Genomic DNA, 71,043 nt, shown 5'->3' with positions numbered 1-71,043 from the left:
CACTATTACACTTAAAAATATAGTTGGTTTTTGTAGCAGCAGCAGTCATTTTTGGGTTTCCCAAAGAACCTTTCAGTGAACAGTTCAGAAGAACATTTTAATGATCTAAAGAACCTTTTCCCACTATATATATATATATATATATATATATATATATATATATATATATAAAGCTTTTGTGAATTGTAAAGGTTCCATGGATGTTAAAGGTTCTCCATAGATACCAGCATAACTTTATTTGTATGAGTGTACAGTAGTCAACATTTGAAGTGGATCAAAAAAGTTCATACGTAGAAGTTCATAGAAGACAAGAACGGGTATTGTTAAAAATTCATGCATAACTTTGCTGAAAGGTTTCGATCCACTTCACATGTAGACTACTGTAGTATAATAGGTGAATAAAAGAGTAGGCGAAGTGTGTTGGAAAATCCAGGTTATAAGGATCTGTGTTTTGGAACATGGTTACTGGTTTCTAGCTGGTCTTTAGCTGGTAAAAGCTGGTCATTTGTTTGTAATTAGCTGGAACAGTCATCATTTTCCAAAATCCAGTTTGACAAACTTGGCATGATTAAAGGCTGGAATACACTATATGACTTTTACACAGAATTTTGCCCTGATTTTACAGTCTGTACAAAATGACACTAGTTGCCGAAAGTCAGAGCCAGTCTGCAGATACCTGATATAGTCTGGCTATGAGTAACCCACTTCTAGACAAAATAATCTTGAATTTGGTTGCATGTTGTTTTTGCCAAAATAACTTGCAAGATGCATGATATTCCATCATGTAAGAAAAGTCAAAGGTGTTTGGTTTCGTTTCTTTGACATGTTCTATGCGTAACCTGTGCATCTATTCTATTAAATTTTCACTGACAGCTCAAATTTTGTTTTAGCCTATTAGGTGTCTTTTAAACACAAAATTGCTTTCTGGTATGTTTGATATTTTGAGCCGTTTTTAAAACACATATATATTGTGATTTGTCACACGTTTCCTAGCAGCAAGTTTGTGGAATTCTTAATGACTTGAAAGTCTGATAGTGTGTGATCCTCAGTCGTTTACATTATGACGCCCAGTTTTTCCTCTTTAACCATTTACAAAGTCGGCAAGATGCATCTGATCAGATTTTAAAGTGGTGTATATTCCAGCCTTAACTGTTTTGTTGCTGCTCCAAGATGTTCTACTAGCTTGCACTAGCTAGCTAATAAGCAGCTTTGACCAAATAAAGACCAAGAAACCAGCAACTAGTTTGTAATGGATTGGTATTGGTTGACTATTTCAAACTCACAATAGTTTTCCCTGCACTTTAAATTCGGATATAATCAAATATATATTTAACAAACAAAGTTGAGAGGGTTAAAAACTAGTTTCTGCTACTTTTTGCACTCTTGAGGGTGTTGGTCATTGAACTGGAAACTTTCAGCCGAACTAGTGTAATGTACAGACTCCAGCAGGAACACACTTAACAAATAGTCACGCAGCAAACGTTCAGGTGTTAACCTGGCATATACCTTCCTGTCAGCAGCTCTATCTTCACCCAGAAGAGTGCCTGAGGCTCAGTGAGTGCACCACTTGCACTTCCCATGTCCTTCTATCCATATCTACACTGCACGATGGTAGCTGAATAATTAAGGGTCTGGGGTGCTAAAACTCAACCTGAATCCCTGATTACATTTAGAGCCTATTCTGTCCACTTTACCTTATCATGCAGTTTCTGCAATATTGCTATATCACACTTAAATGGATGCTCTTCTACAGCTTACATGTGTAGGTTATGCATCACGTTTGTTTTCTGAAGTTTCAGACACTCCTATTGTCTGCCATTAACAGGTATGGGGCATTTTTAACATTAATTACAATTTCTACAAGTAACTCATTTGTAAAACTCATTAGTAAAAAATATTTACTAATGGAAGTGAATGGGAGAATATAACTAGTCAAAATAACATTGTAGATATATTTAATGCATATTATGATTAATCTTAATTCCAATTAAGATGAGTCAAAATTGCAGAATGGATATCTGGAATTAGAAATTTGACAAGTCAAAACTAATTTACGACTAGTACAGACAAGGGCATTAAATGCTAAAATGGCTTGCTGAAGTCTTTAAATAAGCAGGAATGCTGATAGGCCGTCGCTCTTGGCAATAACCCCAAATACAAGGGAGGGAACTTACCCTGCCACACATACAAAGCAAGCATATAAATGACTTTGAACTCATCCAGATGCATATAATTAATTATAATATCAACTAATTTTCTGTTTAATTAAATATAATGATTATAATGACTTCTAATGGTTATTCACAGTGAGTTTTTATAGCAGTACCGGTCAAACCCACACAAATGACTGATTGCATTTAACCACTGATTGACTACTGATTGCATTTAACAACTAGGTCAATATCTTAGATCAATGGGCTATTTTTCCCCATTCAATAACCTTGATTAGTCAACCTTTCCTTGCACAGAACTAAAATTAAAACGTTTTGATAGTGAAATATTTTTTATTTTTATTTTGCCTGTAACTAGAAATAAGGAAAATGAATGTTGATATATTAGTTCATAGGTTAATAACTGATAGGATAATAAAAATTGCAAAAAGTTACACAGTATTCTTTGTAGTACATGGGGAAAGCCTGTAGCCTAAATACAATACCGTCACTGTACTTGGTATCGCTCCATTGGATTTTTAAGCACAGCATTCAAATTTTAAAATGCTCCTTAAGACCTTAACTGAATTGTTTAAATAGGCGTGTAAACAAACTCTTACTAAATTTAATTTCTTGACTATTTCTAACAATTGCAATTAGCTCTACACTTTTTATTGGAGCTCAAGATTATTCGGTATCTTAAATCTTAACCTGTATTTATCACTGGAATCTATGGACTGGCCGTTTATTCCGTTTGGTTCCCTGCCTTAGGAACAGCACTGGGATAGGCTCCAGCATCCCTATGACCCTATAGGACAAGCGGTTTGTAAAACAGATAGATGATTTGATTTATTTGTACTGTTTGATTTACTTTGGTGTTCCAGTTGTAAGATACGGTTAACTCTTAGTCATTAGTCTGAGTACTCCACTTGAATCTGCAAGACAAGGTATTTCAACACGACAATCAAAACACCAGAGATGCTCCTGAGAGTAACTTAGGATTGGTGTTTTAGTCATTCACATATAGAAATGGAACATTACAAATAGAAATTTTACTTGGCTTGCATGCCACCTTAACGTAGTTATTTTTGCTTGCTGTCATAAAGGAACACACAACAACCAACCACAAAAATATGCCTGAGTATTTAGCCTATGTCTTTTAATAATCCTTACCTTTTATGGTCAGCAAATGTTCATATCTTCTAAATAAACCATAATGTATATCAAAATAACTGAATGTCATAACACTGTGATAATATGTACTATCATTGTGCCCTCTGCTGTGGAAAAAAGAGAACAACCACAAGTTTAAAACGTTTACAAATGGTGGTTGTGGTTTATTGTATTTGATAGTAGGGAGTGGGGTAAAATGAACATCCACTAAGCATTTTGCATGGGTCTCATTGAATCTGAAGTGATTGACTGATTTCAATGAAAGGAGCGGGCAAAAACAAAACAAAAATCAAGTTTTTTCCCGAAGAAGCTACCTCAGTCCCTGTGGTATTTTCCCTATACATTAAAGCAGTTCTCCTGGTTTCACAGACAAGGCTTAAATCTACTTCCAGACTAAAATGCATGTTTGAGCGGTTTAAACTGAAAATAACTTACACTGGCATTCCTTAAAATATGTCTCTGCATTTTTCAAATTCTCTTTATGGCACATTTATAAAAGTTACTTAAATGCCCTATATGAACTAAGGCCTAATCCTGGCTTAATATAAGCCTTGTCTGTGATACCAGGCCTAAGAATGTTAAACCTTTCGTTAGGTTGCTTGTGTTCTTCAACAGATTAATATGAATAATGGGCAGTGTAAAAAGTCTCTAGAATGGCACAATGCTTTATTTTATATGCTTTTCACGTAACAGAGGTGCCCAATCCTGTACCTGGAGAGTTCAGATCCAACACATGTGTCTGTATTTTATAATCTGTAGTGCTCCTTAAGATCTTAATTAGCTGGTTCAGGTGTGTTTGATCAGGGTTGGAGCTGAACTTTGCAGGAAGGTAGATCTCCAGGAACAGGATTTGACACCACTGATAAAAAAAACTTTTTTTTTAAATAAATAGTATTCTCATTAATAACATCTCATGTTATTCAACTTTTAGCAGGCTTTCCAGTTCACTGGAACAAATTTCCATTTAAAATGTTATGACTCTTCTTCTATTTTTCTTTCAATGTAGAGAAAAAGCACAAAACTTGCCTGCATAGTTTTACATATAAAATGAATTAGTCAAACCAGTTATCCGCAAACAAAACTTACAGCTACATGTTGAAATCAATTAATGCTTCCTTTCACATCACAATCAGAGCAAGCACTGCATTCATCATGACAACTTTCACGTTTAAAAACTTTGAACATGAAAAGTATGGGATATTGTTTATTCCAGACGAAAAGCAAAATATGGTTTTACAAGTTTAGAAAATTGAAATTATGCATATTGTGAAAAACAAGGGTAAAAAAGGCAGTTAGAGATGCATAACGAGAAAAGACGGGGTTGCCGTGCTTTGTGTTTAAACAGCACACCAATGTAACCCTGAAGCAGGCTGGCCCACATCAGAACTAAAAATGCAGATTCTTTATGGTGGTGGTTTAAACATGAACCAAGAATTAATACATAAACTGCCCCATCCACACCCCAACCATCAACTTAAGGACTGTGCAAAACGTGGCATCTGAAGGTTTTATTGAAACACCTTATACAAAACAAAGAGAAAAAGTTACATGGAATTTATGCTAGAGCAGCACAAGATTAACTAAAAAAATAAAAGGACTAAAGAAGGGGACAAGGAACAAAAATCATTTATCCCGCATAATTTGCCTTGTCTGTCCATGCTTGAACAGGACTGGTCGTTTTGTTAAGGATGCCATACTAAAAAGTCTCAAATCAGAGGTAATCATTTTCGGCTTTTTTTTCCTTGAGGGGGGCTGCTGGGGGGGACAGCAGCACAACAACAGGGTCGGCTGGGTTAGGAGTCGGGGGAGGGGTCAGTTCACATCAGCTTCTAGAACCCGTGGACTTTGAGCTGCTCCTCTTTGGCCAGTTCAATCTGTAAGATGGAGGGAAAAGGATCCATTAAATTAGCTACTACCGAAAGGCCAACAGATTATACATCAAAAGCCATTGAGCCCTTACTTACATCAGTGAGAAACTGGCAAATGTTCTTGCGCTGATCACCTTGCAGCTGAATTACTTCACCATACTCAGGGTGCTCAATCACAGTCCCATTGCAGGCAAATTTCTGAAAATACAAATAAGGAAATGTTAAAAACACTCCACCCACGCAACTGTAAACCATTAAAGAGAGATATTTTTTCCAGAGGGACTTAAATGACAACCTTCTTGAAGGCCTTGACTAGCTTCTTTTTATCATAGTCATCAGCTATGCCCTGAACCGTGGTCAGAGTCTTCCGCCCGTTCCGCTGTTGAATTCTTATGTGGATGTAGTCCTCTGTCCCAGCTGGGAGCCGATCATCACCCTTAGTTGCATCAGCAAAGGGGTCTTCAGAAAGATAATCAACAGGCATTAGCAATGTCCGTGGCATCAGATTTACTGCTTTGACATTTCTTGTAAAGTGTGATTTGGTTGACACGGGTCAAAGCTAAATCTTTAAACTGGGGCACTTAATGCACTTTATAAATTGACTGAAGGATAATTACTCTAATGGCATTTTCCCAAATATTTATGCATGCAAAATTTGGGTCTGTAAGTAGGCTACTTGAGAAGGAAACGTTGGAACAAAGCAAACCATCTCCTTTAACTACAGGGTATAGTTCAGGTTTGATCTGGGTGTTCATTAACCGATTGTGTATCGGCTCAGTTTAATATATCAAAAGACGATTTCTATTGCCCTATAGCCAAAGCTCAACTATTTCTGCTTAACACGTATATTGTCTTCAGTTCTGACATTTATCAAAACACACCAGGTGCCCGAGATGTTTTTGAAATCTAAAAATAATCCGTCATCGAGTGGCGCCTTCCATTTTGTCTCTCGTCCAGAAAAACAAGCTGACGATCAAAATCGAGGTAGAGCATAATCTTTGAGCTGAATCACGATTTAATTCAAAATAAAACAAAAACACGACGGCAACCAACTGAAAAATTATTAAAGACCGATTTAACACGGATATGTTCTTTTAATTAGGCGAGTAATCAATATTTGGAGTGAGCCAAACAAGAATAAAAACTGAGGCCTCCATAGCTTTTGTTTCGGACAGGGATTTTCGACGACAAAAATCATGGTAAATCCCATGATTTGTTAAAAACCATGGTAAATGGAATTGTTGATCACAAATTGTGTTTTTTAACAGTCATTCAAGGATTTATTTGCTAAAAGATTCAAGGATTTATTTCTTTCGCCCTTCCCCCCACACAATAAAATAATATATGTTTTCAGAGATGTAAAGTCTTACCAAAAGTTTGGAGGTTCTGGATAGCGGACATACGATAAGATTCCCTTTCCTTTCGGACGACAACGGGTGATCTTGCGGTTTTGTTTTCTTAATAATCTGGGCTGATTATTGAGGGGGTTTCTCTCACTCGGTGCTTCTTCAGCGTTTGCCGAGCTTACAAAATGGCGACAATATGATTCGGGCACTTGAAAACAGTTCTGTTTAGCCCCGCCTCCAATAGAGGACATGACGTCACCCAAATGCTAGATTTCTGCTGTCTCTAACGTAGGCTGTTATGGTTAGGTAGGGTAAATATTTCGGCATTTTTAGGTCAAATATGGACATTATAAATGGTTTTAGATTATATTTAATTTCCAGATTACAGTGAAAGATTTACTTACCGTAAACAAATATTTGAAAAAATCTATGGATATCAAAGCGTTTAGAAACCTTTTACAGATTAGACACCAGATGAGAATGAAAACAAGGCTGTGACTTGTGAGGGATACGCAGTGTTAGTTTATCCCAAAATGAAAATTGTCATCATTTAGCCAACTCACCCGCTTTGTGTCCTAACACATACGCTAGACTCATCTTCGGAACACAAATGAAGATATTTTTAATGAAATCTGAGCAATTTCTACGCAAATAACACTTCATAAAGAGATCGTAAAACTAATCCATATTGAGCAGTTTAGTCCAAATTTTCAGTAGAGACACGAACGCTTTATCTGCTGAACAGATTGAATTTATGCTTTTATTCACATAAACATTCATCAGCACACACATCGGAGCTAGTAAACGGAAGCTCAAGGATGTTCGCTTGACGTGGGTGAACCAATGAGACGACTCCTCGTGTTACGCGGCACGTTTGAGCTTCTGCAAGAACCAATGAGACTCCTTCTCGTGTGACGCAGCACGTTTGAGCTTCAGCAAGAACCAATGGGGTTAATTCTCGTGTTACGCAGCACGTTTGAGCTTCAGCAAGAACCAATGAGACGACTCCTCGTGTTACGCGGCACGTTTGAGCTTCTGCAAGAACCAATGAGACTCCTTCTCGTGTTACGCAGCACGTTTGAGCTTCAGCAAGAACCAATGGGGTTAATTCTCGTGTTACGCAGCACGTTTGAGCTTCAGCAAGAACCAATGAGACTACTTCTCGTGTTACGCAGCACGTTCGAGCTTCAGCAAGAACCAATGGGGTTAATTCTCATGTTACGCAGCACGTTTGAGCTTCAGCAAGAACCAATGAGACTACTTCTCGTGTTACGCAGCACGTTTGAGCTTCAGCAAGAACCAAAGGGGTTAATTCTCGTGTTACGCAGCACGTTTGAGCTTCAGCAAGAACCAATGAGGTTTGTTCTCGCGGGTCAAGCATGTTTGGTCGAGCTTCTGTTTATGTTTGCTGATCAGTGTTTATATGTGAATAAAAAACCTAAATTTAATCTGTTCATCATATAAAGTGATTGTGTCTCTTCATAAAATTTGGACTAAACCACTCAAATCATATGCATATGCTTTACGATCTCTCTATGAACTTTTTGAATGGTGGTTGCGTAGCTTTCAATGGAGGGACAGAAATCACTCAGATTTCCTTAAAATATCTTCATTTGTGTTCTGAAGATGAACTAAAGTCTCAAGGGTTTGGAACGACGTGAGGGTGAGTAATTAATGACAGAATTTTCATTTTTGAAACTATCCTTTTAAGCTCCTGTTGCATGTGATTTTAACAATACAAATGTAAAGATTTTTTTTTTTTTGTCATCAGGATTTGGGAAAACAGAAATGCATGTTAGTTGAACATAAAAGTACACCCATTGAATAAACTGTCCCTACTGCCTCGCTTTCATTTAAGAAAAAACATTGATGTTTACCCTTTCTCTGATTTAGTCATTCAAAAGAATCCAAATGTATGTTAAATCTATATTATATTAAAGTACATCTGAAGAATGGAGAATTTCATCAGAATATGCTACGTAGCTAAATGGATATGAAGAAAGCTGTTTTTAGAAGGAGATGGTGTAGTTATGGTATCTACCAGCAGAGGCCAATGAAGCCATGCTAACCAACCAAAAAATCTTAATGCAACCAGTTCAGAGAGAAAGAAAGAAAACCGCACAATGAAAGCAGCAGGGGGAGCAAATGCATTAATTTTCAAAACGTTGCCTTAGTATATTTGTTTAGCACTTTCAGAAAGTATGGCAGCCTGTTGGCAGGACAACATCTCTGTGTCATCTGAGCGTGTTTTTAGAAAAGCTAAAGTAAGAATACTCCACAAACTTTGTTTATATGGAGTAACTGAATCGATCAGTTGTCTAGGCATTCAAACTCTCTTTTAATACAAAATATATCAAACTGAATTTCAAAACCAAACTTAGTTATGATTATGACCTTATTGAGGAATTCCTGGATTTTCATTTCATGTAGCAATAAAAATGCATGTACAAAGATGTGGTCCAGAGGTAAATGTTTTTTTTTTGTTTTTTGTTTTTTGGCCTCTAGGTGGTATACTTTACTAATGGGTATACACAATAGCCTATATAAGATGAAGTCACAATATTTTCATTAGATATTTATTTTTTCCAGTGAATGGCTGAAACTAATTCTCTTAGTGAAGCACAGAAAAGTCTGTAAAAAAAGAAAAGGGCCAAATCATGTAATACAAAGATATTTTCCGTATTGTATTTTTTCTGACGATTTTACCCATATTTTGAACGACACACTGCATTAACAGATTATGTCCTGGCAGAAAATTAACAGTACCTTTTCTGTTTTTTAAAAGTGCATATCCACATTCATGTATTATAGAAATAAATGAATTTTAGTTAAAGAGTTCTTAACATTATTATAATCGTTCAGTGTTTCACAATCCTGCTTCCTCTAGCACTGCACATCGGACACACCCAGTTCAGGTCATGAGCAGCACAATACTCATGAGCTAATGAGATGAATCAGGGTTAGATAAGAAAGACATCAACATAGAATCAGGATTGAGAAATACTTGAGTAGAACAAGCGACAGCACCCACTGGGACAATAATCAGCCAGCAGAAGCTGTACCAGACACTCCCTCGAAACGCCTCTCTTTCTGTGTGAGCAGTGGCACTTGTGCAAGAACCAGGAGTTAGGGAGTGGAAGAGTGAATATAGCTCAATAAAAAAAAAAAATAATAAAGCTGCCTTTGTCTGGATTTTGACAATTTTTTTAGCATTCAATTTGATAAGAAGAGAAAAAGATTTTGAGGTAAAACTTCATGCTATGGAGCTGTTTTCACTAGAAGGCAATCTTGTTAAACACAACAGTGGATGTTGGAAAATGTTGCACAAGTTTTTATCACAAGGCCAGCTTTTCATTGGAATGGCTCCAGATGAAAAGGAGAATTCACTGCAATGGCACTGTCAAATCCCTGATCCAGAAACACTCTCTGTTTAAAATAAACAATTACAGTTTTATACTTGGCAGACTAATATAAAAGTAGAATTTGCAAATCAGTTAAAAAAAACGACATTGTTTACAGTATACTTTGCACTGCTTTCACGTGAAGCTAAAGCTCTTTTCTAACATCACTCAGATTGCCAAATGCTTTTAAATGCCAGTATTAGGAGTTTTTGCCAGGAGTTTTTCTTCCTTGCCGCAGTCAACTTTGGCTTGTTTACCGAGATATTAAAGACATTAAGGAAAGATTTTAGGTAAAAGCAAAATGGATTGTGTAAAGCACTATACAAATAAAATGACCTGACTTGACTTAATGAATTAATAAATCATGTACTTATGTTGGACCATGTTTACACGGACAGGGCTTGTCTTAAACTGCCACACGCATTAGAGATATTTGAAGCATATTGTCGAAGCATGCTGTGCTCTATGATGATGTTTTACCTCAATTTAAAAAACTGCATAGTCACAGTCTTTTTAAAAGAGATTTATGAGTAATGCATAACTCGTAAGCAACTTTCCACCAGGATTATTTGTGCCCGTGTTAAAGGGATTGCTATTTTGAAAACATTATTTTAAAGTGTTTTGTACACAGTGAAAGTCAGTTTTGTTTGGGATCCACTGACTTTCAAAGACAGTAAAAAAAATATATGATCCATAAGTTATGATAACATGTGTTGTTATATCACTTTAACTCATCAAAATAAGTTAAGCAATTTCAATTGTTTTTAAAAAAATAAGTTCTACAAAATAAAAAGTCAGTTTAATGTAATTTAAGATGAAATGACTTAAAAATCCAAGTTGATTGTACTTGAAAATTTCAGCAACTTTATTTTTTACAGAAAAAATCATAAAAACAATTCAGGTTTGGAACAACATGGGAGAATACATAATGACAATTTGAGTTTTGAACATTTATTTTCATCCCTTTTAAAGCATACAGTGTTCAGTCAAAGCACTGCAATAAGGGACTTATGAAAACCAACTGAACAGCATCATGGTGGGCTAAGATGACACACACCAACAAAACGTTCTACTCCGTGGCAACATTATAATTACAGTTGTGATTTGAGCATCAGGTTTTCATGTTCTTTCTGTCTTTCTCTTTTTTTTTTTTTTTTGATGATTGACAAAAGTTTGGTATTACTTGTAAATATAATTCCACTTCAGACACCCTGGGAGGAAGGCAACTGAATGGACAGCAGTGGTAACGGGTAGAACTGGTCGGAGCAGATTTAAGTTTGTTTTCTTGTGAGTTTCCATGAGAGTCCGATTATTTACACAGCAAGACAGCATCTGCATGCTTGACATTGTGGAGATCTTAGCATGTGTGAAGAATTACTCAAACCGCCGCCCTGGTGTTGCTGTGGATTCCGGTGGATGTTGACAGATTAATCGCTTCTTTGAATTGGAATTTGGCATGAATATAAAGTAGGAAAACGGTCATTGCCTCCGCTCTTAAAACTGACGATGATAACATTGGAATCAAAGGAGCTTAGTTGTGTTAACCAGACAGAAAACATGCATTTGGCACATAAGGGTCACAACAGGAGTTTCTGCATCCTTATCAAATCAATACTTATTGTTTAGAAAGGATAAGAAGGATCACTCATATCTACACTCATTAGACAAAGCATGATGATCACTTCAGAAACACTGATGACTATCATGGATTTAAATTAACTCAAAAGAGAGAATCCGATTTGAAATGCAAGGACACATTTAATATTTGCATATGGTAAACAAGATAAATAATCTCTCGGACCACATACTGAAATCTTCAAGTCTGGTGTTGCTATGCTGTTGCACATATGGGTGATAGCCGGTGGCAATGCTCTCAGTTGCACAAGCATTCGTTTTACTAATGAGATGCTTGTTATTTTCAGGATTATCTGAGAGAAACAAAACACTGTTTGTTGTTAAAGAAACTATTCATGTGCTGAGATTGTCAGAAAAAGCCAACTGTGGGGAATTGTGCTTGCAGAAGGCCTATTCGAAGATAATTGGGGAGTAGAATGAAAAATACTAGAGAAAAAACATTGCGCTTATTAGAGTCCGGATACACACATTAAGTTTGTATCTGAAATCAAGTCATGAAAAATTAATTGCTGTAAAATCCCCTGCAGTCACATTTACTGATGAAGAACAGAACTGAAACTCTGAAAACTAATCATTGAGCTTAAACCACATTTTTAATTCTCAAACAAATATGTTGGAGAAAACATTTTTACAATGTGCATGTGTGTGTGTGGTCTACTTCAGTGTACGTGATCATACTGTACGTTTGTCCTTGTGTAACTGCTTTTAAATTCATTCAAGTATGATTCAGCAAGAACGAGTCACTGCAATCTTCTAGAAAGAAAGCTCACAATGGGCTGTGGGCTGTGGTTACAGCATATCAAATATCTCACATGCAAGCCAGCTGGAGCACAGATTTCATGTGCAAAATTTTGCAATAAAGCTTCTGCAACATATTTTAAGTCAATGATGGGGGAATTATTCCATGATATGCACCGAACTCTAAGGGTACGTTTGCATCACAAGAATATACCAATAAACGGGAACGTTTTTCCTTTGCGTTTTTCACATATAGAAGAAAACGTTGTCAAAACGATCCTGTTCACACAGATTCGTGAAAATATCTAAAAGCGCTGTATTATGCTGACAGGCCAGTAGTTGGCGATGTCACTTTGTAAAAAAAACAAAAAACTGCGCCTATAGACTGAACATGTAATACGCACGTGCACGTCAAAGTTTTCACAAATTCACGTTTTTGTAGTTTAGACAGAGACGATAACAATTTTGCTTACAAAAGTTTGCGTTTTCAGGTCCTCAAAAAGCCATTGTTGTGTAAATGAACGGTCAAAACTCATTAAAAAGTTTTTTTTTTTAACCCTAAACCCTAAAACCCTAAAATGAGTCCTCACATAACTTCCTTTGTTTGCACTGGAGCTTATGGGGTGTCATGTAGGGTCTAGTTACAAGAGAATGTGTTGAAAAGCTTTTTGCAGCCCACAGTTCTGTCTGAACAAGTGTTACCTTATATATTCATTACATTAATAACATTCTATTGCATGATGTTGCTTCAGGGTAAAAACCGCCCTTACTAGCATATATTATGAGGCATATAAAATGTAACTTTAGTATTTATGTAACATATAAATGAAAAGTGAACAGAGAAGAATTTAGTAACTCTTTACAATAAAGTCTCATTTGTTAATGCATTAACATGAAGTAACAACGAGCAATACATTTGCTACAATATTTATTATTTTTTGTTAATAAAAATACAGTCATTCATAGTTTGTTTGTTACTTCACAGTTTATTAACTAATGGTAACAAATGCAAATTTGATTTTAATAATGTATTAGTAAATGCTGAAATTAAAAAAAACTAAGATTAATAGGCTAAATGCTGTAGAAGTATTGTTCATTCTTAGTTCATGTTATATTTACTAAAGGAATGTGGATGGTTAACTAATGAAACTTATTGTAAAGTGTTACCGACAATTCATTTGATTCTGTCATGCTGGAGTGAGTTTTTAGTACCCTGACATCACAAATTTGATTTAGTTTGTTCCATAGTTGCAGTGTGGATTAATCGAGATAATGTACGTTTTTGGTTTTGTCTCTTTCACTAAGCTTCTCACATTCCTCTGGTTCACTGCGTGTTTTGCCTTTAGCTCTTCACATCAAGTACTGTGACAAGGGCAGGTTACTACGACCCTGAGATTATACAGCACCTTATAGGGCAATATTCATGGGCTTAAACCACCAGAACAAAAGTTAGAGGGGACAAAAAAGTATTTGGATATATATGTACACAATATAAATAAGTTAACACTCAGACAGTTTAAAAAAACAGTTACATTCACTCCCGGGCAACAGCAGTGGAAAAGGCACATCTATTATTCCACAGATCATTCTAATTAAATGGAAGCCCAACAGTTTGCAGTTGGATGGTTGGTTTAAGGAGACATATATTAGACACATGTGTGAGAAATTGGCTCGCTCTGCTCTGTTGGACTGCACTCGCAGAACGATTCCAACAGCAGACCTTAAAAGGGCAACTAACTATTTCAGACAAGCTGACACACGCTCTAAGAAAATTTCTTCTGTATATTTTAGGATAGCAGACAAGGATTTTAGTCTTATGTTGAAATATATAGTCTAAAGATGTCAGCATTACCAGAACTGTTCATGCATTTTAAATTTCAATTGCACACCTTTATATGTGGCACAAGCATAAAAAAGAAATGGCAAAATATGTAATCTGGGAAGCAGAGTCACAGTTCATCAACCTGAAAAGCTTTCCTAAGCTTTAAAGCAACCTCAATAAAGTATTTCGCAAGAATATTTGTACGCAGAGTGTGTGAATGAAGAGTGATTGATGGGAGGGCGTATAGTTCACAGATAGCAGTTTTTCTGCTGTCATGGTTGTGTTTACTTGCCAAACCCTGAGGGAGAATGTATTAAAAGAATATGTCCCCTAGTCTCTGGGTGTTACCTAGCCTGCGCTTCAAATCAATCTGACACACCCTCTGTCCTCAAAACCCTCACCTGATGTTTACAGGCCACATTCATAGCAAGAAAAAGCAGGACAATGTGTGCATTGTCCTGCCCAAAGGATCATTGGCAACTATATAAATGCAAGCCAATTGCATGGTTTGACAAAAAGTTGGTATATGCAGAGATTCACAAAGGTTTCCGCTTGTACAAACAGACACTTTGTTTCAACATAATCCCATTACAGTAAACAAATGATTCAGTTATGACTCACAACTTATTACTGAAGTCAATAGTTAATTTATGAACGAATGCCAGGAATAGACAGGTTCTCACGGGTGTCTTTTCAGATTTTGATTTTTTTTTTAAATCTCGTTTCCAGCTGTAGAGAAGTAGCTCTGATTTATTCTGCTCAGTGTATTCACCGCAATTTTACTCTTTGTATATTGCGTAGGCGTCCCATTACTAATATCAGTTATGTTTTTATAATGCAATTGCAGCCAATTTAGGTGCAATAAAGCAAGAGATAAATATCTGAGATACCAATTTTGTATTTTTTTAGATACCTCTGTCCTCAAAAGAAAAAAAAAAGAAAAAACTAAATCGGTCTTGGAAGCAAGGACCGTTATTTGCAGAAAGTTACCAGAATTATTGCTCTTTTTGTCTAAACCGAATTGCTGTGGTTAGGCTAATCTTATAATATAGTGTTCAATACCATCACAAACAAGGTCATTTGACCTGAAAGGCAATTAAACCACTCAGGACACAGACTTAGTCCTTATTATTAGTTTGCTTGTTTATAGTAATCAAGTCTATGTAAAATACCAATATCCTTGAGGAGATTTGAGCTTGTACGCTGCAGTAATGTGAGCTTCGATGGGTGGGGTGGGGTGGGGTGGGGTTTGGGTAGTCCAATAAAACTAAAGCAAACTGAAATCTCTGTTTAAAGTGCCTCTGCCCTCTCATGCTTGAAGACTTACGTAATGGGTTACAGATGAACAAGACTTTATTATTCAGATTTAAAATCAAGCAATTCAATGTTTTTCCCTTAAAATCCGTACGTCATGGGGGAAAGACAGGAGCTAAAAATAAAAGTTTTCCATCTTAAAACATAGAGCTAAATCCTTGTTGGCCCCGCCACATTCTTACTAGTTTTTCATGAGCAAGACTTGTTTAAGATTACTGAGGGACCCACTCTTTTTCTTCTTTTTTACAGCAACACACCCATACCTCCTTTTTGGATAATGATATGCTGTTTTCTTGCATGCACGAGTGTTAATGAACCTCTTGACAAGTATATACCTTTTCCCTTCAACGTTGCCATAAATCTTTGAAAACCACATAAATCAACAATCTCCTATTGTGGCCCGAAGGATCAGGTGAAAAGGCTAGATCTTTATTGGTTGAGGGCTAGCAGACGATTTACAGGTTCGTACAAGCCTTTGTTTGCACATTCCTGACCATTATTTTCAGTTCCTCATTAAGACACACTGACACAAATGTTTCAACAAAGATTTTAGGCTTAAATGTATAAGGATATGTTTATTTTAGTTAAGGTGACATCACAAATTCCTTTTGAAGTTTTTTTTTAACCATTTTTAATCACTTTTTAGCTTTTGATAGCCCTAAAGTATATTCCATTTAAGGCCCGTTCACACCAAAAATGGCAACTATAATGATAACTACTACTAGCGGACGATGACATTCTGTTTATTATATGCACGCTGAAGTTTTGTTCTCTGCCGCTTTGAAAGCTCTGAAAGCTCTTTAAAGTCTGGTGGATTCTGATTGGCTGTCAATGTTTTGATAGTTCATCAGCTGGAAAAATAAATAATTTCTCTTTGCCGTTATCATTATGATAAGTTTGGACTCTACTATTCTTTTAGATATTTTTTTAGAACAATGTATTCAATGATCCATGTTGCACAGTGGGATTTGTAATGATCTTATGGGATTGCTGAAATCACACTGTAGCAGTTATGTCTGGAAACTGCACTGTACAACATGGATCTCTTCAACATGGAAGAAAATATCTCAACAAGGAGTGCATCTGATACTCACAAACAAAACTGTGGGTGCTCCAGAAGGGGAACAAAATATCAAAAATGATAGGTGGATCCTGTTGTAGAACAAGAAAATCCACATCCAGGCACTCACATAGTTAGAAATGTAAAAAGCCTTTGTAAGACAGGGCTACATCTTAAAAAACACCAACGCGTATCAGCCCAAACAAGCCTTCGTCAGGGTGCAGATACCGGGTCAACTAATGAGGCCATTGTTTAGTAGCATGCTTGAGACAACACCTGTTTTGCAGATCTGTGCTGTTGTCAGGGATTCTAGGGGTTGCATAATTTTGAGACTGCAGCAGTTATTAAAAGTTGCATTTTCAGTTGACTTCAGGGAAACAACTTGAAACATTTGTTGTGTTGAGGCATTTCAATTACTTTTGTTTGATTTGTTCACTGCAAACAGCTGAAAGTCTATACATTTTCCCAATAAACCTGATTTTCAATGGGGGTTGAATCATTTCTATAACAACTGTAGCTGCAACTGTCCTCAACACACCTACCTGCAGTTTCTAGTATGCCTGAGTCCTTGATTAGCTAGTTCAGGTGTTGGACAGTTGCTGGACAGTGGTCCTCCACAAGCAGGATTGGATACCTCTGGTATAGAAGAATAAAACATCATCATCATCATCAGCATGCATTAGTGGTAAACAAATAAAGCAAGATGAATCACACTTTAGCAATTGTGGTAGGAGAATATGGATGCAGTCATGGCTAGGGAAAAGAGGCCAACTTGGCATGTCAATTTTGCAAAATGAAGCTTGAGGTAAGCTGTTTTGAGTTTTAGTGCCATGCCGCATTGATCAATACGCCATTCCATGTTGCATTTATCCAAACACACTGTGAGATGATCAGGTGACAGGTGAGGAGATGACACTGTCAGAAAATTATCGCAGGCTATCTTTGGTCGAAAGACCGTGACAACGGCCGCCTTCGAACTTCTCTCACTGTACGACGTAGGACTAGCGTTTAGGAGCCACGACCACAGAAATCGTATGGGACAGCACAAAATCGTACAATTTGTCCTAGGCATTCCTGGTGAAAGACAAAATGCTAAGTATACTTGCAGCCAGACTAATTATCAGTATACTTGAAGTGTGTTCATGATTAGTCAACTTGAAGTGTGCTATTTTGAAACAACTGATTTTGTACTAAGTATATTTTAGATGTAATTAAATTGTAGTAAAGCATAACTTATTTAAATGTATTAAGTGTACTTTTGTGTACTAAATTGGAACAACGTCAAGTTTATTTAATATACTTTAAGTATATACCTGTGTAGAGACTAATTACATGCTTGATTAAATATATTGAAGTATAATTTATTTGTGTTACAAGTACATTATATAATCATTATGAGTGTTTTTGAAACATACAAGCAATATACCATAAGTGCCGTTTTTGCCTTTTATTAGGATAGAACAGTAGCTAGACAGGAAATTAGTTGTGAGAGAGAGAGAGAGACTGAGGGGATTGGACCAGGAAAGGTTCACAAGCCGGGACTCGAACTCGGGTCTCCCGAAGCACATGTCTACGCACTTTCCCTCGAGGATATTGTGGTGCAATATATTTTATTTTATTAGGTTTATTTAGATAGGGACAGATACAAAAACATAGATGAACTTAAACAGTCATCTGATGTATATCATAGTGTTTTTAGCTAAAGCTATTCACAGCACTTGTCCCTAGTAGGGCTTTTAGTTCAAAATAAAAACACTGACTAACATTATTATAAATGAGATAAAAAATTTTTTAAATGAAATGCAATGAAAAGAGCAAAAAAAGAAAAGAAAAAAAACAGTATACAGAGAGAGCACAATGCAAAAACTAAATATGCGAGTGATATTGTTCCTGAATTAACCACAATGTGTTCATTTTTTTTAAGGTGGGTAATGTTGGAATACATTTCAAGTGGTCTGGTAGAGAATAACATAATTTCGCCTCTTTTACTGAAAAGGCAGTTTGGGCAAATGATGTTCTACGCATAGGGATAAAATTGCCTTTTAACGCTGCTCTGGTGGTGCATATTCATAATAAATCATAGAATTAATAAAAATAAAAGTACAGTCTAGAGTCAAGCAGTTTCTTATCATCATAAAACAGCCCAAGTTGGCCTTAATGGCTTTACTGATTTTCTTTATGACTTTTAATATTCAACTGATTGTCTACAATTATTACCAGGTACTTCACTTCAGGTTGTTCAATAAGCTCCCCATTATTTGTACATTCAATAGTTGTTAAAGGTAGTTTTTTGAATTAAAGGTATTTTTTTTATTAAACAAGATGGGTAAAAACTATAGGCTCATTAATACCTTTGCCTTATTCTAAATTCTACAAATAGCATACTTTGTCTTCAATAACAAATGTACATTATTAGATAAATAAAACTTAGCAATACATTGTACAAAATACTATTGTATACTATAGCCTAATGTATTTTGAAAGTACACTTTCAATGCATTGTTACAATGATAATTTCCAACACACAGTTAAAATATACCTAAAATACATTTTTAATAAAGTGCAAATAAATACACTTTTAAAAAATAAACTGAATTTTCACTTCAAGTATATATTTTTTAAAATATATTTTTAGAAAATATACTAAAGTACAATTATTTGAAAGTGTGTTAAAAGTTGTATTGTGAAAATAGGTAAAAGGATGCTAATATACTTTTAATATATTTAAAGACAGTACAATTTTTGTTAGTATATTTGCAATGTACTATTGAAAAATGTATATATTTATAAGTTATAAGGAATATATTTCAAATACAATAAAGCATACCTTTTTTTTTACTAGGGATTAGATGAAGTTTAGCATGCCACTCTGCATATCATATCTATGTCTGCTCATAGGTATAATAATATACTACAACATTTACAAAAACTTAAATAACCCTTATATTATATACATTGATAGAACTGACAGCAACACTATAATGTAGCCTATTCTGCTTGAAGCAAAGTACTTTTGGACCAAACAGTTGAAACACATCTGCACTTACAAAACTTTCCCTTAGTTATCATTATTTGCAATTATCAGAAGAACAGAAGAGTTGCTCAAGATTTCTTCTGAGGGCGGATGGTACTGCTATAACACAGTTTCCCTATATGCTCATACTTGCGTATACTTGTCAAACCACGAGGGAGAGAAATGAAAGAATTTGTCCCCTTGTCAGTCTCTAGATGTTACCTAACCTACACAGCGCTTTGTATTGATCAGACACACCCTTTGTCCTCAAATGCTATCCTAGTTCAGGCTCATAAAGGGAGTAGCACAAAAGCACTGCAATGAAAATCTAAACAGAAGGCAAAGAAAAAACATGGATTAATATGCATTCAAAATGCATGCTTTTGTTTGGAGGAAAAAAGAAAAACAAATGCTGCACAGAGAGATACAAAAGCAATTTCTTAAAAAAAAAAGTCTTTGTCATTTGTCAATGTGAGTCATATTTGGATTATTTAAAAAAAGAAAATTCTGTTTTTATTGCATTCGCTAATTGAAAATATGACTCACAAAGTGCAATGTATTACAACTTGTAAATGAATATACGATTCACAGATGTTTCTCATTTGCATTACGATTATTATTGGTAAATTATGCTTGCATAAATATTTAATGTATGCCCAATATTTACCAGGTGCACATTACCAGCTTTGAATAATTCAGACCGGAACGACAAATGACAAAAGTGTTATTTTGCACCTAATTACTATTTTGCACTTAGGAGCATCAGACCTAATTTGTCATATACTTTAGGCATTAGACTTTATCACACTCCGCTATTTGTCACACTAGAGCTGTGTAAATTGTGGTTGACTATACCATAAAACGGTATATCATCAAATGTTTGACTTTTCTCTGACACTTCCCTACTTTATTGACACTATGCGCCTAAAACTTCAGGAAGAACCACCCTTTAAATCATTGGCCATGTTACTGTTGAGTTCAGTATAAGTTTATTCTATCTGTGAAGTTACACCTCCATAGGGACACAACCTTGGTCATAAATGCATCACTTCTTTACAGTAAGGAAGTCTATGTGAAATATTAATACTCCTGCAGAAAAGCGTGAAACTGTGGCATATAAACTGAAATAATGTGAGCCAGGAGCGGGAAGTCTTGTAGTCCAAACTAAAACTCTCCAAGACCTCTGACACATTTCAAAACCTATTTGTAAAACAGCTCGACTATACAATATCCATTTGCTTGTGATTTAAATAAAGCAATATAGCGTTTTGTTAAAGAAAAAGTTATTATCATTAATGCCTCAAGCAAACATAATAAAGAATCACAAATGATTTTGATTCTTCTCACTCACAGTCTCTTTTCAGTTTTTATGGTGATGGGTGTTTCATATCCGACCTTTATTTCTTTACTACAAAACACTCCCTACCATCAGACGAAGCTTAATTATTAAAGGGCTTTCTTGTTCTCCTATCAGGCCATCAAATTTACGGCCTTAACGCTTGCTAAATATTCTTCCCTTTTGTTCTGGTTGCTTATTATTTGTTTTTGTACTTTGTTCGTGTCACCATGGCAACAAAATTAAGGCTTATCTTCAAATTTTTGGAAGATTTAACAAGGACAGTGTAAATAATTATTTATTCCAAACAAAAAGCATCACTTGAGATTTTGATGGGTAAATTTTAAGAGTTTTAAATAAAATGTATTTTCTAATAAATGGATTTCAAACATTCTATTCTATATTCTTGTACACATGTGATGAAGCATATTTTCTAATAAAAAGATATGAAGCGTATATAATCTTGTGTGTAATAACTGTGGCTTTGCTGCAGCTTGCTCTCTGGGTGTGGCTCAGTATTGGCACCCCGAGGACAGAAACTCTCACTTTCCTAGTTCTTGTATTTGCAGCACCGTTTTCCCCTCAGGTTCAAAATAAATTAGGGAAACTAAAACGTTAGCTGAATTTTATGATTTTTCTAAACAATATATAATCATTGATATACTGTATTGAACATTTAGAATGTATCGATAAGGTTGGATAAATGTATTTTAGTCCAAGTTGATATAACGGTCCAGATGTAGATGTTTATACGCATATATACAGTATCACACACACACTCTATATCATCCATATATATTATGTACCATAGACCATACATACAATTATGTTCCTTTTAAATCCACTGAGTTTGCGTGCATAAAAGGTTTTTTTAACTAAACTACAAGACTAAGCATGGTGCAGTTCAAATCAAAAGCATATGCATACTATTTTCTTTCTTCACTATGGTAAAATGCCTTCCTACTTGATCTTAAACACATTCAAACCCTGCAGTTGGCTGAATGCTGTGTGAGTGCATGTGACCCCCTGTTTGTTTTGGAGAGTGAGGCAATGGATTCTCACTCCACCTCCTTGGCTACACCACAACGCCCCTCCTGATAGTTGCCTCCCTCTATTTCCAAATAAAAGAAGATCATGGGGTCATCTTTTCCTCACTTCTCACACTCTCTTCAGTCAAAGAGCAGAACAGGAAGCCTCCTCTGCAATCATGTCTGTCTCATACGCACGTAGTTCCATGGGAGGAGGATCTCAGTTCTCCATGGGAGGAGGAGGATCTCAGTTCTCCATGGGAGGAGGAGGATCTCAGTTCTCCATGTCCGGTGGTGGAGGCGGTGGTCGTGTGTCTAGCATGCGTGCTGGCAGCATGTACGGGGGAGCTGGAGGATCTGGAACCCGTATCTCCAGTGCCTCTGCTTCTCGTTCCTTCTCTGCTGGAGGTGGTGGCGGCTTCGGAGGTGGTTCTGGTTTCGGTGGTGGTTCTGGTTTCGGTGGTGGTGCTAGTGATGGCGTTGATTTGTCTGCAAATAAGAAAGCTACCATGCAAAACCTCAATGACCGTCTGGCCACCTACCTGGAGAAGGTGCGCACCCTTGAGAAGGCCAATGCTGATCTTGAGCTGAAGATCCGCCAGTTCCTGGAGAGCAAGACATCCCCCTCCTCTCGGGACTACAGTGCCTATTACGCAACTATCAGTGATCTCCAAAACAAAGTATGTGGTATTGTCAGAAGAAAAAATTTAAACAGTTATTAGTAAATAAATAACTTACTAAATAAACAACTTATCTTTTGTTAACCTACCTGTATACTAATAATGTGCTAAAATAAAGGATGTCATATGCAGTTTATGAGAATGAACATATAAGTGATTTTTTTGTGTGTGTGTGCAAAATAACCATTTAAATCTTTGAGAACTTTGTCTTTGTATTTGATATATGTAAGAGATCTTTTAGCACTAAACTCAAATCATTCTGAAGGGATATCTAAATTTGACTATATGCTTGTCCCCTGAAGATCCAGGATGCCACTCGTATTAATGGAGGCATCTACCTCAGCATTGACAATGCCAAGCTGGCTGCAGATGACTTCAGAGTCAAGTAAGTCCACACATGACAAAGAGAAAAGCTATCAACATCTCAAATGGGTCCAAGTGATTTACAATGGTTTAATTTCTCTGCAGATATGAGAATGAGCTGGGCATGAGGCAGTCTGTAGAGGCAGATATTGCTGGGCTGAGAAGGGTGCTGGATGAGCTGACAATGTCCAGATCTGATCTGGAGATGCAGATTGAGGGGCTGAAAGAAGAGCTGATCTTCCTCAGGAAGAACCATGAGGAGGTAAGTTGGTGATTGGTTGACACTCTTGAATAAATCAGTTCTTCCAGATTAAGCAAATGCTCAGTGGTTTGATATCGCATCTTTAGGAACTCTTGGCATTAGGTACCCAGATGAGTGGACAGGTCAATGTAGAGGTTGACGCAGCACCACAGGAAGACCTGTCAAAGGTCATGGCCGAAATCCGTGAACACTACGAGGGCGTTGCTGCTAAAAACCGAAGAGAACTCGATGCCTGGTTCCAGGCCCAGGTAAACTCAGACTATTTATATTTGTCAAAAGAAACCAAAACCAAATCAAAACCAAATATCTTATCTGACTGCTCTTCTATGGATTGTCTCTCATAGAGCGAATCCATCAACAAAGTCGTCGTTGAAAGTACAGAAAACATTCAATCATCTAAATCAGAAATCAATGAGCTTAAACGCACACTCCAGAGTCTTCAAATCGAATTACAATCACAACTCAGCATGGTAAGTAGATGACCAGGTCAGTCTCGAAATTTGTGGTTTTGATAAATCACATAGCCTTTAGAATAATGACTTTTCCCTCAACAGAAATCGTCATTGGAAGGCACTTTGCAAGAGACACAAGCCCGCTACGGCTCCATGTTGTCCGGCTACCAAACACAAGTGACCAGCATGGAACAGCAGCTGATGTCACTTCGTGCCGATCTGGAGCGCCAAGGTCAAGACTATAGGACACTTCTGGACATCAAGGCCAGGCTTGAGATGGAGATCGCAGAGTACAGGAGACTGTTGGATGGAGAGGCTTCTGGGTGAGATGCTAAAATACACACTCACACCCTGATTTCTCAGTAAGTTATAGGAAGCAGAATGAGATTGAGATGATTCTGAGTCCTTTTTTCCCCATTTTCCCCCCAACTTCAGAAGCATTCAAACTGCACAGTCCTCAACCAAAACCTCAACTTCAACTACACGCAAAGTGGTGACCATTGTAGAGGAGGTTAAGGATGGCAAAGTGATCTCCTCCACCCAGGCAGTTACCGAGACCAAGTGAGATCTCAAACAAGCACAACCAGCACAAGAACTCTTGAGATAAAACAACCTAACTCAGAGTGATGAAAAACAATAAAGTGGTCTAAATGTGCTTCTGTGTTTGAGTCTTATTTTACACTTAGAAATTCAGAAAATAATAATTCAAAATAATTCAGAAATTATTTTATCAGGAATATTTTTTCCCTTTTACAAAAACCTCATGACGAATGTCATGCAACATTTGTTTTTTATGTTGGTACATTTAAAAAAAAAATACACATGTAATATACAGGCATACATTAAAAAGTTTGGGGTTATTCAAATTTATTTTTGGAAGATATTAATACTTTTTGTCACTTTCTAGTCCGATGATGAAAGAATGAAATGGTAGCGTATTTATTCAAATGAGCAAACACAATTATCCAAATTGATCAAAAGTGACGGTAAAGACATTTATAATGTGACAAAAGATTTCTATTACAAATAAATACTTTCTCTAGAGCTTTCTATTCATTACAGAATCCTGCTAAAAATGTATCATGGTTTCCACAGAAATATTAAACAGTACATTGTTTTAAACATTGATGATAATAATAAGAAATGTTTCTTAAGCAGCAAATCAGCATGTTAGAATGATTTTATTTATATTTTGAAGGATCATGTGTTAAGAGTAATGACAAGACTGGAGCTATGACTAAAATGAAAAAGTTGAGTAAATTTAAATTGTAATATTTCATAATATTAATGTTTTCAGAGTGTTAAAATAATGCAGCTGTGAGCATAAGAGCATAAAAATCTTACTGACCCAAAAACTTTGAACAATAGTGTACATAGTTACATAAAAAAACTAAAACAAATGTGTGCAAAAGTCTGCAAATCCAAACAGTTATACCCTATTTCAACACAAATGAGTTTATTTTATAATATTTTATAGACAAATATTTGCAAAAGCCAGGCCTTTAGGGCTAAAGCGGCTTGTCACCAGGGCTGTGCACTTATACACTTATGTAAAGGGTGTATATAATTAATATGCATCCTTAACAGGTAGACAAGGTAAAAAAAAGAAAAAAAAAAGGGTAAAACCACAACCGTTGTTGAAAAGTTGAAAGATTGAAAAGATTTTCCAGTGCAGGTATAGGTCTTATACTGAAAGATCATTGGTTTTTAACAATCTAACATTGAGACATTTTCATTTTAATACAATGAGATCCTGACCGACAAGTAATCTGTAGATATGACCATCAATGCATGCCAGATAGCTCGACCATTGGGTCAGGACAAAAACAAACTTTGGCATTGTAAAGATGAGGCTTACCTTTTTTTGCCCCACTTATTTATTCAACATCTTTGGAGAGGTGTATGATTCTTTATTTTGGGAATGCTTTTGTAGAGCTTGTGCAGAGATTGAATCAGGATTCAGATTGACGCTATAAAAGAATAGATATATTGGTGGATGTGGCAGTCACATTCAGATGCCTGCTATAAAGACTGGAGCTGTGCATTAATGTGCACTCATTACATTCATGGCCAGCAGCCATATCACCCTGTAGCCCAAGACTGGTTGCCCACCGAAGCTAAGCAGGGTTGAGCCTGATTACTACCTGGATGGGAGATGTCATGCATGAGAAAACCAGGTTGCTGCTGGAAGAGGTGTTAGTGAGGCGAGAAAAAAAATAGGTAATTGCAAATAATAAACAATTTTATACTTAAAGGGGCTGTATGTAAGAATTTTGATGTATTAGTCGCTTTTTATTGCCAATGTGTATAGCTTGTAACAAACTTAAAAAACGAGGCCTTCCCAGACTTTGGTCGTCTATGAAAGCCTGTAGACTGAGAAGGACTCGGGATGGTCTTGCGAGGAAAATCAAAAGATGTGATGTTTACGCGCTCCCCGAAGTGTCTCTCTTCCATTCAATGACACATGAAATGAATGTTTATAAAATATTCAGGATTATGACGAAAGAGCTATTCTGTCAGGTTACTGTAATGTCAATGTGTCATGCGAAGAAGGGAATAATTGAAACTATAGTTTCACATATATATAAATATTTATATATACACTGTATATATATATATAGTCTACAGTCTCAAATGTACTCCATAAACTATCATAAGTGTAATTTTAATTTCCTCATCTGTCGACATGATGCCGGTGAATTGCGGAGCTGGAGCAAACATATCCACATCGCTATTTGGGGTATTAGGTGCAATTAAGAACAGAAGACATGGCATAGGCCAATATCTCAACTTGAACTTTTAATCTTCATGTTTTGTCTTATACACTTTCTCTCATCTTTTACGGGCCCTCTAGGGACCTCTAGTGGTACAGTTTCACATTACATATGAGTTTAGTCAACACAAAACAATGCAGCTTCTTAACACATATATGATCAGATGCTTTCTTAACTGCTGCTTTCTCACCGCAATCATTTTTGTTGTGTTTATTTTGTTATTAAGAAGAAAGCATGCAGCACATTTACATATTCATCTAAACATTTCTCTCAGCAGCACTGACGGCGTCTCAATGTTCGTTAACAGTATATTGCTGCAAAGGTATTTCCAACTTCTTTTTCAACTTCTAAGCAAAGAATGAAAAAGAAGTTTGCCGGGTCATTGAATCAGGCTCAGTCTCTTGTACGTTATGTGTGCACCAGTGTGAGCACGAGCAATAAGCTGCTGCCTGCAGTTCACTTAACTTCTCCACTTGTTCCTAATAACAAGGGTTTCTGAATTCTAAATATAACTCCTTTAAATTCTGTCCAGTAGAGGGGAGGTTAATTAGCCCCTGCTGGTAGATGCTGTAATTACACCACTATGTACTGTAGGTATGTTTCTCTATTGTAGGTCATTTACTGTATTCTGGTGAAAGAAGTGCTTTTGCAAGCAACATTTAAAATTACCAAAAAAATGCCCATAAAATGGCTTGTACTTCAGGGGCTGCATGCACTGCCATTTCAGTGAATGAGATGCTAACGGACAGCTTTCTTCAAGTGTTTTAGACCTCCTTAGTTCAGTCCAACATTTTAAGCACACAGTGGAAATAATGACATGACAATTGGTTTCGTTTTCATTAACAAGTTCAGGAATGAGTATCAGAATCAGAATCGTAAGGTGCTTTATTGCCAAGTAGTGTTTTACACATACGAGGAATTTGCTTTGGTCGTAAGGTGCTACATGTAGACAAACTTACAGCTGACATAAATAAATGTAGGAATATACAGTATATAAATATGAAATGAAATATAAATTGACAAAATAAAATATACAACAATAAAGATTAACTACAAGTATGTGCAATGTGCCAGGTTGTGCATTAAATGAGAAGAAAGTTTATACATGTGCAGAGACATTTGAGTAATTTGCAAGGGGGGAGTGTCAGTGGGGGACCCGGGCCTTGTTAAGGAGGCTAGCTGCCGATGGGAAGGAACTGTTTTTGTGGCGAGAGGTTTTGGTCCTGATGGACCGCAGCCTCCTGCCAGAGGGGAGAGACTGAAACAGTATGTGTCCGGGGTGGGAGGGGTCAGCTGCAATCTTTCCTGCTCGCCTCAAAGTCCTGGAGGCGTACAGGTCCTGAAGTGATGGAAGATTGCAGCCAATCACCTTCTCTGCAGAGCGAATGATACGCTGCAGCCTGCCCTTGTCCCTGGCGGTGGCAACAGCGTACCAGATGGTGATGGAGGAGGTGAGGATGGACTCAATGATGGCGTTGTAGAAGTGCACCATCATTGTCTTTGGCAGGCTGAACTTCTTCAGTTGCCGCAGGAAGTACATCCTCTGCTGGCCCTTTTTGGTGATGGAGGTTATGTTCAGCTCCCACTTGAGGTCCCGGGAGATGATGGTGCCCAGGAAGCGGAAGGAGTCCACAGCAGTGACTTGGGAGTCACACAGGATAATGGGGGAGGGTGGGGCTGAGCTCTTTCTAAAATCCACGACCATCTCCACTGTCTTCAGAGCGTTGAGCTCCAGACTGTTCTGGCCGCACCAGGTCAACCAGATGGTCGATCTCCCATCTGTAGGCGGACTCATCTCCACCAGAGATGAGCCCAATGAGGGTGGTGTCGTCCGCAAACTTCAGGAGCTTGACGGACTGATGACTGGAGGTGCAGCTGTTGGTGTACAGGGAGAAGAGAAGTGGGGAAAGAACGCAGCCTTGAGGGGATCCGGTGCTGATGGTTCTGGAATCAGAGACGTGTTTCCCCAGCTTCACGTGCTGCTTCCTGTCCGTCAGGAAGTAAGTGATCCACCTACAGGTGGAGTCAGGCACAGTCAGGTGAGAGAGCTTGTCCTGCAGCAGAGCCGGTATGATGGTGTTGAAAGCAGAGCTGAAATCCACAAACAGGATCCTGGTATAGGTTCCAGGGGAGTCCAGGTGCTGGAGGGTGTAGTGAAGGGCCATGTTTACTGCATCGTCTACAGACCTGTTGGCTCTGTAGGCGAACTGCAGGGCCAGGAGGCGCCACCATGAGGCACCACGTAGGATTTAAATCAAACTTCGCTTATCAATACATACATAACACACGTGCATATACACCTATAAATTACTCCCATACACATGTATACTATTGGATGTTCAAAATACATATATGAAATACACGTGCACACTAATATGAAATCCATACCAATACATTTAATGTTAGTAATGAATGCATATACACTTGTGAATAACTTGCATATAAACTTGACGCAAGCATACACCTATAAATACTCGCATATACATATAAACTTCCATGCATATAAACACTCGCACATACATTCACTGCACGCAAACACACCTATAAACACTCGCACATACATATAAACTTCCATGCATATACACCTATAAACACTCTCACATATATAAACCCGATGCGCGCATACACATCCATAAAACACTCGCGCATACATACAAAATAAAACGTGGATGCATGCTTTAGTTGTGTGTATATGCGAGTGATTTCATATGTGGATGTGCATGAACTTTTCAGTGCAAACGGAAGGCATTTCAGTGTAACCGGAAGGCATTTGTGCGTACACGGAAGTAGCCTGCCTATTTACCGCATTTGCAATCATTAGCTGTGTCCCAATGTGAAGGCTGCATCCCACGAAGGGCGCGGACTTCCAAGGATGCAGCCTATTCGTCCTTCGAAGGACGCACCATGTAGCCTTCGTAGGATTTCCTAATTGCACAACCAGGTGCTCCTGGCGCCAAGCAACGGTGCGAGAGTAGAGCTGCCATCCTGATAATTCATTTGTTATAATTGAATAAACAGCTATGGATCCAGAATTGGCTATTGTCTTTTTTTTGTTTTATATTTTACTGGAGGACATTGTGAGGATGTTTCAGTCATGTATTTTCGGCTTTCATAGCCAAGACCATGGCCAGAGCTGGTTTGCTGCGTCCCAATTCAGAAGCTGCTTCATGAATTGCCAGATTACACTATAAACTGTTCAAGTAGCCTATTGGGTGTTAACTTACTTAAATAATATAATGAAAAGAAAAGAAAAACATACATAGGCATATAAAGGTTCAAATGTTCACTTATATCTTACCTTGATGCGATTTTGTTTAGTGTATTCTTTTTATTATGTAGCATAAATGGACAATATAAATGATGAATATGAAAATATATATTTCAACCCCGTATTATGGAGGGAAAAAACCCTCCATCTGTGGGAAAAAACAAAACAATCCGTAGCGACGATTGTCCAATCCGTCCCTTCAGTTAATAAACTATACTCAGAATATTTTTTATGTGTAAACATTAATGTATAAAAATACACAATTTTATTTGTGAAAACTCACAATAACAAGAAAACTTTGTGCTTTTGTAAAATAAAATAAAACAATCAGGCGTGCTTTCATGATCTCCGTGAACTGGAGCGCGTCTCAAAAATGAACTGAAACAAAATATAGCCTCCTATACAAAGCTTGAAATGTCCACTTTTAAACGAAAAAAATCGAATATAATTTAGGTCTAATTGGGCATTAGAATGTTATGTTTTCAGACCTGCCAACCTTGAAAATATTTTTTGCGTAGCATCAGCGGGGGGAGGAGGAGGGGGCATATTTATTTATGATTAACTAGTCTAAAATTAAGAAACCCCTAGAAAACAGTAAAAGACAACAACAAATAGATGTGTACATTTAAGATAGGCTACTTAATTTATTATTCCGATATCCAAATATGATACTAAATCACACAGAAAAAAGCACTTTTATTTATGACGTGCTGTCTTTGCATTTGAACATTGCACATTTTAAACAGGACATGCATTAGCTGAATAAACGTTAGCCAATACAAACATATTTTTAGAAAATAGTTGAAAATTGATAGACAGGAGTCCTGTCACATGACCAATAATAGCAAAACGAATCACTTATTCTAAAAAGAATTTCAAGTATAAGTTTAGATGAATCCGAAATATGGGGCTGTGTTAACAATAAAACGTCTATCTTTTAACGAATTTTAAAAACACGGATGGATAATACAAAATGCTTTCTGACATTTTGACGGAAAAAAACACAACCAAAACAAAATTTAAACTTAGCCCGTCAATTTACAATTATCTTCTCTCTCTGTGCGCGCGGTCTGTGTTCGTGAGAGAGAGACCTCGCGCAGCACTGATACAACGGTAGGCCTACTTTTTAATCCATAATTAACTAATGCACTAGTTTTCATACAAAATAATTATGTAACATAATTAGGTACTTTAGTTATTATTAACACAATAACATAACACATGCAGACTACGTTTCTCAACACTGAGAATGAATAAATAAACTTCAGACTTATCAGTATAGGCCTAATCCACAAATTACAAAACTTTCATAATCACTAAGCCATAGCGATTTTTATTTTATTTAGATTTATTGTTCATTTAGATTTAACATGCATACTTAAGCATTTTATAATTTGCATGGCTGAATGATGTTTTCCTCTTATCTGAGTGACCATGAATGACGAAGTATTTTAATCCATGCGATCACTCCCGTGTGATCATCAAATCCAGATTAAGTTAACTAAAAACAATATTTCAACTTTCCAAATCCACCCCAGCCCGTTTACCTTCAGGAGTCAGAAGAGCTGTGACTACTAGGCTACTGTCCTCGCTTATGAACTCAGCCAGACTGCGTGTGGGCCGCGGGAGTGGAAACGGGATCGAGCGGGATTCTTTATTGCTGTCGATTTTCAGTCTCTTTTTAATGATAGGCCTTACCTGTCAATCATCCCCGCTTGCTATTTGGGGAATGAACCCAGCGCTATGATTGGTCGAACTCCGCTTCATTTGCTGTTGCTTGATTTGAGGACTGCGCGTGCACAGAAGCGTCACCAGGTTTTTTGCGTAGTTTAGAGTGACAAACATAGGTGACAAATCGTACCACCGTACTTTGAGGTCAAAATGCGTATCCGCTACGCAAAATGCGTACAGGTTGGCAGGTCTGTGTTTTTCATATTAATTTGTGAATATTTCTAATATTTAATAAAGGGGAAAAAAGTCATAAACAAAAATCTGACAATACGTCAATATTATTATATATATATATTTTTTTGCTCAGCATAGGCTACAGTTCAAATTCAAATTTTGGTGCTCAACTTTGCGTTTTAAAAATAGCCCAACAGCCGTTCAATACGGGTTAAAAAAAGAAAAACGAGTGGACGCTAAAGTACACGGACCATATATTATTAAATATTTCAAATAATGTATTTGTAGAAAAAGTTTGATAGTCTTGGGTCCGTGTACTTTTGCGTCCATTCGTTTTTGCACAAATAAAAGAAGTTGCGAATGATGTATTATTCGTTTCTGTATGACCAGAAATGATAGAGTAGCCTATTTTAAAGCAACACTATGTCGTTTTTGCGGTTTTTGCTCTCGGGGTCCCCCTACAGTTGGGAAACAGTATTGTCTTCTACTACTGTCAAAAATCTGTCATGGTTACACCAGGCGACTGCCAGCGTTGCGTGTGAAATGTCTTTACCCCAGGTACATTGGCATATATTTCAGCATGTCATATGAATATAATTTTATGGGTTTTATTTTTTTCAAACGTCAAAAGATTGCGTAGCTCACGTTTACAAGTAGCCTATTGTCTACTGTTTTACATAACGGATATGCTAATTCAATTCAATATTTGTGTGGTAGGTAATAGCCATATATTGTCAATATTATAATATCAAGCTACCATAGATGAATCTGCAAATTTGAAAATCGATTTGCATTATAGTCAGAGGCAAGACACTTTCACCAGAAAAATAAATACACAAACATATCAGCCTGCAGACATTAGGATAGTTATCCTGAAAGATTATTTATTAAAACCATCGTAAACTAGCATGTTAGTGTAGCTACCAGATTGATAATTCGCTACTCTACTAGCATTATTGATTCGTGAAGATAAATGGAGGACCAGATAGATTCCGTAACATGGCCAGGCCATGTAATTCAGCCTTTTACATTTCGCGCGATAGTCGGCTCCCTGACTCCCTGATTTATTTATAAATGAATAAACACTTTACAGATGACTGACTGCTGCGCTTGTGACAGGGTGCATGTTACTGAAAGAACGAGGAGAGAGAGCCGGTTGCGCGCGCGCACACTCTCACCGTCTTCAAACTGTCTTGCTCTCCCTCCAGTAGTGATCCTCGTCCGATCTTTTAATTTGTCACTCTCCCTTTTTCTTCTTTTAGTCTCCTCTGACAAAACCTTTGCCTTCTTCCTTTTAGTTGTTGCTTCGGTCATGACAACAACATACAGACGGGTATCAAACGCTAGTTGGGCTCTCACGTCAGAATCTGAGGAAGTGGGGGAAGTGACGTATGCCGTAAAGCAGTCGAATTTTGTAGTTTTTTTTGTGCTCCGGTTACTACCCGAAACCTGAAGTTACATAGTGCCAGTAAAAGCGATACAGACACTGTCAGGCTATGGCAGACGTGTCATTCAACCTAAGTCGATGTACCATCACAAGGGTCTTGGAAATATATAATGAAGGTTGAAAAACTACATAGTGTTACTTTAAGTTGTTTCCACTGTTGATAGAACAATGCAAGTGTCCGCGCCCGCGCCTCCGTACCATGCAGTGCGCGCGCTCCACACTCCGCACAAACACTTGGATATGCGTCAAAATCTTGTGTTTATTTATGATAATCTTAGCCCTGTATTATCAGGCCTATACTATTATGACTGACATTTGACGAATTGCTTTGTTCCTTTTTTTGATAAAAGCAGCTTCTAAATATGTAGTCTACTACTAATAATAATGATAATTGTTATTATTATTTGTGTTTATAATTATAACTATAAATGAGTTCACTGAAGACATTAATATTTTAATCATAAAATAATTTATGAATGTTTTATTTTTATATAATAAACCTAACCTTTCGTTTGTGTTAGGCTATATTTATTTTTTATATGTGAAGTCTTTTCTGCTTATTCTATTATACTGAGCTTTATCCTCCCAAAAAATGGACTTTAAAGGTAAAAACATAAATGTCGTTTTTTAGAAAATTCAAGAAATTATCCATTTTAAAAAATATAGTTTAAACACAATGCAAAGCATCCCTCATAAACAGGTGGCCTGGTTGTATCGAAGTGGGCACGATATTTTTTTTACAAAATTGACTTCCTTACACTTACGCACAAATGCCTTCCGGTTACATTGAAATGCCTTCCGTTTGCACTGAAAAGTTCACGCACATCCACATATGAAATGCCTCGCATACACAAACTGAATAATAAAAACACGTTTAAATGGGTACATTTTCTATAAATGACTTCATTTTCTTTTCTGACATAGCCTACTCCAGTTCTTGTTAAAACACAGACGTGCAAAATCTGTGTATTTTGGGCACTTTTTGTGTGAAATCATATTTTTTTTTCCATCAAAAGCGTGCTTTCACTTTTAATTAACCATGAGCAGCGCAGCAAAAATAGACTCGGATCTGGCCCATTATCTGTTCACCGATGATGACAGTGACGCATTTCAGCCGGCTTTTTATTTCTCATCTCCATAAATATATATAGTAGTAAAGCTAATGCTAGGGCTAGAAATCAATGAATTCTTTGCTAATACTTCGTCGTCATCATGGAGAGCGCAGTTCGCACCGCTTTCTCCTTTCCACGAGCGCGTGCTCTCCCGTGGCGTCTGTCGTTGCTATGCAACAATGAACTTAGGCGCGCCTGTAAAAACGAGCGCGCCGCGTCGCTATTATGAGCTAATATCCAAAATATTTCCATATGTGGCTCTTTCCTCCTTTCTTATCAACAAGTGGATTTACAACTACATCAGCAGCACCGCCGGTCGCAATGTCTCAGCACTTTTATGAAGAGGACGCAACTGCACGCGCTTCGGGCATGCACGCGCATCAAGTACCGGGTTTGAGAAAACCTGGTACTGTGGCGTGACGTTTAAAAAAAATAGTACCGACTTGGTACCGAAGTACCGGGTCTTCGACAACACTCAAAAACGTTGGCTGCGCTGTTTCTTACCTTGCTCTACGTTGACTTTACTAACGTTAGTTCCAGCTTCACCGTCACTACCTTTTTTAAAATATTTGTTTAGGACATCTCGAAGGCCTCTATTTTCTTCTTCTCTTCTTCTCCTTTCTTTTCTTTTCTGAGCACCGGACTTGTGACATTTTGATCGTAACGTTATCCTATTGAACTTCAAATCAAATGACAACATCAAATTTTGATCAGTGGCCAAACCATTTTTGTTTTGGCGGTGGGGGGGTTCTTAACCACTATTTCAAGGACAATTAGGAAGAAAACAAATAAAAAGCTTTTATGTAACTCAAATATTAGATATTTTTTCCACAAATATGCCTATTTTATTTATTTTTTAACAATTATTCCATAATTTAATGAGGGCCCAGTTCTGGGCCCCCCCACTACCCTGGGCCCGGGACAACAGACCCGTTTGTCCCCCCCTGTCGGCGGGCCTGTGTATATGCGAGTAATTATAGGTGTATGCGTGCGTCAAGTTTATGCAAGTTATTCAAAAGTGTATATGCATTCATTACTAACATAATATGTATTGGTATGTATTTCATACTAGTGTGCACGTGTATTTCATATATATTGAACATCCAATAGTAAACATGTATATAAATGCGAGTAATTTATAGGTGTATATGCACGTGTGTAATATGTATTGATAAGCGATGTTTGATTTAAATCCTACGTGGCGCCTCATAAATGAGTGACTCCTGATGGCAGAACGATTATATTGCAGGTTCGCTTTCTTAAAACATACTACAACACAAACTGTCCAATGGCAAACTAGTTCCTTGAACAGAATGCTGCACACTGTCATTTCCAGAAAACTAGCTGATCCTGTCAGTAATATGACACGTCAGAGATAGGCTACAACAATACTTGTGCGAAACAATATTGTACAGACATGCAATGTGCTGCAATGTAGTGACTTATACTTCATCGGTTACCAACTTCACATCTATCGCTTTTGTAAATCTATGCAACTGTATTGTGTTCTTCAGGGTTGACAGCTGTAACGTGATACCACCAGCATTTGATCATTTAGTTAATGACACAACTGTTTTAAACAGCTGACCCTCTGGTACTCTAAGCTTCCTATATTTTAGAATACATCTTTTAGCTATCCTCTGATTGTTAAAAACCACAGCACTAATACATCTGAGTTAGAAGTTAAACATTTAATTCAGCTGTAGGAAAAAGGAACCACACTTTGATTAAATAAATAAATAAAGTCTAATAAAACAGTTAATCAAAGTACTGTAGCTGGTGTGTCTATCTAAATATCTAAAACACTGATCACATTTCATCAAATATTTTCTTGCCCAATCAAGTGAAATTTCTGCATAATTTAAATGTTATATTACCTGGCACTTTCAACCTGACAACCTACATGAACACTTCCATCTGCTTCTGTCATTAAAGGAGAACTCCGGCGCAAAATGAACCTGGGGTTTAATAACACCGACTGTCGACTGTTCTCTGGGATTTGTTTTCATGATAATCGAGTGTAAAGAGTTTTATCTCTAAAAACTGTTTAGCTTATAATGCTAGTATGGGGCATATAATAAGTAAAAAGAGATCGCTAGTTAATACCACTAACAAAGCTCACAATAGCCCCACACTAACACGGTAGCTTAATGAGGGTCTCTACATACAAACCGAAGCATTGAGAACTTTGTAAGTGTACAGACAGTTTAATAATAATATACGTTATAAAGACAGTAGGCTACCATCGCGTATACAGGCAGGAGCCATCTTTGGGAAACAGCCTCGACCAGTCGAACCACTAACGCCGTGCTAAGTGAGCTGAACTTTGAGATTCCGAGTCACAGTTAAGCTCGTAGCACGGCGTTCGTGGTTCGACTGGTCGAGACTGTTATCCAAAGAAGGCTCCGCGATGGTACTGTCTTTATAAAGTATATTATTATTAAACTGTCTGTACACTTACAAAGTTCTCAGTGCTTCGGTTTGTATGTAGAGACCCTCATTAAGCTACCGTGTTAGTGTGGGGCTATTTTGAGCCTTGTTAGTGGTATTAACTAGCGATCTCTTTTTTCTTAGGCCTATTATATGCCCCATATACTAGCGTTATAAGCTAAACAGTTTTTAGAGATAAAACTCTTTACACTCGATTATCATGAAAACAAATCCCAGAGAACAGTCGACTCGGTACCAATGTGTTATTACACCCCAGGTTCATTTTGCGCCGGAGTTCTCCTTTAAGTTGGTCATTTGAGTAATTTGCCCAGTGGGTTTATAGACTGAAGGGTGATATTTATTTTTACTTATTGGATAAAAAAAGAAACATTAAATCTAATCTAATCAATGCACAGAGATAAAAGCTACAGAGGTCCACTCTGTAATGAATCTAATGAACTTCACATGAAAAGGGTTTGTTTTACTGTCATCGTAACTTATACTACCTAAATGAATGATCTGCTCTGGAGTGGACAAATCTAAGAGCTGATCATTTCAGAATCTCAGAAAGGGCTTCCTGTACTTGTTGAACTTTGAAAACATGACGGTTTAATGTTGAGACCTGACACAATTTTTTTTTTAAAGTAAAACATGTTCCTGGATCAACATATTTTGTTGATCCTGGAACAACATTCCTGTCTGAAAATGTATACGCAACTAACATTTTGGTGCTTCAAAAAAGTTAATAAAGAGATCGTAGCTAATTCATGAATTGAGCGGTTTTGTAACGATCACCAGCTGGCTTCACGTCAGCCACGTCCAGCCAGAGCTTCACGTCAGCCGCGTCCAGCCAGAGCTTCACGTCAGCTGCATCCAGCCAGAGCTTTCAGAGCTTCGACACGTCTCAGCAGAGCTTCCAGAGCCTCGACACGTCTCAGCAGAGCTTCCAGAGCTTCGACACGTCTCAGCAGAGCTTCCAGAGCCTCGACACGTCTCAGGAGAGCTTCCAGAGCCCCGGCCGCTGGTTCCGTCCAGCACTGAGCCTTCACCGCTGGTCCTGTCCAGCACTGAGCCTTCCCCGCTGGCCCCGTCCAGCAAAGAGATTGTGACGCTTCACGTCACTTCTGCCGAGCCAGAGACGCTTCACGTCACTTCTGCCGAGCCAGAGACGCTTCACGTCACTTCTGCCGAGCCAGAGACGCTTCACGTCACTTCTGCCGAGCCAGAGAAGCTTCACGTCACTTCTGCCGAGCCACTGTCTACGGACAAGATGGCTGCCTCCGAGCCAGTGTCTACGGACAAGATGGCCGCTTCCGAGCCAGTGTCTACGGACAAGATGGCCACCTCCTAGCCAGTGTCTACGGACAAGATGGCCGCCTCCGAGCCAGTGTCTACGGACAAGATGGCCGCCTCCGAGCCAGTGTCTACGGACAAGATGGTCGCCTCCGAGCCAGTGTCTACGGACAAGATGGCCGTCGTCACAGAGTCTGTTCCTGTTCCTCAGACAGAGTCTGTTCCTGAGCCGGTGTCTGTTCCTGTACCGGAGCCAGTGTCTGTTCCTGTGTCTGTGTCTGTTTCTGTTTCTGAGCAGGTATCAGTTCCTAGTCCTGAGCCAGGGTCTGTACCAGAGCAACTGATGACTGTTCCTGGGTGGATGCCTGCTCCTGTTCCGTGGCTGCCCGAAGGGAGGTCTCCGCCATGGCCACCCGATGGGACGTTTCCGCCCTGGCCACCTGAAGGATTGTCTCCGCCGTGGCCGCCCGATGGGTCGTCACTGCCATGGCCTCCCGAGGGTTCTTCACCGCCGTGGCCGCCCGAGGGTTCTTCACCACCGTGGCCGCCCGAGGGTTCTTCACCGCCGTGGCCACCCGAGGGTTCTTCACCGCAGTGGTCGCCTGCACAGCCTGCTCTGCCCTGGTCGCCTGCACAGCCTTCTCCGCACTGGTCGCCTGCCCGGCTGACTGCTGCGCCCTGGTCGCCTGAGGGGTCGCCCGCTCCGCCCTGGCCATCCGTTCTGCCGCAGTCTGCAGGTCCTTTTCCGCTCCACGGACTTGGTCCTCCATCCCACCCCCGGATCCGCCTCCGCTCCACCGAAAGCCGCTCTTTGGGGGGGGGGGGGGGGGCTATGTAACGATCACCAGCTGGAGTGCCCCTGAGAGTCACCAGAGGGCACTCCACACCAGACTGATCACTTCACAAAACTACAATTCCCATAATGCTTCATTCCTGGGACTGATTGCACACTCACCTACATCTCATTCAGACACTCTATATAAACCACACTCAAACAGAAGACCACTGTAATCACTGAGCATTTTCCACTATTCTACTGATCTGTTTATTGACCTCGGAGTGTTATCTTGTTTCTGCCTGTTTGCTGCCTGTCTCGACTTGGATTGCTCTTGGATTATTGTCTCTTGCTGCCTGCCCTGAACTTCTGCCTGTGACCTGACTACTCTCTGTGTTTGTTCTCTGATCACCCTGTTTTGCTGTTGCCTGACCCTTGTTTGCCTGTTTTGACTTTCCTTCATTAAAAGCTGCAAATGGATCCTACTGAGTATTCCAATTCATAACAGGTTTAGTCCAAAATTTTCCTAAGAGACACAATCGCTTTATATGATGAACAGATTGAATTTAGGCTTTTGTTCACATATAAACATTCATCAACTCGCACATCAATAGTGGTAAAATGAAACTCAAGCATGTTCGCTTGACGTGCGAGAACCAATAAGGTTCATTCCCGTGTTACGCAGCACATTTGAGCTTCAGCAAGAACCTAAATCTAATCAATGCACTTTGCAAGAACAGAGATAAAAGCTACAGAGGTCCACTCTGTAATGAATCTAATGAACTTCACATGAAAAGGGTTTGTTTTACTGTCATCATACCTTATACTACCTAAATAAATGATCTGCTCTGGAATGGACTAATCTGAGAGCTGATTATTTCAGAATCTCAGAAAGGGCTTCATGTACTTGTTGAACTTTGAAAACCTGACGGTTTAATGTTGAGACCTGACACATTCAGTGGATAAAACAGGTTAATCTTGTCTGAGGTGGGATCTGGATGAAGGTTTGAAATGTTGTAGAGATAAGGAAGGTTTCAGTTTTATGTTTGACAAATGCTGAGAACTTTTCTAAGGTTTTAAGTTGAACGTAATTTTTAATTTAAAAAAGGTGCATCTAATAACTCTTAACAAACAATTTAATTTTAATATCTCTTGAATTCAGAATTTAAAAACAAATCTACCTATAATGTATTTGAGTACTAACACCACTCCCAATTAAATGGTTAGTTCAACCAAAAATGAAAATCATGTCATTAATTACTCCCCCTCATGCCGTTCCAAACCCGTAAGACTTTTGTTCATCTTCGAAACACAAATGAAATCTCAGGGCTTTCTGTCTCTCCATAGACAGGGTCACCATTATTTTTCCAAGTAATACATGTTTCTGGTTCAACATATTTTTTTGATCCTGGAACAACATTCCTGTCTGAAAATGTCTAAGCAACTGACATTTTGATGCTTCAAAAAAGTTTATAAAGAGATCATAACTAATCCATATGAATTGAGGGCCTAAATAAAAGCCTAAATTAAATCTGTTCATAATATAAAGTGATTGTGTTTCTTCAGAGAATTTGGACTAAACCGCTAAATTCATATGAATTAGATTTACGATCTCCTAATGAACTTTTTGAAGCGTCGAAGTGGTAGTTGCGTAGCTGTCTATGGAGGGACCGAAATGGCTCAAATTTCATCAAAAAAGTTTTCATCACTTCATTTTTGTTCCGAAGATAAACTAAAGTATTGCGGAATTAGCTCAAATAACCAAGGAAAAGGACAGACAGCTGAAACTTTCACAACCTCCAAAATAATCTTTTCTAAGGAAATGTGAAACTAAATGATAGCATACCATTCAAACCTGTAATCAGCCACACCTGCTGCCTTGGGGAACTGGGAAATGGTTTCACTCTCTGCCACCTAAGGCAATCTTGACAGTCCCTCCCTCCCGCATTTGTCCACATAAAAGGAACAACGGTCATCTTCTCCTCACTCATCTGCTCGTTTTTTCTCCAGTCAGAGCAAACAACGACAGCAAGCCTCCTTCAAAATGATGTCTTCTTCTTCATCCATCCGCAGCTACATGTCCTCAGAAGGATATTCTCGCTTATCTGTCTCTGGTGGCGGAGCTGGTCGTGTCTCAGCAATGCGTGCCGGTAGTGTGTATGGGGGGGCAGGAGGAACCGGTGTCCGTATCTCCAGTGCCTCTGCTTCTCGTTCCTTCTCTGCTGGAGGTGCTGGTTTTGGAGGTGATGCTGGTTTCAACCTGGCTGATGCCGTTGATGTTTCTGCAAATAAGAAAGCTACCATGCAAAACCTCAATGACCGTCTGGCCACCTACCTGGAGAAGGTGCGCACCCTTGAGAAGGCCAATGCTGATCTTGAGCTGAAGATCCGCCAGTTCCTGGAGAGCAAGACATCCCCCTCTTCTCGGGACTACAGTGCCTATTACGTTACTATCAGTGACTTTCAGGTCAAGGTACGTGACATAACTACAGAACTATTACTCAAGACAATCATTAAACCACCTTAGACAAAAATTAACCAATTAGCAATATTCCACCATTCTTTGTCTGCAAAGAATATATTCAAAGCATGTGATTGCATTGCATTTCTTCAGTACTTAGATAAAAGTGAATAAAATTTGACTTTTTATGCATCTTCGTTCTGTGCCCCTGAAGATCCAGGATGCCACTCATATTAATGGAGGCATCTACCTCAGCATTGACAATGCCAAGCTGGCTGCAGAAGACTTCAGAGTCAAGTAAGTCCATTACTTAAAGACTTGAAAAATAAAAAGCACTTCCAACATCTATAACAAACCCAAAACATTTATATTGATATAATTGTGCAGATATGAGAATGAGCTGGGCATGAGGCAGTCTGTAGAGGCAGATATTTCTGGGCTGAGAAGGGTGCTGGATGAGCTGACAATGTCCAGATCTGATCTGGAGATGCAGATTGAGGGGCTGAAAGAAGAGCTGATCTTCCTCAAGAAGAACCATGAGGAGGTAAGTTGGTGATTGGTTCACACTCTTTAATAAATAAGGGATTCCTTTAAATGAAGCAAATGCTCAGTGGTTTGATATCGCATCTTTAGGAACTCTTGGCAGCACGTAACCATATGACTGGACAGGTCAATGTAGAGGTTGACGCAGCACCACAGGAAGACCTGACAAAGATCATGGCTGAAATCCGTGAACATTACGAGGCAGTTGCTGCCAAGAACCGCAAAGAACTTGAGGCTTGGTTCCAGGCCAAGGTAAAATCAGATTTAATCTGTAAAATTTGCAAAGAAGGGTTGTAATCAAAACCAACAAAAGACATATCTGACTGTTTTCCTATGGACTCCCTCTTATAGAGCGAAGTTATCAACAAAGAAGTTGTTGAAAGCACAGAAACTCTCCAAACGTCCAGATCAGAATTCACTGAGCTTAAACGAACACTCCAGAGTCTTCAAATAGAGCTACAATCACAACTCAGTATGGTAAGCAAGCACAGACAAAAAGAGGAATCTTGTAAAGTGTTTTGTTACCATCACAATGTATACAATGACTTTCTCCCAACAGAAATCATCAATGGAAAGCACTTTGGCAGAAACACAGGCCCGTTACGGCTCCATGTTGTCCGGCTACCAGTTCCAGGTGACCAGCATGGAACAGCAACTGGTTCAACTTCGTGCCGATCTGGAACGCCAAAGACAAGAGTATCAGATGCTTCTGGACATCAAAACCAAACTGGAAATGGAGATTGCAGAGTACAGAAGACTGCTGGATGGAGATACTTCTAGGTGAGACACAACTTCAACACAAAATATCTTTTAAAAATGCATTTTTAAATTATTTTAATAAGTATAACAACTTTAATGAGTTAGAAGTAATTATTTATTTAATATTCTTCATTTTCTATCTCTGCAGTACCTCAACCACAAGCAAAACCTCAACTACACGCAAAGTGGTAACCATTGTGGAAGAGGTGGTGGACGGCAAAGTGGTCAGCACATCTTCCGAGTCTACCAGCCAGATCGTGTCTCAACAAAAGAGCTCTTGAGCAAAAGCTATCTTCATCAGAGTGATAAAAAGCAAATAAACTGGTCTAACTGTGCATAATTTGTCCTTTTCTTCTGTCATTTGGACATTGCATGAAATCAACTCCTAAATTATGGAAAGTTGTCAATTAAAAACAATAATTATCTAGCATAAAAAAAATGGTGACAACTAAAGACTGGTCAGGAATCACATGGCTGTTTTAAAATTGATCTACACCTTTCATAATCAAATCCCATTGTCAAATAGAATAAGGCTGAAATCTTTAAATTAAAATCAACAATTACCAGCCATAGTAAAAACTGCAAGTATATAAAAATATTGGAATTAGACAAAACAAAGCGGCTGCTTACTCACAGTCATGCATTTTATAGCATTTTTCGAAATCAATTAATGTTTTTAGTAGTTCTGCCACTGATTTATTGGGTTACTGTTCATGAAGATGTTTTTTAAAACAGAAGTATTTTAAAGAAGCCACATAAATACATTACTATACCCAGTTCAGACTTAGTATCCATTCTAATGAACATCACTTTTCTTTTCTCTAATGTTTATCTTATAATGACTTAATAGTTGTTAATAGGTGAAAGAGACAGGTGAAATTAGTCAACTAAATATTTGCAAGATTGACTTTACTAATGACTATACTTACTCTTGACATGGGTCATTGCAATACTGCAAATATCAATACTCCGGTGGGACACTCCCATGCTTCTGTATAAAGTCAAATTTTGAATAGAGTTCATTAAACAGTCAGTAAAATAAGAACAAATAAATTACAAGCAGTAGCACAAATAAATACAACGTAATAAAGATAAAAATAAAAGGTTTTCTTTTTAGGTAGGTCTAACAGTAGGCTCAGTAATCAGAAATACTACAGAAATGTAATAAAGTAAGAGTGTCTATTTGTCTTTACTGCTTATTTTAATCCTTAAAATAAAAGTTACAAAAGTTATTCAGTCAAAAGCGGCGAGTGAATTTCTCTTTGTCTTGTGTTGTTTGATTAACATTAATGACACAGACAGTAGCTGGTTTATTAGGCTGCTGTCACTTTAAGATCGAGTGCATGGATACGGTATACCACATGCTATAATGAATAAATGTTTTCATGAATTTTCCACATTATAATCACAAAACCTGCTGAAATGAGTAAAACTATGCACAATACCTGCATTCCCATGCTGAAATTTAAGCACTGATTAAATATATATTCTGGATATTTGTGAAACTTATTTCCATGACTTTCCAAAACATTCTCTTATTTATTTTTCGAATACTGTTCCAGACCTGGAAATTGTTATTTTAAAATTCCATAACATTTTTAAATGTTTTACATGACCGCACGAACGTTTAAATATATATCAAGTAATGAATTTGATGAAAAAAGTCTTACAGGGCCTAAAGCAGCATCTAAGCAATGCTTTTGAGTATTAAAAAATAAACTTGCATATGTCTTTGTTACCATCCTCTGAGCGTCTACTCTAAATCATGCTTTTGCTCTAGATTCCCAGAGGCATGCAGAGTTCAATTATTACAGCTGTTCCGCTGTTGATTACTGTATTGTCATCGTCTATTTTGAAATTCTTCAAAAACTAATTTTCTTTGTTAAGTCCTACTACAAAGATTCTCTGATCCTCACCAAATTAAATCCGGTAATCAACAGACCATTCCTGACCAAAGTCAGGATGGAATCAAATTAAGCGTTTTCAAAATGGTTTGCTAATATAAGCACCAAAAGTATGTCAGAAATCGGTTACTTACGTAACCTCGGTTCTCTCTAGAAGAGGGAACGAGTGTTGCGTAAGCTAGCTTACGCTACGGGTAAAGTCATCTTTGCTCGAGATATTGAAGCCAAAAATTATCCTTAATTTTGCATTTATTGTCAACGCAGTGCAGCAGCCAGCAGACCTAGAGCAGGCAATCTTGCTTGCTCATTGGCTGCCTTGAGGCAACTGCTGCAGCCTACCACTGAGCCTCACGCGTGACGTCACGCCCAATGAGGATGCTTCGCCCGCTCTACGCATCACATCCCGCTAAGACGGGGGTGGGTAGCGAATAAAAGCCAGACTCGGAGGCTGCGTCACTGGTTTCATCAGCTGAAGTGAAAATCCCTCGTGGCGCCTGCACGGTCGGGTTACGCAATACTATATGTGTTATAATGTTATAATGTTACAATGTTATAAGCACATACAGGGTATACAGAGCGGCGTCGCCGGTCCATATAACTATTCACCATATAGTGCAGCTCAAACAGGAGAGCTAACGTTGCGTGAGAGTAGTCTGCGCATGATAATCTGGGCAGAATATACACACCGCTCACACTGACAGAAGTCTAGACTGCAAGGCGGGAACTTCCAGGTTATAAAACCTAACAAATGTGGACGGAGAGGCCCAGCCTGCCGCCTCAAAAATGTCTTGAATGGAAATTACGCTGGACCAAGCCCACGACGAGGCAACGCCTCTGGTGGAATGCGCCCTGATGCCCAAGGGGCATTGCAGACCTTTATACTTATAAGCGGATGCGATAGCTTCCACTATCCATCTGGACTGCCTCTATTTCGAGGCGGCGAGACCCTTGGTGCGCCCACCAAACGAGACAAAGAGCTGTTCCGAACGCCTGAAAGAGGCGGAGCGTGTAATGTAAGCCCTCAGCGCCCTGACGGGGCAGAGGAGATTAACATCACCCTTACTATTGCATGCTCGCAGAGCGGAAAGAAAAATGACCTGCGCTCTGAAGGGGGTGCCCAATACTTTAGGGACATAACCATGTCTTGGCTTAAGGATGACTTAGAGTCATTTGGCCTGAATTCAAGACACGCAGCGCTAACAAATAGCACGTGTAAATCCCCCACACCTTTGACTGACGACAGAGCTGTCAAGAAAACGGATTTGAGCGAGAGGTACTTTAGGTCCACGGACTCTATCGGTTCAAAGGGGAAAGCTTTCAGGGCCTCCAGAACCAATGAAAGATCCCATATGGGAACTGACGGGGGTCGCGGGGGATTCATCCGTCTGGCTCCTCGAAGGAAGCGGATGACGAGCTCGTTTCTTCCTACTGACTGACCGCGCGTCGACTCAGCGAACGCTGCAACGGCTGCCACATAAACTTTAAGCGTGGATGGGGACCTGCCCTTATCCAACAGCTCTTGAAGGAAGCCAAGGAACCCCGGGACCCCACACGTTCGTGGGTCTAGATCTCTATGAGCACACCATTTGGAGAACACTTTGGAGCTCTGGATTCGTGTTCATCACTCCTTCTGGCAGGACAACGGGTGTCCGTTGATTAACCATACGTGCAGAGACCAGCGCTCTGGATGAGGATGCCAGATTGAGCCGCGGGCTTGAGAGAGGAGATCTCTCCTCACCGGAATCGGCCAAGGGGCTGTGTGAGACAGCCGCATCAGCTCCGGGAACCAGGTTTGATTCTCCCAGCGCGGGGCTATAAGGAGCACTGAGTGGCACGTTTCCCTGATCGTCTTGATTACCTGTGGTAACAGAGAGACCAGAGGGAAAGCATAAAGTGGGAGGCTGGGCCAGACTTGGGCCAGCGCATCCTCGTTCTTTGAAAAGAACAGTGGGCCATGAGCGTTGTCTTTTGATTCAAACAGGTCGACTTTCGCTTTGCCGAAAAGGCGCCACAGTAACTGGACTGTCTGGGGGTGCAGGGACCATTCCCCTGGGGGAACGTAGTTCCTGGACAGTTCGTCTGGACCGTCGTTCAAGTGGCCTGGCACATGCACAGCTCTCAGCGAGCGCAGAGGGTCCTGAGACCATACAAGGTGTTCTGTCAGATGGCAAAGACTTCTGGAACTGACACCGCCCTGACGGTTTATGTAGGACACCTCAGACATGTTGTCCGAGCGGACTAGCACATGGTGGTCCTGTATAAACGGGAGGAAGCTTTTGAGCACGTTCTCGACCGCTATCAGTTCCAGACAGTTTATGTGGAAGCGTCTCTCTTGGTCTGACCACAGGCCTAAGAACGGTCTGCCCTCGAAGACGGCGCCCCAACCTAAGTTGGAGGCGTCCGTCGAGATGACCTTTTGGTGTGAGACAGCCCCCATTGCCACTCCCCGCTGGTACCTGTCGGCCGCTAACCAGGGCTGCAGAGCCAAAACGCAGCTCTGAGTCACTCTGATTTGTCTGTAGCCTGCAACCCAAGCCTGGTGAGGCACTTGGGCGTTCAGCCAGCGTTGTAGCAGGCGCATGCGCAGCAAGCCTAGCTGAAGCACAGCCGCAGCTGATGCCATACAGCCTAACATCCTCTGGAATGTCTTCAGAGATCTGATGCTGCCTTCCTGGAAAGACGCGGCCAGGTGTCGAACACGGCGCGCGCGCTGTGTCGATAGACGGGCCGTCATAGCCACAGAGTCCAGTTCTATTCCTAGAAGGAAACTGACTGACTGGGCAGTAATGAGCTCTTGGTCCAGTTGACCGTGAGGCCCAAGCTCCAGATGGCTGAGAAGCACTGTTCTGTGAGATATCAGTTCTATTTCTGACTGTGCTAAGATCAACCAATCGTCCAAATAATTCAAAATTATTTGCAGCCCTTTCAGTCTCAAGGGGGCAAGAGCCGCATCCATGCACTTCGTAGATGTACGGGTGCCAAAGACAGGCCGAACGGGAGGACGGTGTATTGATATGCCCGACCGTCGAAGGTGAATCTCAAGAATGGCCTGTGACGGGGGACTATCGGGATCTGAAAGTATGCATCTTTCAGATCGAGAGAGATAAACCAGTCCCTCGGCCGAATTTGCGGGAGGATTTGTCTGGTCGTGAGCATTTTGAACGGCCGTCTCATAAGAGCTTTGTTCAAATATCTCAGATCTAAGATAGGTCTTAGAGCTCCGTCCTTCTTGGGAATAACAAAATAACGGCTGTAAAAGCCTGACTCGCTCAGAGAAGGAGGTACTGGTTCTATGGCCCCTTTGCACAGCAGTTTGGCAATTTCTGCGCGGAGAAGATGCGCTACTTCCCCTTTCACTTTCATCTCGGTCCGTGCTCGAAAGCGAGGGGGACGGCGAGCGAACTGAAGCGAATAGCCCTGTCTTATTGTGCTCAGCACCCATTCTGACACACCGGGAATAGCCTTCCATGCTTCTACATGTACAGCTATGTGCAGAATGGACTCCGGGTTCCGATCGCCACACTTCGCGGGCTCGGGAAACTGAACCGGAGGAGTGTGCGGGGGGCGCGCGCGCCCTCAGATCTCAGGAACGGTGGCTCGCTGACAGCTGTTCCCGATTACTGGGAATGGGGAACATTTTGTGACGATATATAATGCGAGCGGAGCCTGGGGCGAAGTGTTTGTCAGTAAGCGTGAGCGCTCGTTAGTGGGCACATGACTTACAGTCATAACTTGGCCGCTGTGAGGCTGTTGCCGTGTAACAGAGCGGGCAGCGAGTAGGTGTTAGCACAGATTTGTGGGCACATTCTCTACAGCTAGCACTCGAGCGGCATTTGCCAGCTTTATGAGAGTGGGCTCTGTGAGAGCGAGAGACATGGGCATAGTGTTTGTGTGTAGGGGTGAACACTGAGATGTGGACACCTTATCTACACTTATGAAACCATCGGCCTGAGTCGGATAGCCAAACATTATACCCTTCTTTGTGATGCGCGAGCAGCGCCGGGCATTTATTAGTAAGCGTGAGCGCTGTAAGCAGGCACGTAACTTACATTCATAGCCACGGGCAGAATAGCCTCCGGGTTCCGATCGTCACACTTCGTCGGCTCGGAAAACTGAACCGGAGGTATGGGCGCGGCGTGCGCGCCCTCAGTGCTTGAATGCGGCGGCTCGCTGACAGCTATGGCTGGCTGTTTCACATGAGACGTCCCGATTGCTTTGAATGGGGAACTTTTGAGATAACTTTGTGATGCGCGAGAAACGCCGGGTGTTTATTAGTAAGCGTGAGCGCTCGTAAGCTGGCAGGTAACTTACATTCATAGCCATGTGTGCGCCCTCGCCCATTACCGGCTCTTTGGCTGCTGCTGCAGTAGCCTTTCTAAGGGGACTGACAGGGCGTGATGTTTCAATGGTGGTCCGGCCACAGCGGGACGCAACCATCTTTTGAGAGATTTGTCTGGGTCGCCACAGCAACGGCGATTTTGTGTAGGCGAGCGGGTTGCATTACCGGCTTGTTGGCTGCCGAATACACCGCTGCAGTAGCTTTTGTAGCCTTCCTGGATCGAGGAGGAGGCGGAGTGATGAAAACTCAACCACTCCTCGCTGTCCGATGTCAGCATGGAACAGCTGTCACCTGGGTCCGTTTCCTTCAGCTTCGTCCTCTGAGGCGGCAGCTGTGAGGGCCAAAGCCGGCAGCTGCACGTCCAGGAGGGGCGGAGAAGGAGAGAGAGAAGCTGGCGGGATGTAACGTAATCCGGCGAGCTCTACAGTGTGACCTCAGGCTCCGCTCGCTTCTGTGAACGGCGCTTCTTCTTGAGCGGTCCAGAGGGCGGGGTGACAGTATCGTATCCACAGCGAAGGCCTCGAGTCGAGCCCGCAGGGTCGACTGCGGAAGCGCTTCACATGTTCCGGGCCCAGCTAGAGAGCGCAGATCACATGGCGGTCTCCGGCGCCGGGCGGGTCTCGCACGGGCCACAGGAAATGCGAGGCATTTTTAGAAAAACGCCTCGCACTCTTTTAGAAAGTGAGTGTCGCAGCGGCGAACCCTCACAGAAAGCAATAGCATTAAAAGGAGTTTCGTCGCTGGATGGCATAGCAGGCACGGAAGGCTGAAGGCGGCAAAGATGGCCGCCTTCCTCAGGCTCTTTCCTCTGCGTGCTGGTCGCTGGTTTCAACGGCGGCGGCTTCTCTCAGAGTCCAGCGATGCGGAGAGCTTCGCTGAAGATGATGAAATCAGTGACGCAGCCTCCGAGCCTGGCTTTTATGCGCTACCCACCCCCGTCTTGGCGGGCTGTGACGCGTAGAGGCGCGAAGCGTCCTCAGTGCGCGTGACGTCACGCACGAGGCTCAGTGGTAGGCTGCAGCAAATACCGCACAGCAGCCAATGAGCACGCAAGATGGCCTGCACTAGGTCTGCTGGCTGCTGCTCTGCGTTGACAATAAATGCAAAATTAAGGATAATTTTTGGCTTCAATATCGCGAGCAAAGATGACTTTACCCGTAGCGTAAGCTAGCTTACGAAATACAAGAGAACCTCTCGTAAGAGAACAGGGCCGTCTCAAGCATTGTCCATTCCCCACGGTCCTTTCACTGCAGGAACCCCTCAAGCACGGGGCACAGTGTGGTCGCACCGCCTTAGGAACGGCCCCGTCAGCAATACCACTGAATTGACATAAGCTGGTAAATGTTGCAGGGTCAAACCCCAAAGGGTTTGTGGCCTTGATTAAAGGAGCAAACCCCAGGTAAACATACCTGATTCAACAATGTGCCTCCAGAAATGAGATTGGGAAACACTGCTCTAGGTGACTATCCCTGCAGCAATTGCAGTGTAATAAAGTCCCTTTTGTTGCATGACTACATACTGAATACAGGAAGCGACACTCCATGGCTTCTGGACATTGCCTCCTGTTGGTCAAAAGGTGTAAAGTAGGGTTAACTGTGTACAGTGTCACTTGGAACTCAAAATCTAATAATCACCACTTAAAGGGACAATGTGTAGTGTTTTAGGTATTTTATTATCTAAAATCAATATTTTTATTCATAAATATGTCCTCAATGGTGTACAAATACCTCTGCCAATTATCTGACTTATCCTCGTAAACGAAGAATTTATTATCTTTATATACGTGTGAGGGGTAGGTCCACGGAGGCTTCCATGTCGTTCCGCCATCTTGAAAAAGTATAATAGCAGAGAGGGTCAAAAAGTAATAGGTCAACGCGTTTCCACAATGCGATTTCGTTCAGAACCAGCGTCACATAACTGAAAGCAGCAGAAACGGAGGAGCAGAGCAGTGAGAGGCGCTTGCCACCGCCCCGGCAAGTTTAAAAGGCTGCATTGCACTGTTGTTTTTAATGGCGGACCATACATATGCTGAGCCACAGGAGAATTTTTTTAAATAACAAACCTGTTCACCCGAAGGAAAACTCGACGAAGTGCTTTTAGAAGACATCCTGTCATAGCTTTTTGGTACATAACAGCTAACGTAGATGTAACACGCATTTGAAAAAGCGAGGCGCTGGAGAGCACAATTCGTTTGAATGCAAAATACAATTTCACCGATAGACGGGAGAAATTCCTACACAATGTCCCTTTAAGAATTAGGTCTACTATATTAGAAATTTATTTAGTTTTTTTGAATGAAACTACTGTATATTAGAAACAAACTGTGTTTAGATATATGGAATTACATTCACTCCACATTATAAAACATTTACAAGTTGCCCTACACACAACTTTGTTACATACATTGAAACTTTTAATTTGCCAAACATTCCAACCCCTCACAAATCTGGTTAATATCAAGTCACCCAAAACCCATCCGAAACTCACTTCAGACAAGCTAAACCTAGCCTACTTTAAATCATTTGGTTTTTAATCTAGCTCATTTTGAAGCAAAAGTAAGGGCATTAAGCAAATTTGTTGTTTAAATGTATATCTAAATGTATAAAATGTATAATATATATATATGATTATGTATATATATATATATATATATATATATATATATATATATATATATATATATATATATATATATATATATCTTTTTTTTTTTAAACATATGCAAACTAGGTAATGGAATTTGTCGATCCTGATAACGAATAATTTATATTATTAATATATTCACAGAATTTTTTTGATGAATCTGCCTTTTGTGAAATTACATATAATTTCACCTTTGAAGTCTACATCTTGTGTCAAATGACACCAAACAATATGTGCAGGGGAAAACAAACAAATGAGTCGCTGGAATAAATAAAACTTTTACCCAACAATAATTTTCAAATTGGCCTATTATAAACCACTGGATTAAATAAATGATAGATACCTATGTACAGCCAAGAAAAATATAACAAAGAATCAAGAAATAAAATGCCTGTGTCCCACACAACAAAAAATATATTTGAGTAAACTTTTTAATATATTTTTTTAATAATAGGCCAACTACATATAATGTGGGGTCCTATGATCATTTGGCTATTGTTTCTAGACTATATCTACATATAATCTTCTATTTTACTTATCGGACTGATAGGGCCAATATACTGTGCAAACATCAAACGTTTCATTAAAGCAGAAAGAAATTTATTAATTTAACAAAACACAAAAAAAGAAGGAAAACCCCCATTTCACTCAATCCATGATTTCATGCTTGAGTCAAACTTTAAGGAATTTTTGAGGGATTTAACTGAAACTGTTATATGTTAACATACCATGCAAACCTGTCTTCGGTCACGCCTGGTACCTCGGGGAATGGGCAAATAGTTTTACACTCCCCCACCTTAGGCAATCCATCCATCTAGTCCCTCCCCCATTTGTCCACATAAAAGGAGCAAGGGTCTTCTCCTCCTCACTCATCCACTCGCTCATTCTCCAGAGTAGAGAACAACAGCAACCCTCCTTCAAAATGATGTCTTCTTCATCATCCACCCGCAGCTACATGTCCTCAGGAGGATCTTCTCATTTCTCTGGCTTTGGTGGCGGAGCTGGTCGTGTCTCAGGAATGCGTCCCGGTAGTGTGTATGGGGGAGCAGGAGGAACCGGTGTCCGTATCTCCAGTGCCTCTGCTTCTCGTTCCTTCTCTGCTGGAGGTGCTGGTTTTGGAGGAGGCGCTGGTTTTGGAGGAGGTGCTGGTTTCAACCTGGCTGATGCTGTTGATGTGTCTACAAATGAGAAAGCTACCATGCAAAACCTCAATGACCGTCTGGCCACCTACCTGGAGAAGGTGCGCACCCTTGAGAAGGCTAATGGTGATCTTGAGCTGAAGATCCGCCAGTTCCTGGAGAGCAAGACGTCTCCCTCTTCTCGGGACTACAGTGCCTATTACGCTACTATCAGTGACTTGCAGGCCAAGGTAATCATTAACCTACCTTTAGATAAAAATTATCCAATTTCAATATCCCATGTTTTCTCATTTGCAAAGCATATATTAAAAAAAGGGGGAAAAATACCATATTTCTCAAGAAGGTAACTTCAGGAGATATCTAAATTTGACTTTATTTATTCATTTTTCCACTTGAAGATTCAGCATGCTACTGGTCTAAACGGAGGCATCTACTTGAGCATTGACAATGCTAAGCTGGCTGCAGATGACTTCAGAGTCAAGTAAGGGAATAAACAAACAGCACTTCCAACATCTATAAAAGGTCAAATAATTTATATCAGTTACTTTATTGTACAGATATGAGAATGAGCTGAGCATGAGGCAGTCTGTAGAGGCAGATATTGCTGGGCTGAGAAGGGTGCTGGATGAGCTGACAATGACCAGATCTGATCTGGAGATGCAGATTGAGGGGCTGAAAGAAGAGCTGATCTTCCTCAAGAAGAACCATGAGGAGGTATGTTGGCTCACACTTTTTGATAAATAAATGATTCCTCTAAACGAAGCAAATGCTCAGTGGTTTCTTACTACATCTTTAGGAACTCTTGGCAGAACGTGCCCAGATGAGTGGACAGGTCAATGTAGAGGTTGAAGCAGCACCACAGGAAGACCTGTCAAAGATCATGGCTCAAATCCGTGAGCATTATGAGGCTGTTGCTAATAAGAATCGCAAAGATCTTGAGGCTTGGTTCCAGTCCAAGGTAAAAATCTGATGTTTTTAAAGAAAGGGCAGAATTATAATCAAAACCAACAGACTTACCTGACTGCTTTGCTATGGATTGTCTTCCATAGAGCGAAGCCGTTAACAAGGAAGTTGCTGTCAGCACAGAAACCCTTACAACATCCCGATCTGAAATCACAGAGGTTAAACGCACACTCCAGAGTTTTGAAATCGAGTTGCAGTCTCAACTTAGTATGGTAAGCAAAGAGAAATAAATCCCTTAAAGTTTCGTCATCACATTGTGCAGAACACTGAATAATTAATTTCCCCCCCAACAGAAATCATCAATGGAAAGCACTTTGGCAGAAACAAAGGCCCGCTACGGCTCCATGTTGTCCGGCTACCAGTTCCAGGTGACCAGCATGGAACAGCAACTGGTGCAACTTCGTGCCGATCTGGAACGCCAAAGACAAGAGTATCAGATGCTTCTGGACATCAAGACCAGACTGGAGATGGAGATCGCAGAGTACAGAAGACTGCTGGATGGAGAGACTTCTAGGTGAGACATCTACAACACAACATTTATTGACAGTAGTGACAACATTTTTCAGTGAGCAGTGGTGACTTATTGCAACAAACTAAATTAAAGTGGGATGGAAAAACCTGCCTAGCATTTCAGTCATTTCATTGTATGTTTCTACCTCTGCAGCCTCTCAAGCACAAGCTCAAGCTCAAGCTCAAGCACAACTACACGCAAAGTGGTAACCATTGTGGAAGAGGTGGTGGATGGCAAAGTGGTCAGCTCATCTTCCCAGGCTACCAGCAAGACCACCTCTCAAAAGAGCTCTTGAGCAGCAACAATCTACTAAAGAGTGATTTAAAAAATACCAATAAACTGGCCTAACTGAGAATTTCTTGTGTTTGTCTTATTTTCCTTAGTTTTGTGTTGATACCATATTGAGTAAATGAGAGAATGTAGGCAAAAGTCATTTAAATAAAATAAAAAAAACAGATCAGCTAGTATTAGCCTAGGTGTGGTATAAAAAATTAGAATTAGAAAAAAGAAATACCAACTGACCCAAAGACCTGATTACATGGCTGTTCTCAATTACCAGTACAAAAATTTAAATAACAATAAGATGCCTATGCATTAAATTACATACATTAAATCAGGCTAAAGTTCACTTTGCTGCAAAGGACAAGGACACTAATTTTTAATAAATATATCCATGTACAAATAAAAGAAAAGTTTTTCGCATATACGACGTATAAGAAAACATTCTCTTATTTATTTTTCTAATACTGTTCCAGACCTGGAAATAGTTATTTTAAAATTCCATGACTTTTCAATGTTTTTCATGACCATACGAACCCTTAAATATATATCAAGTAATTAATTTGATGAAAAAGTCTTACAGGGCCTAAAGCCTGTTTTATGCTTCTGCGTCGAATCGACGGCGTACCCCCGCAGACCCCTCTGCGTCGCCGCGAACCCCTCCGCCGTAGCTCGACGTGCATCTCCAAAAAATTGTAACTACGCGTCGCGGCAACGCAGACCACAAGGGCTGTGATTGGTCAGATGCACCGCGATGCAGTTCAACCTGACGCAGAACCATAAAACGGCCACGACGCCGTAGGAGTGACGGCGTAGCTACGCCGTGGAGTTGACGCAGAAGCATAATGAGGCCTTAAGGCAGCATCTAAGCAATGCTTTTGAGTGTTAAAAAAATAAACTTGCATATGTCTTTGTTACCAGCCTCTGAGCGTCTACATCACGCTTTTGCTCAAGATTCCCAGAGGCATGCAGAGTTCAATTATTACAATTGTTCCGCTGTTGATTACTGTATTGTCCATCATCTATTTTTAAATTCTTCAAAAACTAATTTTCTTTGTTAATACCTACTACAAAGTTTCTCTGATCCTCATCAAATTAAATCAGGTAATCAACAGACCATTCCTGACCAAAGTCAGGATGGAATCAAATTAAGCGTTTTCAAAACGGTTTGCTAATAAATGCACCAAAAGTGTGTCAGAAATCAGGGCCGTCTCAAGCATGGTCCATTCCCCTCGGTCCGTTCACTGCAGGAACCCCTTAAGCATGGGGCGCGGTGTGGTCGCACCGCCTTAAGAATGGCGGTCAGCAATACCACTGAATTGACATAAGCTGGTAAATGTTGCAGGGTCAAACCCCAAAGGGTTTGTTGCCTTGAGTAAATGAGCAAACCCCAGGTAAACATACCTGATTCATCAACGTGCCTCCAGAAATGAGGTTGGGAAACACTGCTCTAGGTGACTATCCCTGCAGCAATTGCAGTGTAATAAAGTCCCTTTTGTTGCATGACTACATACTGAATACAGGGAGGGACACTGCATAGCCTCTGGACATTGCCTCCTGTTGGTCAAAAGGTGTAAAGTAGGGTTAACTCTGTACAGTGTCACTCGGAACTCAAAATCTAATAATCACCACTTAATAATTAGTTCTATTATATTTGGAATTTATACAGTTATTAATTTTTTTGAATGAAACTACTGTATATTAGAAACAAACTGTGTTTAGATTTATGGTATTACATTCACTCCACATTCCAAACATTTAAAAGTTGCCCTACACAACTTTGTTACATACAACATTGAAACTTTTAATTTGCCAAACATTCCAACCCCTCACAAATCTGGTTAGTATCAAACCCATCCGAAACCCACTTCAGACAAGCTAAACCTACTTTAAATAATTTGGTTTTTAATCTAGCTCATTTTGATGCAATAGTAAGGGCATTAAGCAAATTTGTTCTTTAAATGTATGTCTAAATGTATATTTAAATGTAATGTAAATCTGGTAATAAAAAAAAAAAAATATATATATATATATATATATATATAAAACATATGCAAACTAGGTAATCGAATTTGTCAATCCTGATAACGGATAATTTATATTATTAATATATTCACAGATTTTTTTTATGAATCTGCCTTTTATGAAAATACATATAATTTCACCTTTGAAGTCTACATCTTGTGTCAAATGACACCAAACAATATGTGCAGGGGAAAACAAACAAATGAGTCGCTGGAATAAATAAAACAAATACAACTTTTATCCAACAATCATTTTCAAATTGTCCTATTATAAACCACTGTATTAAATAAATGATAGATACATGTACAGCCAAGAATAATATAACAAAGAATCAAGAAATAAAATGCCTGTGTCCCACACAGAGTAAACATTTTAATTAATTTGTGTTTAATAATAGGCCAACTACATATAATGTGGGGTCCTATGATCATTTTTCTATTGTTTCTAGACTATATCTACATATAATCTTCTATTTTACTTATCGGACTGATAGGGCCAATATACTGTGCAAACATCAAACGTTTCATTAAAGCAGAAAGAAATTTGTTAATTTAACAAAACACAAAAAAAGAAGGAAAACCCCCATTTCAGTCAATCCATGATTTCATGCTTGAGTCAAACTTTAAGGAATTTTTGAGGGATTTAAGTGAAACTGTTATATGTTAACATACCATGCAAACCTGTCTTCGGTCACGCCTGGTACCTCGGGGAATGGGCAAATAGTTTTACACTCCCCCACCTTAGGCAATCCATCCATCTAGTCCCTCCCCCATTTGTCCACATAAAAGGAGCAAGGGTCTTCTCCTCCTCACTCATCCACTCGCTCATTCTCCAGAGTAGAGAACAACAGCAACCCTCCTTCAAAATGATGTCTTCTTCATCATCCACCCGCAGCTACATGTCCTCAGGAGGATCTTCTCATCTCTCTGGCTTTGGTGGCGGAGCTGGTCGTGTCTCAGCAATGCGTCCCGGTAGTGTGTATGGGGGAGCAGGAGGAACCGGTGTCCGTATCTCCAGTGCCTCTGCTTCTCGTTCCTTCTCTGCTGGAGGTGCTGGTTTTGGAGGAGGCGCTGGTTTTGGAGGAGGCGCTGGTTTTGGAGGAGGTGCTGGTTTCAACCTGGCTGATGCTTTTGATGTGTCTGCAAATAAGAAAGCTACCATGCAAAACCTCAATGACCGTCTGGCCACCTACCTGGAGAAGGTGCGCACCCTTGAGAAGGCCAATGCTGATCTTGAGCTGAAGATCCGCCAGTTCCTGGAGAGCAAGACATCCCCCTCTTCTCGGGACTACAGTGCCTATTACGCTACTATCAGTGACTTTCAGGCCAAGGTACGTGACATAACTACAGAACATCTAAGTCAAGTCAATCATTAACCTACCTTTAGATAAAAAATATCCAATTTCAATATCCCATGTTTCCTCATTTGCAAAGCATATATTTAAAATGCATGGGAATAATACCATATTTCTCAAGAAGGTAACTTCAGGAGATATCTAAATTTGACTTTATTTATTCATTTTTCCACTTTAAGATTCAGCATGCTACTGGTCTAAACGGAGGCATCTACTTGAGCATTGACAATGCTAAGCTGGCTGCAGATGACTTCAGAGTCAAGTAAGTGAATAAACAATCAGCAATTCCAACATCTATAAAAGGTCAAATCATTTATATCAGTTACTTTTTTGTGTAGATATGAGAATGAGCTGAGCATGAGTCAGTCTGTAGAGGCAGATATTGCTGGGCTGAGAAGGGTGCTGGATGAGCTGACAATGACCAGATCTGATCTGGAGATGCAGATTGAGGGGTTGAAAGAAGAGCTGATCTTCCTCAAGAAGAACCACGAGGAGGTATGTTGGCTCACACTCTTTGATAAATAAGTGATTCCTCTAAACGAAGCAAATGCTCAGTGGTTTCTTACTACATCTTTAGGAACTCTTGGCGGCACGTGCCCAGATGAGTGGACAGGTCAATGTAGAGGTTGAAGCAGCACCACAGGAAGACCTGTCAAAGGTCATGGCTGAAATCCGTGAGCATTATGAGGCTGTTGCTAATAAGAATCGCAAAGATCTTGAGGCTTGGTTCCAGTCCAAGGTAAAAATCTGATGTTTTTAAAGAAAGGTCAGCATTATAATCAAAACCAACAGACTTACATGACTGCTTTGCTATGGATTGTCTTTCATAGAGCGAAGCCCTTAACAAGGAAGTTGCTGTCAGCACAGAAACCCTTACAACATCCCGATCTGAAATCACAGAGGTTAAACGCACACTCCAGAGTCTTGAAATCGAGTTGCAGTCTCAACTTAGTATGGTAAGCAAGGAGAAAAAAAACCCCTTAATAAATACATTTTCGTCATCACATTGTGCAGAACACTGAATAATTAATTCCCCCCCCCCAACAGAAATCATCAATGGAAAGCACTTTGGCAGAAACAAAGGCCCGCTACGGCTCCATGTTGTCCGGCTACCAGTTCCAGGTGACCAGCATGGAACAGCAACTGGTGCAACTTCGTGCCGATCTGGAACGCCAAAGACAAGAGTATCAGATGCTTCTGGACATCAAAACCAGACTGGAGATGGAGATCGCAGAGTACAGAAGACTGCTGGATGGAGAGACTTCTAGGTGAGACATCTACAACATAACATTTATTGACAGTAGTGACAACATTTTTCAGTGAGCAGTGGTGACTTATTGCAACACACTAAATTAAAGTGGGATGGAAAAACCTGCCTAGCATTTCAGTCATTTAATTGTATGTTTCTACCTCTGCAGCCTCTCAAGCACAAGCTCAAGCTCAAGCTCAAGCACAACTACACGCAAAGTGGTAACCATTGTGGAAGAGGTGGTGGATGGCAAAGTGGTCAGCTCATCTTCCCAGGCTACCAGCAAGACCACCACTCAAAAGAGCTCTTGAGCAGCAACAATCTACCAAAGAGTGATTAAAAAAATACCAATAAACTGGCCTAACTGAGAATTTCTTGTGTTTGTCTTATTTTCTTTAGTTTTGTGTTGATACCATATTGAGTCAATGTGAATGTAGGCAAAAGGCATTTAAATCAAATAAAAAACAGATCAGCTAGTATTATGGTAAAACATTAGAATTAGAAAAAAGAAATACCAACTAACTCAAAGACCTGATTACATGGCTGTTCTCAAATACCAGTACAAACATTTAAATAGCTTTAAGATGCCGATGCATTAAATTAAATACATTAAATCAGGCTAATGTTCACTTTGCTGCAAAGGACAAAGACATTATTTTTTGATAGATATATCCATGTACAAATTAAAGTATGTTTCACATATACGACCAGCCATCAAAATAACTAAATAAACTTCGCTCTGGCACACCCTCAACAATTTGAATGCATTTATGCACCACTGAGTATGTAGAGTCTAAAACATGACAAATGATAGTAAAACCAGCAGTGAAAAAAACTCCAAACATGTCTGAACATGTACAGAGCCCTCATCTGAGAAAAGTTTAGAGGGGGAATGCAAGTGTTTATCTTACTTACTTGACAGGATTATCAATCAACCAATTTTGACCAGTCTTGTGCTTTTAGGTCATTCACACTTTATTATGCCATGGGGTAAAGGGTGAGGTTACAACACAAAGTTGACAGATTGTTCAAAATATGTTATCTCGTTTATGGCACCAAGAAAGCTAGGTAAATCTCAATAGGCCCACTTAAAGTAAACTTTTAAGCATTGTGAATGTAATGCAGACACATTTCTACACATCCTTGTAAAATTGCAAATCCAATTATAAGGTAAATTTTGTGGGAATATAAGACAACTTGAAGTATTTATTATGATTATTGATAATGATTATTGTTGTAGCTACATCAATATGGATGAGACCATTATCTTTAGCATTTGGATTCTGAATCTTGTTTTATTCGCAGCAGTCGTCAAACTCAGCCAAATGTAGAATATCTTTACACACTTTATCTGAAACCACTGTCTTTATCTGGATTTTTTTTTTTATCTGTCATTATGGAACTCAACTGTTGTTGTTACAAGTCATTCTAAATTCGGGAAACATTTCTAGTAGGCCTACTCTATGAATAAGGGTTTTCAATTATAGATTATAACGTTATTAATATTATGATATTCCACATCTGGCCATAAACGTTTATATATTTTTTTGTTGGTGAGTGAAGTAAAGTGTCTCACCTTCTCTTGACTCTCCTCCTCAGAAAACCGCGCCATTCTTGTCACGCGCGCGCGCTCTTGTGGTTGGCTCGCACGCTGACAAACAAACAGTGTTTGTACATCAAGTTTATATTTCCAAGAAACTTAACTAAATATTGTCCTGAAAAGGATATTTCTGGGATTCAAATAACCGGATTTCTTAAGGTGACTCGTTTGCATTAGAGAACATACTTTTCACCGTTGTGGCATATTTAAAACATAAATAGCCTATGCCACATGCTTTAAGATAAATTAATGACAAAATTGATGAACAATTATTAATTGTAATACATTTTCAACTGGTTACTTATGAAAATGCAATAAGACTAGTTACCATTGTTTAAAACTTTGAATTACATTAAAAAAAAATAACTTTTTACAATAGTGTAGTATTTGACGAACATTTTTGGGTAGGCCTATATACAACGGAGAATTTATTTTTTTGCTCACAATCCAGACAACGCTATGGGAACAGGGAACTTTTTCAGCTGCAGCTCAAGCATGCTGAATTATAGCTTACATCTGAAACTGGGTACTTTATGAACAGCAAAATTGGGTAAATAAGAATGAATATATCAATTATAGTATTATAATTACTGATAATCTGATTTGAAGTTTTAAAACGTAAAACTCATCAATCAAATGTGCATTCAGATATTTTTGTTACATAAAATATCCATCCGTCCATTCATTCTCCAAACTGCTGTCCTCTGTAGAGGATGCTGGAGGGCCGGGGGTGAAACACTGGGCAGATTGTTTGTCAATCGATCACAGGGTATACACGCACACATTTATATTAAACATAGTTATAATCATTAAATATTAGCCAAATCTTAAATCCACAAGTTTTATTATTTCACAGACAGTAAAACAACAACAACAACAACAACAACAACAACAAAAACAGTGCAATACAGTCATGGGAACATATCTGCACTTTTTTTTTTATCCCCACGTTTAACTTTGGTAGACAACCAGACGAACACCCCACCCCCTACCACATATAAACTGCAATATCTATAATAATAACAATAATACATGAAATCTATAATAACATTAATACATTAAATGTATATTATAATAAAAATAATATATATATATATATATATATATATATATATATATATATATATATATATATATAGGCCTATATATATATATACTGTATATACATACATAAGTATACATGCATGGGCACAGAACCATACTGTACTGTATATAAATGTTAACATGCTCACACTGTACAAACTTAATCAAAATCTACTGAGGTCAGACAATCAAGTTTTGTATAATTTAACAGTTGAACACCATCGCTTATATGGCGTTGAAGAATAGTTTTGTTTACTTTGGGAATCTTATGCCCAAATTAAAGAGTTGAAAAAAGATTTAGTTAGAAAAAGCCCATTTTTATTTTAAAGTAAGAATTAAGCTTACACCAAATACTAAATATAACGACAAGAGAACTAAAGGCAAAAAATAAATACAAAATAAAGTGTATCATGAATCTCTTTTTACGCAGAGGTCTGCACTGAGCTCAACAGCCTAAGGGAGGAATTTGATATGAAGCCAAACATGGTGGGAAACATCCTGCTACATGCTCAAACATGAGAAGGTTCAAACAGTCCACGTTTACCTCTTCGTGCCCCTATATAGTAAAACTGTTAGATCATAATTAAGACATCCCAACCTGCAAAAAGTCATTTCAGGGAGGAATCGCTCTAGATTCCAGTAGATTTTAACTAATTTACGGGCATCAGGGAGCCGCTATCAATATGCAGGAGACTCCTGGAACTTCCGGGAGAATGTCTGATAATTTGCTGCATGCAAATCTTCAATTGTCAATGAGATCAGCATAGCTCTGAAGTCACACTTTCTTCTTCCAATATGGCTACATCACTTGTATGATGCAGCTGGTGTTCAAATTCTGCAGTGAGTTTTTTGTGGCTCAGATTTTAGAGTAACAAGCAGTAAAGTTTTAAATGAGAGTATCATTTTATTGAGTTAGTTAACAGCCTTTAAAGAGATACTTGGGATTCTGTCATCATGTACTCACCCTCAAGTTTTCCAAACCTGTATGAGTTTCTTTCTTCTGCTGAACACAAAAAAAAGATATTTTGAAGAATGTCGGTAACCAAAGAGTTGATGGGCCCGTGTGACTTTCATAGTATTTTGTTCCATAATATGGAAGTCAATAGGGCCATCAACTGTTTGGTTACCGACATTCTTCAAAATATCTTCTTTTGTGTGAAGCAGAAGAAATAAACTTATACAGATTTAGAACAAATTGAGGGTGAGTAAATGATGACAGAATTTTTATTTTTGGATGAACTGTCCTTTTAAGGGTGGTCTAGAATATTCCAGGGTTTAGAGAGTGAGGGGCTTTAAACCAAAATCAGCAGTGAAAAATGTCCACAAATGTCTAAACATGTACAGAGCTCTCACCTGAGAAAGTTTAGAGGGGAGTGCAAGTGTCTATCTTACTTACTTGAGGGGATTATCAATCAACCAATTTTGTTTTAGAGTCACTTTTCACTTAAAGATCATTGAAGCTGACAGAATGCCTGTGTCAGCAAGTTTTTGATGGAAATCCTTGCCATCTTCACCAGCACATAAAAGGACCCAGAGTTTCTCCACTGTACTCACTCTCCAGGCAGAGCAGAGTAAGACCAGAAAACCACCGTCCACATGGCTACCACCTTCTCCAGCGGCAGCTTTGTTTCCAGCAGGTCCTCAATGGGCTTCTCGCGACTCTCCGTTTCAGGTGGAGGAGGTGGAGGTGGTCATATCAGCGCCATGAGGGCTGGCAGCGTGTATGGGGGTGCAGGGGGTTCAGGGGTCCGGATCTCCGGTGTCTCTCGCTCCATGTCCGCAGCAGGGTCAGGAAGTGGATTTGGAGGCGGGTTTGGTGCTGCAGGAGGTGCTTTTGGAGGATTTGGTGCTGCAGCAGGGGGAGGATTCAGTGTCTCTGGAGGAGCAGATGACAGCATCATTGGCAATGAGAAGTTCACATTGCAGAATCTTAACGATCGTCTGGCTACTTACCTAGAGAAGGTTCGCTGCCTTGAAAAGGCCAATGCTGACTTTGAGTTGAAAATACGCCAATTCCTTGAGAGCAGAATCTCTCCTTCTGGCAGTGCTCGTAACTACTCAGCCTTCGAGGCTACTACCAGTGACCTCCAGGCTAAAGTAAGTCTAGCTAGGTAGATTCTTTGTGGTTACTGCTATAAGAAAATGGCATAACCTAATCATCTTTATTCCCTATACAATATGCAAACAAAACAAAATCAAATAATTTTTTACTTTTCTTGGGTTTTGTTCTCAGATCTTGGGTGCCATGCAGGTAAAGAACACAGTCCACCTCAGCATTGACAATGTTAGCCTGGCTGCAGATGATTTCAGAATGAAGTAATTATATTTATTTTTTATTAAATAAATAAATAGATAATATAGAATATGTAAATGCACATACATTCTAGAAAAACAACAACATATAACTGCAGTGCAAGTCATTTGTAAATCTGCTTTTGGGTCATTTGCATGTTCTTCTCTGTGACAAATGCTAAACATTTTTAAATAGTTTAATAGTCTATTTGCACTTGTTATTGTAAACAATGAATTTAACGTAAAATCTTGATGTTGATTAAAGAACGTTCTTTTAATAATGTTGCTTGATAGATATGAGAATGAGATGGCAATGCGTCAGTCTGTGGAGGCCGACATAGCCGGGTTAAAGAGTGTTCTTAGCGAGCTCAACCTGAACAATAAAGACCTCAATCTGCAGATCGAAGGGCTCAAAGAGGAGCTGGTCTACATGAAGAAGAACCACAAGGAGGTAGTTAATCATTTCAAAACACTTTAGGCTGTTCATAATGGAACATAACCTGTTCACACAGGTGCTTTATAGCCTTAAGCTCAAGATGTCACTGCTGTGTAACATATTTCCATACCATGGCTTTTGAAGACAATAAACAGGTGATGATGGGAAGATATTTTGAAATTGAATTGACATCTGAAAATTATAATGTATCTTCAGGACCTCTTGGCCTCACGTGAACAGATGAGTGGACAGATCAACGTGGATGTTGATGCCGCACCACAGGAAGACCTCTCCAAAATTCTAGCTGAGTTGCGTGAGCAATACGAGACCGTCGTAGCCAAGAGCCAGAGAGACCTTGAAGGCTGGTTCCGGGAGAAGGTTGGTTCAGTCCAGAACCTAACTCTGTATATGAGTAACACAACACCCATACAGTCATATGAATTCCATGGGCCCAGCTCAAAAATATCAGAAATAGAATAAAAAAGTTGGTCCAAATAATAGTTAATGAAAGGAAAGCAAAACATCAATACTAAGATTAAAACAAAATGTTGATCAGAACTTGCAAAAAAAAAAAAAAAACTTTTATTTTGGTGAGAAGTAGTATGTATGTGCCATAAGTGGCGGCTGCTGGTCTCTCAAAGAGGGGAAGCTCATTTTCGGCCTACATCATAGAATTGTCCATTTATTTAAACGTAAATTCTGCCCTGCGTTCCTTTTCAAGAAAATGCTCTGTGACCCTGTCGTACCAACTAGGCGTCTTTTCCAGTGACTATTTATATTTTCATATGTAGCTAATGTTTCTGTGAACTCCCTGTAATTCCCCTTGTTGGATGATTCACTACTCTCATCATGTCCCCTAAATGACAGCACCTGCCGGCCAAGCAAGGATGTCACATCAATAAGGCGGTTTAGGAAGGCCCTGTTTTTTTTACTGTTTCATTATGTTAAGCCACTTGAATGCCAGCACCTTTATTGATTGCATGCTCAACCCTGATCCTGCCCATGCAACTTAATCTTGCACATGCACTCACATTTTCATGGCTCTTTTCATGTCTTTTATATGCCCTGTCAAAGTTAGACAGATCTTCAAACCCCACCTTTGACCAAACAACACATCCGTGAGATGGTTTCATTAAGAGGCATGGCCAGCAGTAGGCCTACATTTTATTTGTCACAGCACTTCCAGTCAGCCAGCTAATTTTGTCATACCAGGAGAGCTGAAAGGACCTGTTATTTTTCCCTATTTTTTGCACTAAATCAATCTTAGGTGGTGATCTGCCCTTCTGTTTAATTTTAAGCTTTTCCTCGTAAGGAAGACTTTCAAATGACTTCGCCAAAATCAGGTCGACAATATTAGCACTGTCTGACATCGTGTGCAGTTTCACCCACGCTAGCCTTGCCTACTAAATGAATGAATGAATGAATGACGATCAAAAATTTTTATTAAACTCGCTAAAACTCAAACAAGGGATGTGGTGTGTAACTGTGAAATATATAAATGAAAATTGGTAATTTCGCACGCAAATATCAAGAAATAGGTTGCAGCAGTTTGTCTTTTGACTACACTTGAGAAATCCGCGATGGGACTGAGCGCGAATAGCTTCAGCGACTTCTTATAGTACAAAATAGCTGTCAGTCAAAAGGAGATGCAGTCTTTCGACAGATCCTCCAATCATCACGCAGACGCCCGGACTCTGGGCCAGCCCACTTCTCTATTCACCCCAGAGAAGCTGAGCGTCCGTGGGCGGGACATAATCGCAGATTTATCCAATGACCGTCTAGTTTCGAAGCACTGAAAAAAACTGTTCTAAGCAGCCCCATTGAAGTCAATGGACGCTCAGCTTCAATGGGGAAATGCCATAGGGAAATGCACTGTGATGCTACGAGACTGTATGAGAAGGAACTCGAGTCAGCCGACCTGCTATACGTTGCTGATTCTGAACGAAGTCGTCTTCGAGATTAACTTGTTCTAACGCATTTTTAGTCAATAAAATATTAACACAATAGTACATATTTGACCATTATTTTTTTGACATTATACAGGGGAAGCTGAGCTTCCCTTGCAGTCTTAAAGAAATCACCTCACAGGTACCTCTATGTTGGGTTTATACATGCATAAAATCAAAAAATTAAAAATTAAATACTTATTTTGCAGTCTGAGACCGTGAAACAAGAGGTTGTAACAAGCACAGAGACCTTGCAGACGTCAAAAACCGAGGTCAACACAGTGAAGAGCACAGTACAGTCACTGGAGATTGAGCTTCAGTCCCTCCTTTCCATGGTGAGTATGTGTTCAAGAAATGTACAAGTGGGCCCAAAAACTATTTAGACACACTTAAATGTGTTCTATGCCGTTTTCTTTTTTACTGTAGTGAAGCATTTGCAGAGATGTAGGAAGCATGCTAATGCTAAACATTCAAATGCTCCTTTCTCTGAAAAACAATGTTACAGCCAGTTGTTCTATTTTTAAATTTGCGTTCTGTGTCAGAATATCTGTTTTTGTTTTCGTCTGTGTGATCCCACCAACTGCCAATTTACCCAATGGCATTTCAACACCCCGGGTCAGAGATCGCAAATTCTACCGACCAATAAAAACATTCCAAACACACATTAGCTGGTCAACTTATACTCTATGGCTCGTCGCTTTCCATTATCAATTACAATCAATTTGGGTGTGAGCCCAAGTCTGAGGAGAAGGGGGCGGCAAAAAATTCTCTCCACTATTTTGAGTTTGGACTGCAGTACCCATTTCAACCGCTAGCTGTCAATATAACATAGTTTTAACTTTAACAATATATGAATGTCAGTGCAATAGATATCAAAATCTCAAACCAAGTGCCATTTACTTGAAGGGTTAGTTCACCCAAAAATGAAAATTCTGTCATTAATTACTCACCCTCATGTCGTTCCAAACCCGTAATACTTTCCTTTATCTTCAGAACACAAATGAAGATCTTTTTTGATGTAATCTGAGAGCTTTCTGTCCCTCCATAAACAGTTACGCAACTGACACTTTGACGCTTCAAAAAGTTCATAAGGAGATCGTAAAACTAATCCAAATGAATTGAGTGGTTCGGCCAAATTTTCTGAAGTAACTATCAATTTATATGATGAACAGATTTAATTTAGGCTTTTATTCACATTTAAACATTGATCAGCAAACATAAACAGAAGCTCAACTGAAACTGCTTGATGCGTGAAAACAAACTTCTTGCAGAAGCTCAAACGAGCTGCGTAACACAAGAATGAAACTCATTGGTTTTCGCACGTCAAGCGAACATGCTTGAGCTTCTGTTTACCATAACTAATGTGTGAGTTGATTAATGTTTATATGTGAATAAAAGCCTAAATTAAATCTGTTAATCATATAAAGTGATAGTCACTTCAGAAAATTTGGACTAAACCGCCTCAATTCATATGGATTAGTTTTATGATCTCTTTATGAACTTTTTGAAGCTTCGGTGTCAGTTGCGTAGACTGTCTGTGGAGAGACAGAAATCGTTCAGATTTCATCGAAAAAATCTTAATTTGTGTTTCGAAGATGGACGAAAGTCTTACGGGTTTGGAACGACATGAGGGTGATTAATTAATGACAGAATTTTTTATTTTTAGGTGAACTACCCCTTTAAGCATTAAGCAAATTATTTAAACATAAAATAAATGTATAATGTTGATAAAACAATTTGAAAGTAAGACAAAAGTTTAAAGAAATGTACAATTTTGGTAGTTGCTAACATATGTTTTTCTCATTATCCCTACCTCCCAGAAATCATCTATGGAAAGCACCCTGAGTGAGACTGAGAATCGCTATTCCCTGCAGCTACACAGCTACCAGGCACAGGTGAGACCTCCTAAGAGTAAGGCTAAGAATCTCATAAATCTCACTCTTACTGTAGCCAGCTCATTAATTAGGCTTTTAAATGACCTGTGTTGGGGTTAAAAGTTCTGTCTTCTCCCCTCGGGCTTGTAGGTGGGTGGAATGGAGGGCCAACTGGTGCAGCTCCGGGCTGATCTGGAGCGCCAAAGTCAAGAGTACCAGATGCTCCTGGACATCAAGGCCAGACTGGAGATGGAGATCGCAGAGTACAGGAGACTGCTGGATGCAGAGGCCAGCGGCAGGTAAATCACATACATGTTTATATAGAAATCAACAAGTACATGCTCTGCTCCAAATTGGTATATTCTTGCATACATGCAGACTGAAAATTACACATTATTTTCCTGCTAGATACTATAGATAGATAGATAGATAGATAGATAGATAGATAGATAGATAGATAGATAGATAGATAGATAGATAGATAGATAGATAGATAGATAGATAGATAGATAGATAGATAGATAGTGCAAATTGGGCATGTGAGGTTTGACTGGTTGCATATTTTTGTCTCCCAACAGCCTCGCAATCTCAGCCAACTCTGGCTCCAGCTCCTCCTCCAGCTCCATCACCACCACCAGAACAGCAGTGATCACTGTAGTGGAAGAGGTGGTTGATGGTGGGACGCTGATTTCTTCCTCTTCAACATCCCTTGTTAAGTAAAGCACACCAGAGTCATGTCAGTTGGAGAATACACCTGTGGTTCTTATCAAGCTGTCAAAAATGTGGTGGTACTTTGTGAGCATTTACAGCAATAAAAACATGCCATAGACAAAATGTGTGTGGTTCTGTCATCTATTGTGTATGGGTGCAAGTTTGAAATGTTTCAACTTAAGTTAAAGTCAACAAAACAAATGCAAAGTGGGAATTACAAATGCAAATCATTAAACATATTCAATACCAATTCAATCACCTCCTCAAATAAATCCAGGTGAGCATTATGTCTCATCCCATTATCCAAAATCTTAAAAACATTGTTTTTAACTAGGTTAGCAAAACGTCAGAAATGCAACTATCTACAAAAGTTACGAAAGTTTCAACACTTGATGGGCTGGGTTAGCAACAGACTTCAGATGACTGCAGCTGCTGAATGAATACACAGGAATGTGAAAAAATAATGGTAGTGAGAGTACCTTCATACGATAAGATGATAAGATAATTTATAGTATAGGGTTAGTGTTGGGTCAGTGCACAATAAAGCAGTTAGCATTACACAATCTTGCCAAATCTCTCCTGCTATGTTATAAAGCAACAAAAAGGTCAAACCGTAATGAAAGATGATTCAATTGCTGCTAAAATGACAAGTGGCAAACAAACAAATCTGGTAATTGTTCTGATGAACTTGCTTTGCATAAACCTCACCTTTCCATGTCAACGCTGCTTTACATAAAAGAAACCACAAATGTCAAACACGTCAACTGAAATGTCAGCCCAGCCCAGCCAAGCCCATAAAAGAAACTTGGTTTGGTCAGTAAGCAGAATTCATTTTCATGGTATTTAAACTCACACGTTTAAAGCTTTTCATGATGATTGTTGTGCTACTGGATTCTCTACACAGGATTAGTTTAGTTTTTTATTTTCTATTTTGAAATTTGGCAGCCTTTGAAACAACGTCAAAATAACCAAGAAAATGATTTTAAGAAAAAAGAAAAATGACACTAGCAAAGAATAAAGGGGAGAAAGTGTTTATGGTGCAGTACAACAAATTTGCAAGTAGAAGTGCATAGCAAAACCTATATATATATATATATATATATATATATATATATATATATATATATATATATATATATATATATAGGTGCTGGTCATATAATTAGAATATCATCAAAAAGTGATTTATTTTTGCAATTTGGATATTATATTCATTCATTACACACAGACTGATATATTCAAATGTTTATTTCATTTAATTGTGATGATTAAAAAAGACAACTATGAAAATCCCAAAATCAGTATCTCTCGAAAATTAGAATATTTAATAAGACCAATACAAAAAAAAGGATTTTTAGAAATGTTGGCCAACTGAAAAGTATGAACATGAAAAGTATGAGCATGTACAGCACTCAATACTTAGTTGGGGCTCCTTTTGCCTGAATTACTGCATTAATGCGGCGTGGCATGGAGTCGATCAGTCTGTGGCACTGCTCAGGTGTTATGAGAGCCCAGGTTGCTCTGATAGTGGCCTTCAGCTCTTCTGCATTGTTGGCTCTGGCGTATCGTATCGCATCTTCCTCTTCACAATACCTCATAGATTTTCTATAGGGTTAAGGTCAGGCGAGTTTGCTGGCCAATTAAGAACAGGGATACCATCGTCCTTAAACCAGGTACTGGTAGCTTTGGCACTGTGTGCAGGTGCCAAGTCCTGTTGGAAAATGAAATCTGCATCTCCATAAAGTTGGTCAGCAGCAGGAAAAATGAAGTGCTTTAAAACTTCCTGGTAGACGACTGTGACGACTAAAACACAGTGGACCACCACCAGCAGATGACATGGCACCCCAAACCTAGCCTAGAAATCTAGACGCACCCTAGCGGCAGTAGAAATTATTTTGCAGCAATGTGTGGTCTAGCAACACTCCGTTGGCATTCGAGCTGCTAAAACCAAACTCTGGTCAGGCCAATCACATCGTGTATAGAGTTGGTGTGCGGGCTTAACATAATGACGGCAGATTTGTGACGGTTCCACGTGATTTCCCTGCTACTTGAAAACAAAGAAGATGCTGCTGGCGAACAGCGGTCTTTCGAATCGGCTTTGGCCGTAACTCTGGATGACTTGGAGTTAAGAGAACGTCACTTAAGTCATTCTTAAAAAAGGAAGATGTGTTCGGAGTTTTGACGACCGGATATGGCAAAAGTTTAATATATCAACTAGCTCCGCTAGTGGAAAAACGCATGGGACTCACTCAGCAATAGCCGTCCGTTGCTCTGGTTGGTTGTAGCG

General features: G+C 39.4%; 6 protein-coding genes across 7 annotated transcripts; 5 read left to right on the top strand and 1 right to left on the bottom strand.

The window, feature by feature from the left end:
* Positions 1–4,514: 4,514 nt before the first annotated feature.
* On the bottom strand, positions 4,515–6,764 carry eif1 (eukaryotic translation initiation factor 1). Its single transcript, XM_077194920.1, has 4 exons — positions 6,562–6,764; positions 5,487–5,650; positions 5,288–5,389; positions 4,515–5,197 (listed from the first exon to the last, which is right to left on the bottom strand). The coding sequence occupies exons 1-4, from the start codon at positions 6,590–6,592 to the stop codon at positions 5,153–5,155; spliced, it is 342 nt and encodes a 113-aa protein (XP_077051035.1). The 5' UTR covers positions 6,593–6,764; the 3' UTR covers positions 4,515–5,152.
* Positions 6,765–21,832: 15,068 nt separating this feature from the next.
* On the top strand, positions 21,833–24,296 carry LOC143701598 (keratin, type I cytoskeletal 13-like). Its single transcript, XM_077195017.1, has 7 exons — positions 21,833–22,564; positions 22,867–22,949; positions 23,033–23,189; positions 23,276–23,437; positions 23,534–23,659; positions 23,744–23,964; positions 24,077–24,296. The coding sequence occupies exons 1-7, from the start codon at positions 22,064–22,066 to the stop codon at positions 24,204–24,206; spliced, it is 1,380 nt and encodes a 459-aa protein (XP_077051132.1). The 5' UTR covers positions 21,833–22,063; the 3' UTR covers positions 24,207–24,296.
* A 14,705-nt stretch (positions 24,297–39,001) lies between these two features.
* Positions 39,002–42,743, top strand: LOC143701601 (keratin, type I cytoskeletal 50 kDa-like). The gene is made up of 7 exons (XM_077195022.1): positions 39,002–41,118; positions 41,321–41,403; positions 41,494–41,650; positions 41,740–41,901; positions 42,001–42,126; positions 42,209–42,429; positions 42,557–42,743. The coding sequence occupies exons 1-7, from the start codon at positions 40,690–40,692 to the stop codon at positions 42,687–42,689; spliced, it is 1,311 nt and encodes a 436-aa protein (XP_077051137.1). The 5' UTR covers positions 39,002–40,689; the 3' UTR covers positions 42,690–42,743.
* A 9,413-nt stretch (positions 42,744–52,156) lies between these two features.
* On the top strand, positions 52,157–54,262 carry LOC143701617 (keratin, type I cytoskeletal 50 kDa-like). The gene is made up of 7 exons (XM_077195051.1): positions 52,157–52,663; positions 52,832–52,914; positions 52,991–53,147; positions 53,230–53,391; positions 53,483–53,608; positions 53,690–53,910; positions 54,061–54,262. The coding sequence occupies exons 1-7, from the start codon at positions 52,217–52,219 to the stop codon at positions 54,200–54,202; spliced, it is 1,338 nt and encodes a 445-aa protein (XP_077051166.1). The 5' UTR covers positions 52,157–52,216; the 3' UTR covers positions 54,203–54,262.
* Positions 54,263–57,004: 2,742 nt separating this feature from the next.
* On the top strand, positions 57,005–59,185 carry LOC143701597 (keratin, type I cytoskeletal 50 kDa-like). 2 transcript variants are annotated; one of them, XM_077195016.1, is made up of 8 exons: positions 57,035–57,260; positions 57,297–57,541; positions 57,745–57,827; positions 57,904–58,060; positions 58,143–58,304; positions 58,396–58,521; positions 58,613–58,833; positions 58,984–59,185. In XM_077195016.1, the coding sequence occupies exons 1-8, from the start codon at positions 57,077–57,079 to the stop codon at positions 59,123–59,125; spliced, it is 1,320 nt and encodes a 439-aa protein (XP_077051131.1). In that variant the 5' UTR covers positions 57,035–57,076; the 3' UTR covers positions 59,126–59,185. The 2 variants fall into 2 exon arrangements, with proteins under 2 accessions (XP_077051130.1, XP_077051131.1); XM_077195015.1 differs by having other exon boundaries at positions 57,005–57,541.
* A 3,826-nt stretch (positions 59,186–63,011) lies between these two features.
* On the top strand, positions 63,012–68,879 carry krt1-19e (keratin, type 1, 19e). The gene is made up of 8 exons (XM_077195014.1): positions 63,012–63,594; positions 63,731–63,813; positions 64,084–64,240; positions 64,442–64,603; positions 66,381–66,506; positions 67,992–68,066; positions 68,196–68,344; positions 68,624–68,879. Exons 1-8 carry the CDS (start codon positions 63,094–63,096, stop codon positions 68,763–68,765), a joined length of 1,395 nt encoding a protein of 464 aa, XP_077051129.1. The 5' UTR covers positions 63,012–63,093; the 3' UTR covers positions 68,766–68,879.
* The last annotated feature ends 2,164 nt before the right edge of the window (positions 68,880–71,043 follow it).

Source organism: Siphateles boraxobius, unplaced genomic scaffold (assembly GCF_051911475.1).
Source record: "Siphateles boraxobius isolate OS27281-9 unplaced genomic scaffold, OSU_SipBor_1 33, whole genome shotgun sequence".
Taxonomy (NCBI): Eukaryota; Metazoa; Chordata; class Actinopteri; order Cypriniformes; family Leuciscidae; genus Siphateles; species Siphateles boraxobius.
Note: the sequence above shows the minus strand (reverse complement) of the source record. Positions and strands in the feature narration are given on the sequence as shown.

Bases quoted from the DNA above. Each gene is read 5' to 3' on its own strand.
- eif1 (XM_077194920.1), bottom strand. From the start codon at position 6,592: ATGTCCGCTATCCAGAACCTCCAAACTTTTG. The intron at 5,651-6,561 runs GTAAGACTTTAC...ATCTTTCTGAAG, and splicing joins CCAGAACCTCCAAACTTTTG to ACCCCTTTGCTGATGCAACT. The intron at 5,390-5,486 runs GTTGTCATTTAA...TTGTATTTTCAG, and splicing joins TAGTCAAGGCCTTCAAGAAG to AAATTTGCCTGCAATGGGAC.
- LOC143701598 (XM_077195017.1), top strand. From the start codon at position 22,064: ATGTCTGTCTCATACGCACGTAGTTCCATGGGAGGAGGATCTCAGTTC. The intron at 22,950-23,032 runs GTAAGTCCACAC...ATTTCTCTGCAG, and splicing joins GCAGATGACTTCAGAGTCAA to ATATGAGAATGAGCTGGGCA. The intron at 23,965-24,076 runs GTGAGATGCTAA...CCCCAACTTCAG, and splicing joins TTGGATGGAGAGGCTTCTGG to AAGCATTCAAACTGCACAGT.
- LOC143701601 (XM_077195022.1), top strand. From the start codon at position 40,690: ATGATGTCTTCTTCTTCATCCATCCGCAGCTACATGTCCTCAGAAGGA. The intron at 41,404-41,493 runs GTAAGTCCATTA...ATAATTGTGCAG, and splicing joins GCAGAAGACTTCAGAGTCAA to ATATGAGAATGAGCTGGGCA. The intron at 41,902-42,000 runs GTAAAATCAGAT...TCCCTCTTATAG, and splicing joins AGGCTTGGTTCCAGGCCAAG to AGCGAAGTTATCAACAAAGA.
- LOC143701617 (XM_077195051.1), top strand. From the start codon at position 52,217: ATGATGTCTTCTTCATCATCCACCCGCAGCTACATGTCCTCAGGAGGA. The intron at 52,915-52,990 runs GTAAGGGAATAA...TTTATTGTACAG, and splicing joins GCAGATGACTTCAGAGTCAA to ATATGAGAATGAGCTGAGCA. The intron at 53,609-53,689 runs GTAAGCAAAGAG...CCCCCCCAACAG, and splicing joins TGCAGTCTCAACTTAGTATG to AAATCATCAATGGAAAGCAC.
- LOC143701597 (XM_077195015.1), top strand. From the start codon at position 57,077: ATGATGTCTTCTTCATCATCCACCCGCAGCTACATGTCCTCAGGAGGA. The intron at 57,828-57,903 runs GTAAGTGAATAA...TTTTTTGTGTAG, and splicing joins GCAGATGACTTCAGAGTCAA to ATATGAGAATGAGCTGAGCA. The intron at 58,834-58,983 runs GTGAGACATCTA...CTACCTCTGCAG, and splicing joins CTGGATGGAGAGACTTCTAG to CCTCTCAAGCACAAGCTCAA.
- krt1-19e (XM_077195014.1), top strand. From the start codon at position 63,094: ATGGCTACCACCTTCTCCAGCGGCAGCTTTGTTTCCAGCAGGTCCTCA. The intron at 64,241-64,441 runs GTAGTTAATCAT...ATGTATCTTCAG, and splicing joins TGAAGAAGAACCACAAGGAG to GACCTCTTGGCCTCACGTGA. The intron at 66,507-67,991 runs GTGAGTATGTGT...CCTACCTCCCAG, and splicing joins TTCAGTCCCTCCTTTCCATG to AAATCATCTATGGAAAGCAC.